Source organism: Seriola dumerili, unplaced genomic scaffold, assembly GCF_002260705.1.
Source record: "Seriola dumerili isolate Sdu_G_001 unplaced genomic scaffold, Sdu_1.0 BDQW01000290.1, whole genome shotgun sequence".
Taxonomy (NCBI): domain Eukaryota; kingdom Metazoa; phylum Chordata; class Actinopteri; order Carangiformes; family Carangidae; genus Seriola; species Seriola dumerili.
Genome location: NW_019174545.1, coordinates 3,579,421 through 3,640,168, shown reverse-complemented (window position 1 = coordinate 3,640,168; position 60,748 = coordinate 3,579,421). Strand labels below are relative to the sequence as shown.

At 39.5% G+C, this 60,748-nt stretch overlaps 1 protein-coding gene across 1 annotated transcript; it reads right to left on the bottom strand.

The window, feature by feature from the left end:
• Nucleotides 1-1,848: 1,848 nt before the first annotated feature.
• On the bottom strand, nt 1,849-51,875 carry dmxl1 (Dmx like 1). Its single transcript, XM_022757740.1, has 50 exons — nt 51,789-51,875; nt 50,226-50,351; nt 46,624-46,701; nt 45,344-45,422; nt 45,002-45,146; nt 44,771-44,837; nt 44,335-44,519; nt 43,319-43,523; nt 40,827-41,007; nt 40,000-40,176; nt 39,654-39,892; nt 37,909-38,626; nt 37,243-37,364; nt 36,776-36,865; nt 36,233-36,335; nt 35,975-36,094; nt 35,268-35,486; nt 33,284-34,533; nt 32,771-33,032; nt 31,275-31,408; nt 30,721-30,907; nt 30,483-30,593; nt 29,620-29,789; nt 28,889-28,986; nt 28,566-28,731; nt 26,374-26,502; nt 26,079-26,217; nt 24,273-25,069; nt 23,802-23,900; nt 23,152-23,319; nt 20,938-21,129; nt 20,145-20,221; nt 17,955-18,076; nt 16,912-17,169; nt 16,223-16,425; nt 15,767-15,915; nt 15,454-15,539; nt 15,114-15,315; nt 14,548-14,665; nt 14,073-14,135; nt 12,017-12,103; nt 10,912-11,030; nt 10,184-10,331; nt 7,641-7,701; nt 7,042-7,169; nt 6,337-6,414; nt 6,062-6,153; nt 5,820-5,872; nt 5,339-5,556; nt 1,849-3,752 (listed from the first exon to the last, which is right to left on the bottom strand). The coding sequence occupies exons 1-50, from the start codon at nt 51,873-51,875 to the stop codon at nt 3,519-3,521; spliced, it is 9,339 nt and encodes a 3,112-aa protein (XP_022613461.1). The 3' UTR covers nt 1,849-3,518.
• Nucleotides 51,876-60,748: the final 8,873 nt, after the last annotated feature.

Genomic DNA, 60,748 nt, shown 5'->3' with positions numbered 1-60,748 from the left:
TATTCTCCAGTTTTTGTCGGAGTACATATTGTCTGGCTTTGATAAAATGTAATTTAATCACCAGTTACTGCAGGAGTACAGATCATTTTCCAACCACTGATTTGTGGGGAAAAAAAAAATCGTAATGTGGTTGTTCAAACTCACAAAATGAGAAAAATGAGAAAAAAAAGCAGGAAATAAGATTACATCTGTCTTTTGATCAATTAGTGTATAATCCTAAATATGAACATATTTCATAAATATACCTGTATTTGTACAGAATAATATTCTTCATAAAGTGGCTTTTGTCATTACCTGCTGTTTGTCTACGACTAGTTGTTATAATTATGTAGGTATTATGAATCTATGTATATACATAACTGCAATAAATCTGCTTCATCTAAAAGGTATTCCTCAGTTTATCCTCCCTGAAATCAAAGCTATTGTACATTTGTTTCTCTACAGCAGCACAAGGTTCTGTGGGTAGTTCTCTTAATGGATTCTCCTCCTTCACACTTCACTGCTATAGGACAGTTTGCAGCTCCACCAACCTAGATTACAGTTTCCAAGCATGTACTGAAGGCAATGTGCTGCATTTGCATGATAAAAAAAAAAAGAAACTGAATGATAAGAAAAAGTGAAGTTAAGGTAATTACTGTAATTGTTACAAAGGAACTGAATAGCAAAGCAGATAAAGCAAGTCTGCTAATAAAATTAAGATTACTACAAGGCAAACAATATTGTTTCAAAGGCAGTTTCCAATCATGGTCCACATGGAAGATTAAAGTTGGGAGTAGATGAAAGGGAAGTGCATCATTATTGGAATAAAACATTTCCACAACAAAATAAGATATCCATTAAAACTTGTTTACTGCCCCACCCCAACCCCTTTCCATTGTCAAAAGCAAAGTTTCCTGCTACATGTTCTTAAGATTAATATTCAACATTTCAAAAAACAGAATGCAGCCAGAAAAGGTATTATTCAAGGTGTCCCATGCCAACAAGGGGCCTTAAATTAAAGCTACTTTGTGCAACTTAACATCAGTAATAATCGATATTATCAGGACCAACAGTACTAGTACTGTGCCAGCATAGCAGAAGTAGTTCTCAGAGATTAAGGACACTTAATAATAATAATAGTAATACCACTGATTAAATCTAGGCCAGGATAAAACATATTGTACCATATATTGTAATCCTATGACAAGATGCTTGGGCTGCTTTATTGTCATCCAGTCTTGTTGTTATATGCATTACACTATATATAGTTCAGCTTAAGTTTTATGTGCAAAATAGAGAAAGAGAAATGGTGCATTCAGGTAGTCCATTCCAAGTTAGGAAAACACTGGGTTCTGGCACACACGTGAACTCCAGTCACAAATTTTGACTAGCTCGATTAAAGGAAGAGTTTGACATTTTGGAAAATACACTCCTTGTTTACTTTCTAGTGGAGAGGACGAGAAGCTTGATACTCTCATACATAGCTGTTCAAAAAGAAGGGTTACTTTTTCTTTAACTGGGTGGCTATATCCCCAAAGTTTTTAAACTGTAAGGGAGGTGCGGAGGAAGCGACGTGAGGTGAAAGTGACAGGTGCATGCAGGTGCTCTGAAAACAACAGCAGGTTAGTCACTGTAGTTTGGTCTGCTTACAATCAGCAGCTGCAGAAGGTAGGCTACTTTAAAACCCTTAGTGCGTGAGATCCAGAATCATGTTTTTAACTTTTCTTCAGTATCAAAGTAATTTTATTATAGTTGTCAGTAAATCCACTGGTACACACCAAACAGGAACTGCTATCGTTGAACTTGGCCTACCTTTAATTTTCCAAAATGTAAAACATGAATGGGAACCCTCCCCTCCCCCCCCTCCCACTCCCAAAAATGGGCTCAACTTGGAGCCCACAGCAACTCACTGAAACCATGGCAACATGATATTTTCTGTTTACAGAACAGAGGCTATGCTGCTTCTCTCCTCTGATTAGTTTGATTGAGACTGAATGAATATCGGCTCAGTTTATTACAACTTGGTAAAAGTTCACATCTCTACATAGGAGTGAAGACTTTTATGTTTAACGCAACATTATCCAAAAGAAAAAAATTAAGTCAAGAAACAGTCTGGCCTGTATAATCAGCTGTAAAATAGAAATAATTTAGATTATTTTATGTATGGATTAAAAAACAAGATGTATCGTTAACTTTAGAAATGCTGGCAGGGATGTTGTTGTTGTTGTTGTAGGAACAGAGTGCACAGAGTCGGGCTAGCTGTTTCCTCATGTTTCTAGTCTTTATGCTAAGCTAAGCTAAGCTAAGCTAAGCTATAGAGCTGCTGACTGTAGACTCATATTTAATACACAAACATGAGTGGCATCAATCTTCTCACCTCACGTCTCTGCCAGAAAGCAAGTAACATTCCCTAAAATGTCATACTATTGTTTTAAATTGAAGAGATTCAGTATGATGTGTTTATTCTTTCCACCTTCATAAAATCAGGTTTCCTGTGTTCATTTCAGGTCAGGTATGAAGAAGGACATCAGCCAAACGCTTGAAATCAAAACGTGACTGAATAATAGTGATATGAAATTGACATCCTGTAATTCCTTAAGTGTGGTTTGATCGAATACCCGGTCGTCTGCTTTTTAACCAAGCTGGCATCATTTGTGTTAAAAAATTTATACTGGGCACTAGAATGTGCCGGGAGTCCTTGTGACTGGATCAAATGTGCTTTGTACCATGTCCACTGGCCTTACTGCATTGTGCTGAGCGGGTTTGATAGTGTTGTACAGTCTTGAGATGTTCCATCCCCAAAAGGGATCACGTATATCTGTACGATGCACTGCACACACAGTCTTATTTTATCACCTGAACGCTCCTGCAGTGATCCCAGAGGAGCTTCCACTATCATGACTGCGTTACTAACATGTACTAAAGAGAAGGTGATATTATTTAAGTAGAACAATGCTGCAGCTTTAGACTCTTCACAGTCTCTTCTCACTACTGCTCCTTCTACAGCGTCACTCCCTGTGCAAAAAAAAAAAGAAGAAGAAAAAAAGCTCTCCATGTGCTCTTCAGCAGACACTGACATGGTAGTTTGTTTTGGAGAATCTCCAGGTGGGTTTTTGTCTCTTTTGAATGTGCCCTCGGCCGTTACCCTGTGCCCACTTTAACTTCCACAAGAGTTTAAAACACTTCGCTCCTGTGCTTGGTCGGCTTTGATGCAAAGTCTGGGTTCATGTCCCACACGAAGCACTGCAGATGCGATCATTTCACTGCATGTTCACTCTCTCTGGGGCCCTGAATCAGACGACGTGCTCTTACTCTGTGAAAGTCTGTAAATCCTATGAATATAGGAGATATATATATATATATATATATTTGCATGAAAGCTATTTCCTTTAAACTGGATGATAATACTTGAACCCATGATGGCCATTGTTCCAATCACGTATTATGGTACTTTCCACAATATTGTTAGAAACTTTGCTCCATCCTAAAATGCACTTCACATTATTCAGCTCAGTTGCTTTAACTCCACATTTTTCTGTCTATATGATGAAGTTGACATCGTTCTTGAGGTTGCCGTGGTTGTTGTTGACAACACTGAAGCGGTTGGGGAGGATCCTCATCTTCATGGTTCCGTCGGCGCCGCAGGAGAAGATGTGATTGGCCGGTCCCACCTCGATCTGCATGACACCCGTGCCGAGGTTCCTGAACAGCGACTGGCGGGCGTGTTCGTTCGGAAAGGCGTAGAGGAGACTCTGAGTGGCCAGGCTCCAAACCTGGGGAAGTCCCGGGAATATATGAAAAACAACTTCACTGTTTAGAAACAATTTATGAAGCGAAAGTTTAGCACAGGTATTTTTAAACTGCACAATGTACAAAAGATTGAGTCTGCTGATACTCTAAAATTGTTTCTGGCTGTCTGCTAAGAACTATTGTCAGTCTGATGCAGCTCATTCCTCCATGATCACAACATGGGTACTGTAGTTTATTTTAAGATAATTTCACAAACATAAATTCTACACACTAAATTTTGTACAGACATGCATGTCTCCTTTTTTGATAAATTGATGATTCTCACATTTATGATCTGTTTTTAAAGGTTTAAATCTTCAGTAGAAACGAGTCGTTAGGGCTGAGAGACACAGGCAGAGTTAAGATGATATAAAGTAGCAACACAATCTCTTGCGTTGCTGGTTTTGGTCTTTTTGCATGATTTGTTGACAGTATGAAAAATATAGAATATCAGCACCCTTATCCTATAAGATGATTGGCCTCAGACTGGCAGACAGGAAATTGTTAAGACAAAATGAGTGTCCACTGAGAACCGTGATTAGCTCTGAGCAACTTGCATTGTTTGAGTCATATTCCCAGCCTGGGAGCTTTATTATTTGATAAGGTATTTCATAGACTTAATTCTGTATATTTAAGTTAATCTTCCAGTTCCATGGACTCTAATCAAACTTTTTAAAAGCTTATAAATTTGCAGCACACCCACATTAAATTTAAAATTGTCCAATATACAAGTAATGACTTCAGATGAGTAACATTATACACGGCTTTGGAGGTTTTTGCGAGCAATCATCTAGAATGAAAGTCATTTGAATTTCAAGCAGATGTTCACTGCACCATTCCCTCTACATCTGTGTGACGCAGTGGCTTCATCCTTGGAGTGACAGCTCTGTGATCTGTGCCAACATATTCAAGTCAAAAAGATGAAGGACCTGCTGCGTCTTGAAATATATTAGCTAAAGACGGCCACATCTCCTGCTTGTTCACTCAAAACAGTTTCCTTTTTGCCTTTTCCCATGTCACCCCACTTTCACCTTACACTTTAGTCTCCATCATTCACACTATTGTCCCACGCAGGTGGTTAATCATAAGTGTGACATTGGTTTCGATTGGGGTCACTGTCTCCACGGATAAATGCAACAGTCATCTGATTGTCGATGTGCAGGAGAGGCAGAGACGTTCACACCTGGGTGCCAGATGCCCTGCAGGACTGTTCTGTCAGGGATGCTTTTACTTTGTGCAGAGTAAATGATCGAAACTGTTTTCATAATCCAAGTTTTTAGGTTTTTTTTTAAAGTTTTTTCCACTGTTCCCCAAGAAGTTCTCATAAAAATGTTATGACTTTCTTTAAAAAAGTCACAGAGCTTCTATGACTTAAAATCCTTTCTGGGAGATTCTCTAACGAAGCCTTCTATTTTGAACAAACCTTGAAAGCCATCAACATTAATAAATATTTGTATATTAAAATAATTACTAATTAAACTCCCTGATCACTTGTGTGGAATATATCTCTCAAAATTAGATATTTATTCAATAGAAATGTATTTAATTGCATAATTTATATTGAGGATACCTTGATGTTGCCCTCAGCTGATCCACTGATAAAGCAGTCTTCAATTGGATCGACAGCCAGTGCTTTGACAGGCGAGTCATGGGCCTGGAAGCTCTGGCGCTGGTGCTTGTGGGGAAGCTCCAGGATGCTGATCCAGCCCTTCCTTCCACCTGTGATAAGCAGCTGCTGCCTGGGGGCCATTGCGAGCACGGTAGCACCCGACTCGTGGCAGCAGAAAGCTGGTGTCGAGGATGACATTTAAAAATCAGAGGGCAAACGGCAGGATTGAGAATGAGAAAGCGGGTGAACAAGGAATGGAAAAATTTTTATATTATATATTATACAATATTTAAGGGTTTAAGGGCAACTTCAACAATTGAATGAAACAAAATTGCTACAGATTAATTTTCTGTCGACCATCTACTTGAACAAACAACTGATTGTTTCAGCTCTAAAGGTGCTGTAAATCGGCTGATTCCTCAAAGTGCATCTTGTATCTTACCATGTACAAGGCTGTTAGCAGGAGTCACCAGAGTGTCCCACAAACACACGTTCCTGTGGAGTCAAAAATAACCAAATCACGATGCATTCCAACATTTTAATCAAACAACATCATTATTCCTGTTGGTCAGAGTACAGTGAAGTTATATGGAAAAGATTGAGCTTTTAATTTGAATGGCACTGAATTCAAGTGAGGGGAAGAAGACAACTGGAGACGAAATTCCCCTTCCACGTTTCTTGTACCTGTTGTCTGTTGAAAGACCTGCAGTGGCGATGAGGGAGGAGGAGCCCACAAAGACAAAGTCATGAGCTGTCTTGTTGTGGCACTGCAACGTCTTGCAGAGAGAAACAAAGACAACGGTTAGTAATAGTGACACTAATAGAGAAGCAGGAGGAGAGTTAAAAAAAATGAGAATGACAGGAAGAAAACAAGAGGACACTAAGGTGGACTTGACAGAGAAAAAAAAATAAAAAATGCTGGAAAAGGTTGCAAATTAATTGGCTTTTGAGTTTCTTACCAGGAATGGTTTGGGTGTATTCCCACTTGTGTTGGTCTGCCAGAGACTCAAACCTCCATCAGCATCTACGATACCAAACTACACAAAAAAATTCAGAGAGCAGATGTGAGACTTTGCTGAAAAAAAAAAAAAAGTTAGGATTGTCCTTTATTTTACATTAGACAGACAGAAGCATATTGACAGGTGCTCCTGCTGTATTTGCACACAGCCGAGAACCGTCACTCCCCTCAGGGGATTTGGATTGTGCTCAAAATATGTTCCAAAACACGTCAACAGCCTCATTAGGCCAAGCACATATTACATAACTAAAATGAAGACCTCTGCATGTCCTGTCTTTCCAAGTTAAAAAAAAAAAAGCATATTTCACTCTTTTGACCAGAACAGGCAGATAAGTTAGTACTGGCACAGGAGAGGCTCCATCTGAGAAAATTATTAGCTCGAGGCGAGTGCCTGAGTTCAGAGCGGTTGAATCACTCAGCTGAAGAACAATGTGTGCTGAAGCCAAACTCCCTTCTGTGGTTCGTGCCTGGTTGGCAAAGTTATAAGAGGGAGTGTGAAAATGTTGCTGAGACTGACAGGCTCACATCACAATGCAGTCATGCTGCAAAGATAAGAATAGTTTGACATCTGTATAGCGGTAGTTAACGGTTCAAAGTGTTCAATTTCCCAGTCCATACAGTGTGAGCGTGTGTGTGGCTTTGTAACCTTGTTTCCTTGGTGGTTGAATCGTATCCGGGTGACTCTGGAGTTGCCTGGACTTCTGAAGCAGATGATCTGCTGGGAGTGACCCCACTCGAACATCCTCACGCTACCATCCTGAGCTCCTGTCAGGTCTGTAAAACAGAAATTAGCAAAAGGTGACATCAGTTCAGCTCATTTTCCAGTGCATCTTGATGAACATTCAGGTCCCGACATGAGGTTTTGGCTTTTCTTTGTTCCCAAAATCATCCGTTTTATAATTGATAAAGGAAACAGTTTATTTCACAAACACTTCAACAACTGTTACTTCTTGAGTCTTACGACCTGCTGGGAATTATTCCACCCGAACACCTCACAAGTTAATCCCCACACTGCAATTTGACTGAAAACTACAAGGTTGTATTCATGCAGCCTTTTCTAAATCAATAGCAGCACTGGGACCAGAGGAAATAAACTCTGCCACTTGCTAAAAATCTGCATAAGAGAAGAATGAGGGTACCTTTTCGGGTGATGTAATCATTCCCTGAAGGCTCTTTCTAACACGAGAAATATGATGATAGCGAATACTCTTCTAATCCACTGACAGACATTAGAGTCATACTTACAGTAAGGCAGTGTGGGATGCGAGGTCATTCTTCTCACATTATTGATGTTTCTCTTGATCATCTGGGAGAAGCAAAGTGAAGAGGAGGAAAGGAAGATTCTCAGCCAATGTTAACAGACAAGGCAGTGTTTCATTATGGTAAACAGTGATCTTTTACAACAGGGATAAGAACACTGCAATATAATAGTAAAGTTACACAATACTGCACAGTTCTAAAGGCCATAAACAGAGATGGAATACCCAATTACGCTGGCTTTATCCATCTGTTAAACTCACGCTCTGACAATGCTCGTACAACATTCGGCACCTACCTGTAGTACGTGAACGGCAGCTGTGGCGTGGCAGGCTCTATCAGTGATGGATTTTAAAGTTTAATTTGCTGCTTAAGCCTTGATTACAGGCCGTCAAATTCATTTTCCCATCAATTAAATAATTCATTAAATTAGAATTTTGCTGCCGACTGTGTCCAAGCATAGAATGACAAGACATTAAGATGGGACTCCAATTCCTATTTTCTCACATGCTTATAATATTACTGGTTTCCGTATTGTTGCCCTCCATGGTTGAGGTAAGGGCGTAGGTTATGGTTAGGCATTGTGGAGATGACTAGTTGGGTGACAGTAAGGCTCTGGCTCAGATTTACCTAAGGGTGAAACTATAATTGATGGGGAAATAGACTTCAACATAACATTGGCCTGATAATTTTTGTGGTTGTGGCTACAAGGTTTTTATTTTTAAATGTGTTTTGCCACGCATCATGAGAGGGAATAAAACATTTTAGGCTCATTTCAGAAGAGGGAGAATCTCATTAAAAACTTCAGAGTGAGCTTTAAAGTTCATTCTTGAACTGAGAGGAAAACTGGAGTGGTGTATGACATCCCAGGTGACCGTGGACAAGAGACTGAATGACCCCCATAAACCGAAGAAGTCAGCAGTCTGTGAACACCAGACCAAAACTGGTTATAGCATAGAACAAAATTATCAAGCAGGAATCAATAGACGGCCGATAAGGATCAAGGACACCACTGACATCCTTTGCCGGACCATTCTTGAACAGGGGCTGGGGGTAGGATATCCTGCCAGTATGTGATCACCAGTTATCACATGACCATAATTCCACTTGCTTAATGTGATAACAACGTAACCATCTCTGTGACAACCGAGCAAATCAATCAGCTGAGGAAGGTCACTGAATGTTGTTGAAAGCTATATAAACATTTTAAGTGTAAAGAGCCCTTGTGTTGATAACAATTTTTTTTTGTCAAACTCAAGAGTGGTTCATTCACTGTGTTTCATGGTTTATTTAACCGATTTTACTTTCTTTGTTAACAAGTGATAATAATTAAGTGATATATTTATTATCTTGCTCTTTAGGCAAACAAGATGTGTTTTATTGCTCTCTGTGCCATTTTAACTGTGTCCTGTTGTAGCCTCCACATTAATGTGACTGCCGTCAACTCCGGTTAGAGTCACAACTGTCACTGGGTCTGAAGACAGGACAAGACAAGAGTCAGACCCAGACGAGGAGTGTGTTGTGCACCAAACCTGTCAGACTGGCAAACTGAAGAACTGGTTGGTAAAATAATTATGACGGTTAGTGGCTTTCACTGTCCAATCTGCATATCAAGAGCAATAAGCAAACTGGTTAATATCAACAAACATGACTCACTACTTCTCCATTCAAAGACACTGCTATCACCAGAACAAAATCAATCACCCTCCCCACTGCTGACGCCAAGTTCCTGTGATTTAGAAAAACAGCTTTTACAGACTTTTTTATAAAAACTGCATAAAATGACACAGAGTTGGGCTCACAAGCTGTAGCAGTCAACAATATCTTAGCTCCTTTGTAAGTCAATAAGAGAAGCTAATGCTAACAACCATGCTGCTTTTGGCACACTGGAGTCTGGACAAAGATGAATAATCAATTTAAATCATTTTGACTACTTTGAGTAAAAATATGAGCAGATCTAGAGCCCAAGTGAATGTTTGTGCCAGATGTAATGAAATTCTCTCTTGTCATTCCTGATATATGGCATTCACAAGAACATGAGATCACTGTGATCTTGAATTTTGACCTTTTCCCACCAAATCAACTACCATCTAATCATATCATCTTTAAGTCCAAGTGAATGTTTGTGCCAAATCTGAAGAAATTCCCTCAAGGCAGTTTGGAGATATCAGATTCAAGAGGCCACTGTGACCTTTGACCTTTGACCACCAAATTCTAATCAGTTCATCCAAATGGACATTTGTGCCAAATTTGAGGTGATTCCCTTGAGGAGTTCCCAAGATATTCCATTCGCAAGGCCATAACCTTGTTTTGTGAGGTCACCTTGACCTTTGACCTTTGACCACCAAAATCAAAAAAACAAATGAACGGTTCAGATATTATCACTGAAGACAAGATAACCGCACATTAAGCACCAAGTGCAGTCAAAACATCGTCATCTTCTCTCCAATATACAATAACATAACCAGCACCTAGTCTTTGGTGAGCATTTACCATATCATTTATATACTGCATATATGTTTAGAACTCACCACAGCTGCACCCCTGCCAGTCTGCACGCCTCCCAGCCATGGCATGTTGATGGGTGTGCCAGGGCTACTGTGGGTGTATGGTGTGGTGCCATGGAGGGCGGCAAAGTCATCTCGTGTATGGACCACCAGGAAATCATCGCCTCCAACACTGCAGATAGAATAATAATAACTGGACATATAATTTCACGGCAATGCAAATCGGGTTTATTTCAGAGACAGATCCAGAGCTGATTAGTTTAGAAAAAATTTGTAGGATGCACTTAATGAAAAAAGCAAGGTAGGACTAATCATCCTTAGAAGGAAAAAATACAGTAATTCAGCAAGCATTGCCTTGTTTGAAAGACAACAGCTTTCTTGCTAACACTGTGTACATTTAGTAAGTTATTCAGAAAAGTAAAAGAACAAATAATGACAGAAAGTGCCTATATCTAATAATCTATAACAATATCTCATAAAGAAGCAGCCATACACAAATACATACAGATTATGCTGCATGTCCATACATACACACCAAAGATACAGATGCATGTACACCACCTACACAACCATAACTGAACCAATCACACTGTCCTGTGCCCACACTCTATTTAGCTCTATTGTTATGAGGGTGAAAAGGTAAGATGATGTTACTCTGGATGAACTCTCACAGCCGTTGGCCTCATCAAATACAGTATGCACATGCAAAAACACAACACACACACACACACACACACAGATCGCTCTCTTACCCTTTGGCTTCGGCCTCATCATCATCGATCCATGTCAAGATCTGTGTGGCCAAGATGGATGACACATCCAACTCTTGAATGTCATGGGTGGAGGCCATGACTAAACAATTACGATTTGCCTGGGAGACAGACAGAGACAGGAAAAAAGGGAGAGGTGAGTGCCAAAGACGATAGGGGTAGGGAAAATTGGGTGATTTAATCTATGTGCAAAATTTGAAAAGTCAGAAGATCCACAAGAGCGAGAGAAAGAATTTTTCAAACTCTATTTTGCCTAAGGTCACAAAACTATCCAACTTTTTGCTTTTAATGATGACCTGAAGTGAACTGACCCTTCTTTGATCACTGTTGAGAAGAGGCCAGTACCACTGCTTCCCTCCCTTAAATAAATATCTGCATTCAAGCCAGAGTATCATACTGTGAACCTCTTTATATAGCAAACAGAAAAACACAGGCTTGACAACATCAAAGGGGCTACAAAATGGTTTAAGAGTTGTGCCATTGGTCAGAAGCAACTGATCTTTGCACTGAATTTGAACTGTGTGCTCTAAATTTGAGGTTGTATTTGCCAAAGTGAAGCTATGACTTAAAATTCATGTTTTTTGTTTTTTTTTTAATTTAGTTTGAATCCACCAAAGTTTAAAACTTCAAATTCAGAATACAAATTTTAATTACTTGGTTAGTGGCACATCAGTTTTACAATACTTGAAATTGCTGTTACTATGCACAGCTGGGCTAAAACTAATTATTGCTGTATTGATTGATTTTTTTTGTCACTTGGGGACACATTACACCAACGTATTATCATTTATAAAGTTATGAAGGCATGAAGCAACATTAACATTATTTTGTATTTCTGGCCATTTCTGGTTAGTTCAACACTCCTCCTCCTTTTAGCTCTGCTTTTTGGTCTCCACCAGCTCCTGTGGGGAATATCTGTCTCTTCAGCTGCTAAATGCTCTACTGTGTTCAAAAGCTAGTGGTTAATTACCTGCTGGGTAGATAGTGTACAGTGGTGTTAACAGAGCTTTTTCTGTATATTGATATTAACAGTGGTATATTGTGGTATATTGTGTTGTTCAGTGACATCTATGTAAAAGAGTTGTACCTTGTTGATGGCAAAGGCTGTGATGATGTCAGATTCCTTGTGGATGATGCGTGCCTTTCCTCCAGGGGAGCCCTGATCTGACTCAGTCTGCACAGAGAAACACACACCCACACACACACACATACACAAATAAATCACCACCATGGAGATTCAATAATTACAGCTGAAACATTGGTAAACATTTCCTGCAGTCAAATAACAGCCATGACTTCAGATATGTTTCCCTTCATGCTACAGAACCAATGACCTGACAAGATCCATGAGAGGAGTTGATAAATAAAATGTCAAATTATTTGCTGTAGAAGATGATGGCTATAAAAAAAAAAAGAAAGAAAAAAGAAAGACTCAGTCTAGGCTTATTCTTTGTTTTCTACACTGTAATATGTGCTCTCTATGTTTATGTGTTTGTTTGTCTTGCTTTTAGTTAGGAGAGGACATGTGCGGTGCATCACGCCACGCTGTTAACCGCAGTATTCAGCTTAACTGGTGTAGTGCCATCAGACAGCATGAGCGCAACATCCCTTGAGCGACGAGCACAAGAACACACTGTACTATAGGTCCTACGGGATGTGTGCAGTAGCAGAGTATGCTATACTGTAGCTCTGCATATTGTATGTTACATTTAAAGCCAAAGTTATCTGCATTTAATGCCAAAGTTACTCAACACGAGACAGGCATCCTTTTAACATGAGATTGAATTAAATTCTACTGCATTTATTCAAGGGGAAAAGACCATGTCTGTTTCTGTCAGAGGGAATAAATGAAAACTTCACTTGCAGAAATCTAAATATGGTGGTTTGCCATTTTCATAGTGCACATAATCCCTGTGGGATGCAGATTCACTGCGACAGTGTTGGGCCCATTAATCAGAAGCTATTCAGCTTCATAGCTTGTCCTCTGAGAGACTGGGCTAATTAACACTGAGCCAAATGGAGTAGCTATAACATGGCAGCTTGCACAGTGAGAGACAGAAGATTAGAAAGCCTCTATGAAGCATCAGTGTACAGTATAATTTAAGATTTATGGTTCACATTCACATGAATATTTAGACTGCTAAATGTAAGATTAATATCAAACACTGAGGAGGGAGGGAGTTCATGGCCTTGGAAATACGTGTACAGTAATTCTGTCAAGATGACAATTTTAATGTTTCTTCGATTATATGTGACAGGCCCCATTTACTACTCTACCGTAGAGGCAAACACAGTCACATGATGTGCAAGTTCCCATATCTAGTCAACGGTAGTTTGTACCACCCACGCTACAGTGTGGTGATGTGAAGTTTCATATAGTTTCACAACATCTGTGCAGAGTATGATATTGTTCACTCATTGGTCTTGTCAAATCAGAAGTACTGGTGTTAAAATGATGAAAACGTCCCATTTTTATAAACATGCTACAAAAACTGATAAAACGATGCCATTTTATAGTGCCAGCTGGTTCTTGGAAACATATTTTATTATGCAAATAACTAACTGATAACTAATGATTTAGACTTATATGGTCTGATATCGACACCACCTTTAGAGTGATGTTATGGTGCATCGCAGACTGTTAAGTGTAAAATGTGCTGGTAAACCGAAACCAGTGATTTTCCTTTTGTCAAAGTCATCTAAATATTTTAAATGCTGTGAAAAAATGCAAATGGCATGGTCTTACTTGTTATTATTTTCCATCATCTATTACAGCAATGTTTGTCCCATCCTTACAGCTGAGTAGTTTTTGAAATTTTTCATTATCAGTGCCAATGCAATACCTTATTCTACATAATATAAATGTGTATTTCTAAAATAAATAAAATAAAATAAAAAATGTTTAATGTGGTCTTAATACAAACAGCCACACAAGCACGTTACCTGATTAGAATACGGCTTAAAATTACCATAAACTTTATATTAAAATCAGGCAATATCTGATCGTACAATAAATCAACAAGATAAAAAGATCAAATCTATCAAAGTTTTTGGCAGAAGATATTGCAAAAGGTACTGAGGTTTGACACCCACCCCACCCAACTCCAACACCATAAGCAATAATTTATCTAAAGCAGCAGTACCTGATGGTTTCCTGTCTCGTCCATCCCTGAACATTTCATATTGTCAGTCTGGTCCTCAACCGACTTTAATGATTGGGGGAAGCAGCACGGGGCAGACACACCCACACACACAAAACACACACAACATACAACAACAACCAGTGATGAACCATGCAAACACACACAGAAACTGAATTACTGAGATGTTAATCAAACAGGGTGTAATTAATTGAATAAAATTAAAAGCATCATGCAACTGGAGGCAGTAATAATACATGTGTTTGGCATGCGGAACAAAAAAAAAAAAAAGGTGCCAACAGAGATGTAAAAGCTATAACGATGCAGTTTGTCTGGGGGTGGGGGGTAAATACAGACATGTGTTGTGGATTTTAACAAACTAGTTAATGTGTTATTCAGTGACAATTAATACGGTGTGCAAGTTGTGCAACATGAAGGCAGTTCATGCAATAGGTTGGCATGTGTAAACATGGTGTACCTCATTCGGGTCCCGTTTCTTGGTGAAGATGTTTCTAATGAAAGTTTCTTGTACTTCTTCCTGCTTGACCAGAAACTGCCACAATCGTTTCACTGGCAGCGCTGAATGGTGGTTAGTCCTGAAAAGAATAGAACATCTCCTGCATATTAATAATAATGCTCATTGAATCCGTTGTATCAGTTCACTGAGGCACAACCAAATGTGTTAAAAAAATATTATTTCTGATTTGGCGCTGATGTGAAAACTTTACATATCTGGTGCTTAAGGCAAGACACATCAAATGCACATGCACAATGTTGTTCCTCCAAGAACTGTAATTCCCTACAGTACATACTATACAGGCCACGTAGAAATCTACAGGGGTCAATCTGCACAGGGATAAAACTGTTTGGATTGCACGGATGTGTTGTACAGATACATCTGGTACTGAAGGCAACTGTAGTCATCATGTTAACATTAATTCACAAAGTGTAAAAACTGATCATCTGAGGGCTTGTTATAAAAGGATAAGTCAACTGCAAACATCATATTCAAACTTGTTACTGATCTCCAGCTCATGGTAGTACCTGAACGGGGTGTTGGATGGTTCAAACAGAACCTTGTGTCTGAGCAGGGCGGGGCCAGGTGTGGCTGTTTCGTCCTGAAGGTGTGTGGAGATGTATTTGGAAGGGGGGCCCCCAAAGATCTCCAGTCTTTTCTGCAGCAACTGCTCCCAGCGCTGCAGCGTCTTCAGCACAGCGTGACACAGAGGAGAGCCCACAGGCAGATCTACATTAAATAGAAGCAGGCACACACGAACAAGGAGGCAATACGATTAGTTTAGACAGGCAGTGAGAGATAAGGAGGCTCTTATCTACATCCTGGATGTTAGTACATCAGGCGTATGTGGTGTATTTAAGTGTTTACCTAATAGATCATATCCTGCCATTGGGTAGAAGGACTTGAGGTTGACCAACACCAGCTGAACCATTGCCAGACGCATTAAACACCAACTGGGAGGAGAAGAATCCATTACAAACGAGACCATTACAGTTTTGAACATGAACACTCTAGATGGGTTTAATGCTGACTTCCAAAAATCTCAAACAATAAAGATGTGTTCAGACTGAATGTGCAGTCACAATCAGCTGTGAAGATATGCAGGTTTACTTTAAGCAGCTTGAAATGAGGCGAAGATGAGACACGGTTTGCAGTAATATCCAATCAGTGCCGTCATTACCTGTATGAATTGTGGTTTGAATGCTCTCGTTGTGGAGAGTTGGGGTCAAACACATCTTCATATTCATCGCCATCCTCGTCTTCATCTTGACTACCCTGGCTCTCTTCTGAGTCATACACAATTCTGTTTTCTGATGGTGGCAGCAGAGGCTAAGAGACACAAGAACACAATAACAGCAATGAAGAGGACAGACACACATACTGTTTTAGTTTGAAACAACAGAAACACACTTTCTTTTTCTTTCATTTGCTGCTAGTCAGCTTTAGTGTGTGTTGAGTATTATGGCGGATTAATGCATCTAAATTATTACAAATTACCAGTGTATTTACATGACATTAACTATACGCCTGATGAACCCTGAATAAAAAAAACAAAGATAAGCCAAGTTACACAGAATGTAAAGGAAAGGAGTCGATATAAAAAGGGTCCTGTCTTTTTTTTTTTTTTTTTTTTCACCTTGGCAATAAAGTAATCCCAAATGCTGAGCTCTGGCGGGACAAATCGTTCTTTAAAGATGGACGCAGCTTCTTGTTCCACTACAGGGACATGCTTGGGACTGGATGGCCCCTCCCGCTCTATCCCAGACTCCTCTTTGGAGCCACTGCGTGATGACAGAAGCCTGAATCGTCTGGACTTCCTGTCTGAGCCACTCGGGGATGCTGGGGTGTCAAGAGAAAGTGTTTGTTAAAATACAATGATTTCAGATGCCATCACAACCACACACACTTGTGCACTTGTGCATTCAAGCTTGACATGTTTTTTCTTTTTTGTGATTATGTCACCTTTAAATATTGAATCATCTTCCTAAAAAACAAAACAACACAACAAGAACAAATCAAACAAATAAACAAACAAACAAAAGTAGTTAAAATTGTCTACATTTTGTCATATAAACAGGAGTTGCAGTTGCATTACATCAGGTTTCCTCTGCCAACCATTAAGGAGTAGCACAAGAGAGTGAGGGAAACAGCTTCCACACTAATAGGTTGATGGATTTCTCTATGACCTACAGACGGGAACTCAATTAATTTAGAAAGGACGGACTTGATTTAGCTACTGGGTCAACACCCAAAGAAAAAAAAAACCCACACAGACAGACAGCAACTCAGGCAGACCGTCAAAAAGAAAACCACACAGTCACCCACCTGGTGGAGGTGTTCTCATGGGGCTGTTAGGTTTCTCTATGACAGGGATCCGGGCACCTCCTCCAAACACCGTCACCCAAAGCTTGCTGTTGAGAGGGTGGGCCACGATGCGAAACAGCTCATTGCTGGAGTGTGTGGCCATGCCGTGAACAAACAGACTGAGGAAGACAGCAGTCAGGATCTCACAGAGCAGCACAGCCAAGCCTGGCTGGCTCTCCTCACCTGCTGAGCTCAACAGCCGAATCAAGGAGGCGATGCCTGGGGAGAATAAAGGAGCGCAGAATGAAAAAGAAGAGATAAAGACTGTAGAAGCACTTTAAGTGTGTAAACTACAAGAACTGTATTTTTTTTAGACATCAAATCTTGTGGCATTTGAGAAGCAAAAAAGCAGGATACTAGTCTACTGAAAGTCACCTTTTTGTGGAATCCATTCAAATATTTGATTTAAGGATAATGACAATATTCTATATTTCTCTTCTTAGCAACACATTCAATGAGAAGACCTAAACCAACAATGAACTCATCCTACTAACAAACAATTTCCCTGTGTAGTCAGACCCTCATAAAGAGCATTCCTTGGTGCCATTTTCTTCTAAAAACTATTAAAAACACATCAGTGAGTCACAGCATTGTGCTAGGTGTCATGCTTCTTTATTATGATGAATAAGGGCACTGTATTTTATTTCCCACATCCAACATTTAACATCCTGCTGCCGTAAATACTTACAAGAGCACTGGAAAATAGTCCCCAGCAAACACAATATTTACTCATGTTTGAGTCCTGTTTGCTAGAAACTAAAAAAAAAATCAAGCTCTTTAAGGAAATTACTGAGCCTTTATTAAAAATGAGACTATATATACATGACCTGTTTTTAACTATTCAAATCTTCTGTAGGAATGAATCAGCTTGGAGCTGAATGCTACAGACAGGAAAGGGAGGTTGTACTAAGTTGTTGTTTCTTTTGGTTTTTTATTTGTTGACAAAGAGAAAAGTTTGTTTCTTTTAATTTAAGCCAAAAACGTATATGTTCTGGTTGATTTACCTGGCCACTGTGCAGGAGAAGTGTTGGGCTGCACAGACTCATCCATGCTGACAGTTCTGACTGGATGCTTCTGAGACAACAATACACTCTGATACACAATCCCTGTGAAATGGTTCACATGGCTGTGGGAGATGAAACAGACAAAAGAAATGGACCCCATTGAGTCAGTATGAGGGCGCAAAGAAAAACATTTATATTAAACATGAAATACTGTACTGAAAAGAGAAATTTTAAAAAATGGGTTAGGTGGTATAAATTTATAATGTCCACATGTTTTATTTTAACAGTTTTGACTTTGTTATGAAGTCTGGGAAACAACAGTTTCTAAGAAAGAGGCATCATGAGAAGAAACCCTTCATGATGAAGAAAGCAGGTCCAGTGAACTTTAGTGCTTTTAGGCTTCATATGGAAGTACCTGTTGGTTGTTTACTAAGTAGTTAACTAAACCAAACTGAAGTTAATGTGATAAAAGAGACAGAAAAAAGCAGAACATATATTAGCATAACACTCAACCTCCGCAACCTACATCCTGAAATACGTTTTAAAAAATTCACACTCTCGTTCACTCGCTCTCTTGCTCACACACTCGAGAGGAAAAAATAGAAGCACAAATTCATCAAACCAAAGCAGCGACACGCCCTAGGAGAGTTTATATCATAGTTACCATAACAAAGACAGTGTTAAATTAGAAATAGCCTTGCAAATTTAGTTAGACCGTTCAACTCCCAGCAGTATGTGATAGATGGCTGCATGTGTGCATTTGCTAAGTAGCGGATGAGGAAGTTACAAAACCAAGTGCTTATTTAATCAAATTGGTTAGAGTTGTGTGAAGTTTGAAACACTAAGTTCAGAGAGCTTACTCTGAAAGACTAATAAATGTTTTCTCTCTTAGCTTACAAAATTCCCAGTTTAAGACACAAAATTTCATTGATACTTGCAATTCTATCTGTGGTGTCACAGCATCGTGGCTTTAAAGGTCCACATCTTTTCAAGCACAAGTTTAAATAACTCCATACAACATCAAATAATTTGACAGAATGGTGACAGAAACTCACACAGCAGCACAGCTGTATGCCAAATGGGTTATTTAAAAAAAGAATAAAAGAATCCCACACACAGTCATTCACCCATCCAAGGTTTAAATCCTACTGGGTTGTTGATAAAGTGATTTGGAGTTATGGTACCTACGCCTCTTAAATAAACAATGTTCCTTCTGTCTGTCAAACCCAAAGATCAAATTAAGTATTTACAATGAGAATGATAAACAGCAGCCATGCAGCTCCCATAAATTATTCTCAACATGATGATGAAAACAGACAAGTGACTGTCATATTTTTGGTTAGAAAACTTCCAACATGATTTTCTTTTTCAATGCATTAAATCACATCACAATAGAGCTTTATAAAACCCGCCTAAAGCCTAAAGCCCAAAGCATAAAGCATAAAGCATAAAGCATTTGCTAAGATGATTTTTCATGAACAAAACCTAAGACATCCTGAAAAGCATATTCCATTTTGGTATTACATTTGTAATGTTTGACTTGAACTGTATGTGTGCATTACCCTCTCATTATAAAGTATGCTTGGTTACCAGCAGTCGTGTCCCTTCCCCCTTATTTCTTATTATTCTGCTCCAATAAGCCTAAAAACCCTCTAACACACAAACAATTGTAACCAGAGGACACAAATCAACATTATTTTTGTCAGCATTTTGTCTTTTAAATGCTAATGCTAAAAATCAGATCATTCATGACAGATAAATAATCCAGTGGCGGCTAGTGCTGTTAATGGAGTCGTGTCAGGGTGAATGTGGTGGAAAATGAAAAAGTTGTATCAAAGTCGAGCATCGCTTGAAGACATATTAAGAATTCAAGAATCTTGCTTGGAGAGATGCTGCCCTGTAGATACCCACTATGAACTCAAACCTTTTTGAGTCAGGTTGCATAAAGAGCTTTTGCAGAGACTCGGCTGGGACGTGCAAAGATTTATTTCCCTACATCCCCGAATCATTGTTAAGAAATGGATGGCTTGAAAATAGCTCATGGTTTATGAAGTGTAAGTGATGCGAGGCATGGGTTCAGTATGAAACTGCGAATTACGGTGCTTTGTGAAACAGTCCATGTAACATGAAAGACTAGAGGGTTAACTGCCCTAAAAGAATGGTAATAAGTGAGAGTACTGAGACACTTACCTGTAGGTGTGTCCATCACACAGACACTGATATATACAGGCAGACAAGGAAGCAGCTAAGGTGTGCATCACATAGATCTGAAATAAGAGCCGTGATCAGAGAAAAAAAAAAAAAAACATGAGATGAGTGTTCAATTGAGGTGCACTTTTTTCTTCTACATCTATGCGAAAGGGGTGGTTTGATTTGACAAACTTTGATACTCTGCAGTTCTCTTCAGCTCAGCGGAGCTTCATAGCATCTTTCAGCTCATTGTTTCACGACTCACAACCTCACTGTTTTCGTTCACTCTCACTGCTCTCAAGAGCCAGGAGTTGATGGGAGATCAAAACAAAAGCTTACAGGAGAGTGAATATTGGACTTACATTCATCAAGATGACACAAAAGCGCCTTCTAATGACTGCTAATGCATCTGCTGGATGTCTAAAAATGCAACTGTCTGCTAACAAGTTAGCTGTATATCAACTCAAAATGTGATAATATATCAGTTTTGTATTTACTACTTTATTCCATTGCCCACATTTGGCCAAAAACGAGTGTTAACACAAATGAACAAGATGAAATCTTTATGTCCACAATAAAAACTTAAAAAACAATAATGTTTATATCTATATGAATTATTTCCTTTAATTGTTCAGAAACAAACATATCCTATCTCATTGCACACACCTCCTGGTATTATTGCTTGCTTTCAATAAAATTTAAATTCATATGTCCTCTTGCAAGAAAACATTGAAGCCCACTCTTAGCCATTTGGATCCAAAGAATAGATTAATGCGACCAGAGGCTGTCTCACCTCATTGTTAACAACATCAGGATGTGGAGGAGAGTCGAGTGCATTGATGGTCTGCAAGATGTCATGAGTCAGGTTGGTCAGGTACACAATGGGATTGGCCACCACTGTCTTTACGTTGGCTGTGCAAGCCATCAGAAGAGGGATAGAGGTGGGTTGGGAACTTGATGTCACCACTGATTGGATAGAGTCGTCCTGTGGGCAGAGGTCAGAGAGGAACATGTCAAATCATTAGAGTATGCCTGCAGGCACACTAAACAACAGATGGCCCAATGAACTGATATTGTTGATCACAGTAAACTAGAATTACTGCCTTGCAGTTGTATCCCTCTGCTAACCAGCCAAACTGCAGGAAATATGGTCATCATCTCGCCTCCCTGAGTTACAACATTGAATAATGGCCAGAAGAGTTTTTGCAGAACATTGATGTGACAGTGAAGTTGACCTTTGACCATTTGGATTTAAAATGTCATCACTTCATCATATACTATTAGATATTTATGTTAAATTGTGTCAGAATTAGTGTATGAATGTGTGAGCTGTGGCCAAAAAAGTGTTTTGTGAGGTCACAGTGACCTTGACCTTTGAACACCAAAATCTCATCAGTTCATCCTTGAGTCCAAGACTTTGTGCTTAATTTGAAGAAATTCCCTCAAGGCGTTACTGAGATATTGCATTCATGAGAATGGGACAGATGGATGGACAGATGGACAACCAGAAAACATAATGCCTCCAGCCCTGGCTGTCGCTGATGTGGAGGCATAATAAAAACATTCAAGTGTTTAATGTTCACAAAAAATACTCTTCATCAGACATCACACCTATAAACTGGGACATATACTGTACATAACCTACCGTCACACCACAGTAAACATTCAACTTTCTCATATCTTTTTTTAGAGGGTATAAGAGACAGCTAACAAAGAGAACTAAGAACTGAGCGGTGCTGCTTTGAACTGTGAAACTGTATTTTCCTGAGCCATAATAAAGACAGGATGAGTCAACTGCTGGAGTGTCATACATGATCCGGTACTTAAGAGCAGGATGTGTTTTCCAGTGTATGTCTGAATGACATTTAAAGAGCAAGAAAGAAAACACTACCAATGGAGGAGTCAGGATTTGTGCGTGTTTACTAGATTCCTGATCATGACTTTTGTTCACTGTGCTTGATGGATCACATTCAGTTGTCACTGAGTTCCTCAACAGAAGCTCCACACACTGACTGAAGTCAAGACAAAGGAGAAATCACAAAAATTTCCTGGACAACAATGGAGAAATTTGACAACCATGGGACCAGAGTTGGGACAACAGAAACTGCCTTTATTCCAAAATCAAAGTAAAAGAGAAGAAAGACTCCCAGTGCCCATCAACTGTGCTAACATTCAAGTGTGTTGTTCCCATGCCAGCTCATTGAATTGTTTACCTCAACCTTCTAATAGTCAGCCTAAGGCAGGGCCTCCCTCAGGAGGCTTGGAGATTCAGCACAACCTGTCAACCCATTGCTGGAGGTGTGCAGGCAATCGCCAATGCACAATCGAGAGTGTGTGCGTGTGTGTCTTGGGAATCTAGTTGCATTAAGACAAGCTTTCAGATGGCTTCATGTTCGTCTTTCATTCGTACTTGGCCCCTCATCTGCTCATCATCCTTCCCTTCAAACAGAATATGTGATCACTTATGCTGTTATTAATTTACTTATATTCTCTTATTTATGTCTGTGGTTTATTTGATCATTCCTGTGCTTTTGTTTGATTGTAATAATCAATCAAATAATCTCATAATTTAATCTGTCTGTGTGCATATGTGTATATATAGATATATATATCTATACATAGATATATATAATTAATATATTGTGCTGTCAGCTATATCCAGAGCCTCTGACTGGAAAAAGGAAATAGTCAAACAAAGCATTTGTGAAACTGTAATTAACAAATCTTTGTCATTTTTTTTTTATTCCTAATGATAAATAGAATGATAAACAATCGCCAAAATACTGCAGCACTAGTAAGTCATCCTACTATTCTCCAATATTTTTTTTTTGTCAGTTAATTACTAAATGATTATTTGACAAACTGTTTGATCACCACCACCAGAAACCTAAATAGGCAGTGTAGTTCTTCAGTGCAAACAGTTATAGAGCCGGACTAACTTGGCTGCCACCAAAAAACTGTCATGCTCTTATTTATCAGTGGCCTTTGGTGTGCATGTCTTAATTACCTGGTGAGATTCTTGAAGCAACAATATGAGCTCCATGCGTACAGAAGCCAGTCCTCCACCGTGGGAGCCATGCAAGCTGCAGTAGCTCAGAAACATTCTCAATAAGGGCTGGTTACTCTGCAGCCAATGTCTCCTGCTCCTCTGGCTGTCACCACGAGGGCTTCCAGGCTGAAAAAAAACATCTTTCCTTTACTATTTTATGGACAAATCAATCAACATCCCTGCAAATATGTCAATTTCATTCAGCTGGCTAGTGATCAAATAAAAGCCCCACATTGGAATGCTAAAGGCAATAAACTAGTGGGTCATTGAAATGTTATTTTATTTTCTGAATACACATTATATGTATTGGGCAAGGGTAGGTATGTATAATCAAGTTTGCTGCTGAAACTGAAACAATACTGGAGAATAGAAAAATTTTATAGCAGCATGTTAGAAGGGTTTTTGTACCCCAGCAACAACAAAAAAAAAAACCCTGACCATCAGAGATCCAAGGAAGACTGGTTTGACTACTCTCTGATAGAACACAATTTGCTTCAAACTATGTCATGACACACTGTGCTGTTAATTTCTTATTACAGCAAGTGTTGCATCGATTTTTCCTCATGAACATTTGAAAAATCTAGGAGCAACCAGCTAAATATAACTACCTGTTCCTCCTCCACCAACCCAGAAACAGGGGCATCACCCTGGACAGACAGCTCTGGCAGGCAGGGTTTGTAACTGCAGCAACGCTGGAGAGCCACCACCTGGGGAAAACAGAATTTCATCTTAAAATCAATTTATCAAGAAGGAATTTATCATTCATGCGTGGGAGTGGAAGCAAAACATTTCACCAAAATGTCAAACTGTTTTCACAGGAGAAGGCAAACAACTTCATAAGAGAAAACCACTGGGGTTATTTCCATTATGAGGTTTATATGCACTGACACACAGAGATAAAATCTTTAAACAGTGAACATGAAGACAGGAGAGATGTGTGGGAATTATGCAAGTCATAAAAGTTTTATTGAGTGAACCTAAGGGTGCAGCCAGAATAACACACAGATGGATAATATAACAATATTAAAACTAAAAAACTATTATGGGTTTGACTTTTGAGTGTGTGAGTGTGTCATTACCTCTCTTTCTAACCACTGGTAGAGCTGGTAACGTAGCTTCCCCCCATCGAGTTCATACCCTGTCGACAGCGTCCGCAGCTCATTGGTCAGAATCTTTAAGCAGGCGGTAAACTTCAGCTGGGCTGCCAAGATGTCATCAGAAGGTGCTATGAAGTCATTGCGGTCTTCACTGTCCTCTCCCGTCACCGTCTCCATTAGCGGCGACATGGCATCCTGCGTGTCCTGGAACACACTGCTGCTGTCTGCAGCTTTACTGCTCTTACCATTCTTAGTTTCTTCTTCATCCTCATAATCTTCTTCATCGTCTTTGTCACTGTCCCACTTCAGCTCCAGGGGCTCATCTGGAAGTGTCACTGACGGCTGGCTCCAGTCAAAACTTAACACGGAATCTGACTTACTGTTGGATAAGCTGTTCCCATCTGACTCGTAGCCATTCAGAGCCGGCTGAGCCCAATCTGGGTCTGATGCTTGTCCATTCTTACTCCCAACACTGAGTTCACCAGTGATGCCTGTGTCCTCCTGGTTCAGGAGTTTGGAATGCTTGTGGACTTTGGGCATCTTGGAGAGGACTTCAAGTGCAAGCATGGGGCAGCCAGCGTGTAGGTGTGCATATGCAGCTGTGAAAAACAGTCTTCTCTCCTCCAGGCTAATGGAGTCAGCCCTGCGACCCTCAGCGGTCAGGCCAACTTTAGCCTTGTCTGAAGAGCCGAAATGGCGACGAAGGAGGAGTGGGTGGGTACGGAGGTAGGTGTAAAAGTTGAAAACCTCAGGGTTACAAGGAGACACAGAAGAGGAACCTGTCATAGATAAAAAGAGACAGAAATGGAAATTACCTTTGGCAAAACCAGCCACTTTTAGTGCTTTGACCACCGTGCGCAGATCAGACACAGAAATGCACAGCTGGACAGACTGAATCTTTGTTGAACCTCTTGGCAAAAATCTGAGGCATAGAGCTACAGTATGTGAGCACTGATACACAGCCAAACTGCATTCTGTGATCACTTAAAAGGCGAGTAGAGGGTGGAGTGGGAGTTTGAAAACTGACCAAATGGACAAAAAGGTAATGCTTTAAGTTCACTCTTTTTTTATCCAGGTATGAAAAATGTCAAACCGAAACACCTCATACTGTAACCCAGCCAGGACAGCACAATATCCATAAAGGAGAAGAAATATTTTCACCTTTCTATAGGTCGGTGTTTTTTTTTTCTCTGTAAGCATATTAGAAGTGCTTTGAGAAAATCATTTATGAAACACATGGGATGATCTGGGTCTGGTTTGGCTCTTGAGTCAAAACAAGGTTCATATTAAGTTCAGTACTTCATCTATTCTTAAGGCAAGCCTTGTATATTTTCTTCAATTAAAGTGGTCTTCTGTGTCCCGTAGGGTGCAATTACTTGTGCAATTTCACATACTTAAAAGACCAAAAATAGTTGCAAAGCTGAGACATTTTGTAAAAGCAGAGGATTTGACCTCAGTGTCATATTACAGTCTGCAGCACTTATAGTCCACCCCCGTTTTTACCTGCAATGCTGTATTCGACAGGCCTGCAATGTCCATAAAGTGAACAGGGTATTGAGATATTTTTAAAGCTTCAGAGAGTGCAGAATATATCACTAGGAAGTCAGACTCAATTTTACATAGTTTCTGGCTGAATAAATCTAGCTTGTACTGAAATCATTAAATAGTGTCATCAATTAAGTGTAAAAATAATCATTTCTGTGGTACACAGTACCAAACTGTACTATTTTTGTTTCGCCTTTGCATTGAGGTAAATTTAAAAAAAAAAAAAAAGCACTGCAGACCTACCAGAATCACATTTGCTCTCAGAGGACCCCGAACTGTTGCTGTTAGCAGGCTGCTCAAGTAGAGTGTCCAAGGCTTTGCTGTAGTCCTCCAGGACCCAGTGAGCCATGCTCCGCAGGAAAGGGTCCTGGTGGGCTGGAATCTGAAATGTACAGAGAATTACAATAACTCATTTTTAGTTTCTGCAGTGTATTAATTATCAAATGCTGGAGTCAACCATGCTGAGTATGAAATGATGCATTTTCCACAGTAAAAACAATAGCTTGTGGAGGCTGTGACATACACAGCCTCTATGCACCTGTTTGTCTTGTCCCAGAACACGTCTCTGGAGGATTTTTTTGTAGGTGGATGCTGTCTCAAACTCAGACTCATACAATCTGGAGATCACCAGAGCCAGCTGTAGGTCCTGCATTTTCTCTAAACACACCTGGAGGAGAAGGAAATAAACCACAGTCAGTTGGTAATTATAAAAAGATTTTTGAGTTATTGGCACAGGGCTGAATGGGGTGAGACAAGACAAGATATATGCAGACAAATAATGCATATTGTGGATACACACTAGTGCAGTAGGACATAATGATCTTCTGAAGTTACCGCTTTTCTTGTTTAAAGGAAAGAACAAAAAATGAAAAAATGAAACCCTGTGCTCACAGCAAAGAGTTGGTGGATATAGTTGAAGTTGTTCTAGTTGCTTGCAACTGGTAAGGTGTGAGGTGAATTTCAATGAGACTACCTCCCAGCCAGAGAGACTAAAAAACAAAGTCAATGATAGCCCATTGCCTGGGTGACACTCATTTCCATAAAATGCTTAGAGAAGCTCCAGTTACTCACACAGATAAAATAATGTGACTCATTGCTTCAGGGACTTTCTAAACAGAAATAACCTTGATGAATAAAAGGTTAAGTAAACAAAATGACCAGAAGCAACCCTCTTAATATGTGAGCAAAAAGATAGAGAGATTTATGTTTTTGTTGGTTAACACAACAGCCATTCTAACAATCATGCATAAACACATTAACTAACTAGAAGGGCACTTATTTGAGCGTATATACCAAAGCCAAACCATTCTTCTAATGTCTGTCTGGCTCTTACAATGAACAATAAAAGGAAAAAGGAAGTAGTTCTAAAACATAAGTGATTAATTTGACACCATAAATATGTCAGATTTTTATGCCTCCGCACTGGTGACAGCTGTGGCGAGAGGCGTCATGTTTTACCATCCCATTATCATGAACGAGATATCTCAGTAATGCCTCGAGGGAATTTCTTCAAGTTTGCTACAAATGTTCATTTGGACTCAAGGAAGAACTGATTTTGGTGGTCAAAGGTCAAGATCCCTGCAACCTCACATGTTTTTGGCCTCTTGAATGTGATATCTCAAGACAGCCTTAAAGGAATTTCTTCAGATTTTGCACAAACATTCAGTTGGAGTCAAAGATGAACTGCCTAGATTTTGGTCGAGGTCAAAAGGTCAAGGTCACAGTGGCCTCATGTTCTTGTGAACACGATACATCAGGCATGCCTACATTCTATCTACTACCTATATTTGCATAATTACCTCTGCCAAAGATGTTATGTTTTCAGCTATGCAGGATTAAGCAAAAAGTACTGAACCAATTTGCACCAAACTTGGTGGAGGGATACGACATCGGCCAGGGAAGAACCCATAAAATATATGGATCCAGTTAAAGGGGCAGATTTTCCTTAACATTGCGAGATAGGCCATTTTTCAACATTATTGTCAGTTTCTCAGGAAATAATGTATGGATCTTGATGTAAAGTAGAATTATCTGTGATTGAATGCCTCCACCAACCAGTCCAGTTGCAGGAAATATGGTAACAACCTCTCCTTCTGTTCCTGAGTTACAGCCTTAGATAGTGGCCACAGTGACCTTGACCTTTGACCTTTAACCACCAAATTCTAATCAGCTCATCCTTGAGTCCAAGTGGACATTTCTGCCAGATGTAAAGGAATTACCTCCTGACATTCTTGATATCACGTTCACAGGAATGGGACAGATGTGAGGTCATAATGACCTTGACCTTTGACCACCAAAATCTGATCAGTTTATCCTTGAGGTTAAGTGAACGTTTGTACCAAATTTGAAGTAATTCTCTCAATGCGTTCCTGATATATATAACATTCAGGGGAATGGGTCAGACGGACGTGTGTACGTATGTATGGACATTCGTACATACGTTCAACCTTAAAACATAATGCTTCCAGCCATGGCTGTTGCCGGTGCAGAGACCAGAAATACTGGTGACATGGTCTGTTTTTGTGAATTTGGTTTCTCTGCTTTTTACTGTATCAATCACTGCCCTTGACAATGAATTTCATAGATAAAAATTAGCAGGACTTGGTACCTGTATCATTTTATACTGAAAGCAACACTTTCACTTAGGTTTAGCAAGTTAGCAAGTGGCAATTGCAGCTGAAGGAACAAGTGCTTCTCGCAAACAATGTGTCAAGTCTATTTTCCACTTGCCTCAACAGCATCCTTAAGGGAGCCAGCAAGAAGGAAGAAGGCTGCAGAATGCTGGAACCGCTGTTTTCCCAACAGAGAAAAGGCATTTTTCAGTGCTGCTTTCCTCCACCGGTCCTCGCTGAAGTTGTTGCGGAAAAACTCAGTCATTTTGGCATTCTTCTGAGACCTGGAGAGAATGACGTTATTCAAAACAACAAAACTGCTGTCATAGATCTTCAGTGATCTGACATAATCTTTAAGTGCAGTGGCAAATGTTGAGTTGACTGTATGTGCATGTGTGTGCACTTGTATTTCATATGCAAAATCATGTCAGTTCTGCCTACCTGTACAATCCCCAGACCACAGCCTTCTTTTTCAGTGCAAGGTAAAATATAGCTGCATCCAGAGGATCATTGCTTCTCTGAAAGGAAGCCTTGGCAACCTGACAAAATAGAGAAAAAAAAACCATTCAGCTCAGGCCTCCTCAGTCTACAGTATACAGTCTTATTCACAGAACAAGTTGTAGCTTTATGGGTCATTTCAGGGAGTAGTATGCTGTATTTTATAGCAACCTCAGCAAAATCCCACTTTCAACTACCTGACAGCACTTCATAAATGAAGCAATCAATATGAAGTGCATAGGGCTAACACACTAATGGCCAACCTTCAAAGCCTTAATGTGTAGAAATGAAAGAAAAGTAGATATTTAGCATTGTCACTTGAAAAACGACTAAAACCACTTATCAAAATAGTATCAATTCATTTCCTGTGGATAGACTTTCAATTGTAGTTTCAAATATGTGGAAAAACACCAGACGTTAAACCATTTAAAAAATGCATTTGATGATTAAAATAAGGCCACAATAGCTAGCATGAATGCAAACTTAATGTTAAACTGAACTCCACAGAGGCACTGTCCTTCCCATTTCATATATACGTCCTCTTTTACTCTGATTGGCTACTGACTGAACAACCTGCAAAATTACTTCAAATTAGACAATCTATTTCAACAAAACTGGAACTGGCTCACTATTTAAGATTTGAGCACAAGTACTAATGACATTAACTGCCTCACCTTCTCAATGCACCTTCGTAGCTTGTTGGTGCTCCGCAGCCACCAGCCCACGCCCATGGAGCGGAGCTCAGGCCAGGTGGGCTCTCCCTTCTGTAGGGCAGGGAGCATGTTCAGCAGCTCCTCCTCCGCTTCAGAGTGGAAGGCCCAGGCATAATGACATGTTGACAGTCCTGTAGAGAAGAAAAAGACATGTGGAAAATGAGGAATGTTCAGTATTTCATGGGGAGAATATCAACACTGTAGATATACATATAACAAAAACCTGATAACAGCAACTTGAGTCAGTAAATACAGGAGCACAGTCAGTTCCATTTTAAGCAGTGAGCTTACAGCTACAGAGCTGTACTGCCACCCACTGAGGAGCCATAGATTATGTGCCTTGCTCAATGGCAACTTTACTGCAATAGTTAAGGATGATAAACAGACTATGGCTTGCTCGCTTCTCTTGTTGAAACTTTTACTGTCAAAAACTTTCAATTGAGGCCGTCAGTAACCTGCTCTCTGTCTAGCTTTAGGAGTCTTTATGGAGTAACTCCTCTAATATCTACATGAGCACTGAAGCTACACTTGAAGGAGTGCAGGTGGACATCTCTTTAAGCAGCAAGCTTTGAGCTTACATTAAGTCTTGCAAGATCATACAAGGCCAAATCATTTTAAGTGTACTATTTTACAGGGGCATTTGACTTACTAATAAATACTTATCTGTGAATTCTGGTCTTGTTAGATTGGAAAAAAGAATATTTTTATTGATGTGAATAGGGTCCTGCACAGTGTATTGAATAGTAGAGTCCTCCCCTGCTCATTTGCATCAGCTATGGAATGACCCCAAAGATGACTGTTTGAAAACCCCTATCTCACTGTACCTTGTCGTAGCAGCTGTGCTCTGTGCGCTGGAGGCAGGGAGGTAGAGAGGAAGGTATGCAGTCTGACAGCCAGCAAGAACTTCAGACCACAATCATCCAGTGTCTCTCCACCTGGTAAATAAACGACAGACAGCTTACTGATGCTGTTTAAAAATTTTCATTACATTATGTTGCAGAATGGAGAACATATCTACTGCATTTCTATCCATCTCATTTTATGTTTTTATTTCCTTTGTACCTTTGCTCTTCCCCTGACTGTCCTTCAGGTCTGTGCTTGTGGTAGCGATGGTGTCGGCCAACGCCATGAGAGACATCTGCTCCATACTAGTTAATCCCGGCAAACTGGAGTGAAGGAGGTGGCTGGACAGAACCTGGGCATGTTCTGGACCAAAGTACGTAGGACTGTACTGGGATAGGTCAATAACCTTCAGAGACAGAGGATTTATAAGACATCACATAATAGAGAGAGGCAGGAAATAATGTTAGAAGAGATAGTGGGTCATGACTGGACTCAAACTCTCAATTAAACATCCGTAATATTGTTTTGTGCACATTAACTATACACAAGAATAATTATATATGCAAACTTTTCCTAATGCCTCAAACTTTTGACAATATCTGGAGGCTCAGCTAACACCAGGCTAGATTTTTGATGCATTAGCTGACATGCACAATTATGCATGATGCATGTCTAAGGTACACAATGGAATACCATGAGCCCAAAATGTTGCTGTCCACTCTCATTTTTATAAAGTGTCTTTAACCAAGCCAAACAAGCCGACAGAAACTGACCTTGTTACTTGTTTGCTCCTGATCGTTGTCCAGAGGGTCCAGGTCCACTATGCTTGGTGTATGAAAGAGCTCATCATAAGCATCTGTGTGACTGGAACCATGCCCACTATCTCCGCTCACACTGCCCACTTTATCTGTAAGGAGGCACAAAGCAGAGCTAAATTACTTAAGACATGTAATTCAGAAGAGACCTGAGGAGAAATACCCTCCTGCTGTTCAGACAGCAGATCAAATTAAAATACCAAAGAGCAAGATCTTTTTCTTTCTTTTACTGTATACATGTTTCTGCTTTCATTCTTCTCACGTTGTATCCCGAGAGACACAATGAGGGAAAAAGTCGGAAGGGAAAAGTAGAAGACCAAAGAGAAGGGTATTATTCTGAGTCTCTCAAACCTTGAGGCAGGGTGGCTAAAAATGGTAGTTACTTTCCCACTGTAGATACTGTTTCTCTATTTTTGTTGTGTGCTGCAGCCATCTGCTTAAAAGTAATAATATATACAATACTTACAATCTTGAATTTTCACCCCTTTCAATTAAACCCTGTAGGAAATTAATCTAAACACTACCTCATTATATTTAGTTGTTATCCACAAGTGCATTCTTTTAATGTTAGCATATTAGTTTACCATCTCAAAGCATCTCTGGTAGAGCTATTGACGGGTTTCCTCGTTTCAGAGGAACTGAGACCTGATCCGGGATGCAAGTCTACTCAGTCTAATCTTAGCAACATAAATTTGTCTTTGAAGCATATAAATAAATTATCTTAATTACTGTGGCTTTCTATTCGTTATTAAGACATTGTCATTATTATACTGCTGCTCTTTTCCATTGCAGCTGCTTTTTAATTGATTGAATTAATTAATGGATCATCATGCTGCTGACGATGTTTGCTTTCTCTTTGTTAGGGTCTATTCAGGTCAATCAAATTTAAATTGGGTTAATTTTCCTTGCATCTATTTGGGGTCAGGTCTGGCTGTGCTTGGGTCCCTCTTCATTGGGTCTCTCTTTTTTTAATTAATTCAATTAATTTAATTAATTTCACATCGGGTTTAGGCAGCCACAGTGCAGGGTACATTTCTTGTAAGTATAATACATTTTTATACTAATGTGTCTTAAGTAAACTCACTTAAATTGAAATTATGAATGAATGAATGTTTTTTATGTTATAGAGGCTATAGGAAATTTCTGTGACTTGTTTTATTTATTGACTTTTCAAATTACTGTGAACATCCTTTATTTATTGTACTTGTCATTTTCCAGTTCCATATTTTGTGAATATGGTTTCATTTTCAGTACTTTACTCGTCTGTTTTAGCAGAGTTTTTCATATCCTGATTTATTTGTGGTGCTCCATCACAGTATCAACATTGACCGCCACATATTACTATTTGACATGAGTAAAATCTTGTAGATCTAGTCCCAGCACAACGGACTAGTGTGTCATAGTAGGACTGGCCATTGGGAGCACCCGAGCACCCCAAAATGTTGTATACCCACCAGGTTTTGGTGATGTATCCTCATCAGCTGCCAGAAGGGCATACAGAGGCAGGGGGGGGATGGAGCTTATCTCTGTGTAGTCAGGGGTGGAGTTCTCCACCCCTTTGCCAAACATCTTTGGATCCCTGGCTGTGCTGCCTCCAGCGCTGATGGTTCGAGAGCGCAGACGTTTCTCTGGATTGTTGGAGCTGTCTTTAAGTGCTACAATTTCTCCAGCAATGCATTTCACCAGGTGAGAGAGGATAGCCTTGGCACGGTGAACCTTAGGATAGACAAATGTTACATGTTTTAAACATAAGTCAAATGATATTACTTGCTTTGTAAATCAACCACAAAAAATCTCAACTTTATGCCAATTTCTTTCTTTTTAGATGTATTGGTTTGATTTACTACAGCTTCAAACCTTAAGAAAGTAAATTATATTAACTGACTATCATATCAACTTGAGAAGGTTCTTAAATAAAGGGAAAAAATAATCAAAAGAAAAAACTGTTAAATATTTCTTTAACTTACCTTCCCTAGATCCATGAGCTCCAGTAACTGTACAGGATGGTATTGGGGCAGAGTGGGAAAGAGCTGGTGAGCTGCTTCAAAAAGCCCAGAATCTTCCATCTCTACAGGGAGGTCATAAGCTGTTCTCTTCCCACTGAGTTTCTGAGCCAGGCTCATCATCGACCTTGTCAGGGCCTTTTTGGGAGGGGCTAGTGAAGACATTGGAGCCCCAGGACTGAGTCCCTCCTCCTGGCTCTGTCTGACAGCTGAGATTATGGAGGAGACACTGCTGCTGATGTCTGTGTCTTGGGTGATGGCAGCATTGGGTTTGGGTGGAGTTGGAGGTTGCCACTGGGAGTAGACGTGCATCTCACAGTCCATCCCTACTACCAAAATGCCATCTCGTACCCAAGAGAGGGAGACTGGGATGGGTAATGAGCCTTCAACAGAAGAGACCAGATCAACTGATCGAAGCAAGACCAGGCGAGACAAGATCTGGTCTCTATTGGCATCAGATGACAGACCCAGTTCTGGAGGCTTCCCAGAGAGACGGCCGTACATATAAATCTTTGTCCCTATACCAACAGTCAGAACATGCGACCCATCCTCTTGGGACACCCAGTCCAAATGAACTAGGCTCTTACTAGTGGAACCAAGACAGTTCTCGTTAGGCAAAGAGAAGTCCACGTTACTTGGAATACTGGCATTTCCATTTGTGCTACTGCTCATACCACAGTTAGCTGTCGGATCTGTGCTGTCCAGGACTATGGTCTGCTCTAGAATCCACTGTGAACCACCGGTGGACTCACACTGGAAGATGCCAATGTGGACCAATGGTCCTCTAATGGTTGCTAGGTTAGGGCTTGCAGTGAGATTTGTGCTGCGCTGTACAGTCAGGGTTGGGGTCAGGTGGGTGTTGTAGGGGGAGGATGCAAGGGTAGGAGGAGAAGTTAACAGTCCGTGAGGGTTCAGATGAGGTGTTGAGTTCAGAGGTGTGTTTGGCGTCTGCCTGTAGGCAACTGCAATCCGTCCAGTGTGACAGCAACTGACCTCTATGGGGCGACCTTGCACACTTACTGCACTGCTGTTGGGAAGCCTCTCCTCCACCAAGAGTGGCCACTCCTCCCACTGGTACAACAAGGTGTCCATACTAAAGGGCTCTGTCGCCACAACCTTACACCTCCAGAAGCGTACTTTTCCATCAGAACAGGAAGTAGCAAGGAGGTAAGGCACACGGCCAGCTGGCAGAGAACATGACGCACTCAGGTGACCTAGGAGAAGAGTTGACAATATACTTTTAGGATATTATTAGGCAAGGCTTTTCTCATAATTCTAAACTTTTATATCTTTTCTGTGAATTTATTTGAATTCATTTGATTTTGGAGCTTTGTTTTCCAGAAGTTTTGCGTGCTTTGTAAAATTACACTGTTTGAAATTATTCATTTTGAGTCCAATTTCAAAAACCTTTTCCAGGCTGATAATGAAGATTGTTGAAAAAATATCCACCGTTATCAGTTTCCATTTTCCATTCCTATGATAACAGAAGTAGCTTTTTAGTCGATAAAGCATTTTCTGAACCCTATTTTCTTGAAAGAGTTATTTGAATCAGTGTTTTCAATCATTTGCTAACTGAAGCACCAGCTCTTTAGAGAGGATAGAAACTTGCACCTTAGTCTACACTGGTATCTGTAAATGTTGAAGTAGCTGCTGAATTTCTTTATCTGTACCCTACAATTAGACTGGCAAACCTACACTGAGGACCCTGTATTAATTCCATTATTACTAAACAATTAAGGTGCAAAAAGAAATGTAATTATTATTACTACTGTAATTAATATTAACACTGCTGCTACTATGGTCAGTATACATGCATGTATGCATGTATACTGACCATGACTTGTGTTGTGCTCAGGCTCTGTGTGTTTTACCTCCAAGCCGTGATGTCAGAGAGAGTTTGTGAACTTATGTCATTTGTATGTGAGTGTGTGTCCTCATTGACCCTCACCTGCTGAGGGTGTAACACTGATGGCTTCTACCCCTTCTGGCAGAGCCATCTCTTGGCTGTATAGTCTTTGTGTTGTGAGGCTGAGGCGACAGGCACTCTGCAGATTGGAGGTGCAGGTTTTACTCTTCTGAGTTACTGGAGAAGTGAACTTGTCATAGTTAAACTGAGAGCTGTTTACAGGAGAAGCTGTGGTGGCATCCTTCTCTGTCATGGTTTCCTCTGTGGGGACACAACAGGAAGAGGGAAATATTGCTTAGAAAAGCTGAAGACGGAATTTCTAAAAACCTTTGCACATTATTTATTACTTTGTGACAAACACATAATTAGGATTATTATTTGAATTTTAGGTCTATGAATATATTTTTCAGTAGATCTACTTCCATAACAGCAAATTCATTGTACACAATATTCTCCAAACACTGTTCATGAGTTCTTAGGGCGATCAAAAACAGTTCATATTTCTCCACGGTCAATACATACATATTTTACAGCACAGTTATTGCTCTCTTACTGACATCATTATTTTGTCAGGAGGCTTGCAGTTATTGTGACTTTCTCAGGAGTAAAATTCTCCTCTAAGCTGCCATTCATCTATTTGGTTAGGGATTAATAAGAAAAAAGGTAAAAAGGCCTTTTCCTGAAGCAACTGTTAATCAAAAATGTTCCTGCATCCTGTGAACTTTAAGTCTTTTGTTCAAAGTACCCACCCATGGTGACGGGTCGAGCAGCAAGATGAAGATGCCACATGTGGAGGAGTGAGCGACCTGTCGGGGTTAATTCAACCACCACCAGAAAAAAACGTGCCGAGAAAGTCGGCTCACCAGAGGCTGCAGAGAAACACACAGATACACAGAGAAGATTAATGAACCGTGTTTAAAAGGTGGTGCAAATGTTTGATAATGAATTATATTTGAAAATATATACATTTTATAGCATTGAGTTAGAAAAATGAATTATATCAATACCAGCGGGGGAAGAATCAGGAGTGTCCTGTGTGCCCTCTGTTCTCTCACTCCCAAGGATCAGATCCTCTTCAAAAACATGCAGGAGTTGGGTCTCCTTCCCCTGCTGTAGAGAACAGCAGCAGCTATTATCAAACTACATCAGATGCAGACACTGAACCACATGCTTCATCTACTGCGGTGTAAATACGCAGACACACTGACACAGACGTGACGTGACACGTTGTGACGATGTTACGCGCCTCGCGCACAAGCTGCCTGAGGGGAAGAGAGAAGGTTTGCTCTGCACCCGTTCTTAGTTTTTTTTTTATGTTGACCTTTCACAGAGTCTACTGCAGAATGTTTCATATACAAATGCTCCAGATTTCAACAATGGCTTTTAAATATATTCCAGTTATAACTTTCATTTCAGGGGAAAAGTTTCTGTTAAATCTTTCTTATCCAAGACGTTTACAGTCTTGGATAAAGTGTCCTCAATGAGAGAGCAAGAGCAAGGGAAATTCGTTTGAATACACTCCAGTTCCCTTGGGCTTCATTGATACTTACAAAGTCAGTAATGGTATCCAGCTCTATAATACACCCAGGTTTTGCTGTGGATTGCTGACTGATGATGTTGAACACCTCCCCAACATATTTCTGAAGTGAAAAAGACATTAAAATTTCAGATTAGTATTACATAGTTTAAGCCTGCAGTTACTATGGCAAAGGAATTAACTTCTTGCTGGATTCAACTCTATATGGGCTTAGAAGGATCACTACCATGCAATTCATCTGAGTTTGATGAGTTTTGATGTTATCCAATTGTGCTTCTATGTAATTTTTCTGCCAAGTCATCCAAGGCTGACATTAGTGGCAAGTGGCAAGACAGCAAATTGACAACACCTTATTACCTTACCACATTCGTAAGCGCCCAGGGGAAACACGGATGTGCTGTTGTTGGTGTGCATAAACAACAATGCTGAATTTAACCTGCAGAGTTTGATGGAGTTTGAGAATCCTGTTTGATGACTTACTGATATCTCCGGGTTAGAGAGCTCACTCAGGAGTTTCTTAGCTTCGATGACAGCCTGATACAGCCTGAGTGAGTGGCCGTCACTTGCCACGAAGCAGGCGCTGGGGGAATTACAGTATACACCTAAAGAGGGAAAGAAAGCAACAAAAGGAGCGGTGTCAGCTATTAGGCTTGTTTTTCTAAATAAACATAAAAACAAAAATACAAAATCCATATAGAATACTGAGGTACGTGCTGTACCTCAGTATTCTTTTAAAAGTATTCTTTTAACAAAGACTCATATCAACAGTTGTAAAGTTCTATGGACTATCTACATTCTTGCAACATTTTTATTAGTGTGCCACTGTTTGAAAATTTTAAACCTTCATGGATTTTATGGCGTTTAAATTAGTTGTTTTCATGGGAATTGTTTATTTATATACAAGAGAGTATGCATGAGGGTAAAATAGACTCAAAAACTGTTCTAAAAATGATTTTTATGGGGACTTCAAGTCCCAAAGCAAAGTTAGTTATTCAGAAAAAGATAATTGAATTTCCTTCATAATACTGAACCAAAATAACTGTTTGGTAAACAAAAGAAATTATAAAAATGAAGCTGTGCTTAGTAAAATATCTGCCTGTTAAAACAGAGAGAGAATAAAGTAGTTTACTAAAAATATTTTCTCACCTAAACAGCTGCTGGGAATGAGTGTAGGCAGCCAGGCCACATTAGCAAATGCCGATGCATGGAGAGAATTGATCCTAGCTAGCTCGGAGACCCCGCCTGACAAAGACAGTGGGCCAACAGGGTCCACTCTCCATAAAATCAGCTCACTGTAGATCGCATTGGGATCTTGGGAAACCACACCAAGGGACACTCGGCTGGACCGTGACCCACGGGGCAGAGATGTCGAATGAGAGAAACCTGTGGAGCAGGCCTCTGGAGGAGCCAGGATGCTGTCTACCTCTGGCGTCCTCAAGGCGTTGTGGTGTGAGGTGGTGAGGAGGAGAGGGAGTAATGAGTGACAGGCCAGGTCATTGAGGTGGAAGCGGTGGCCACAGTACCGTGACTTGTGAGAGACACTGAGCACAGTGGAAAAAGCTGAGTCCTCTGCGAAACTGACTGCCCACTGGTTCAGGGAACCATCAGCATGTTTGGAGATCATAAGGACGTTCGGGGTGAAAATACTTAGTCGAAGACTACTGCTGGGTGCAGGTTTTCCTTGACCTACGTAGCTTATTAGAGCAGATTTTGTTTGAGGCAATGTGCTCCCAAGCGGTCGTTGTCTGCCATGTTGGATAGCCAGATCCACGTTCTTGTTGCAGGCATACATGACAACACTGTGGCTCAGGGAGATTGCATCACCTGTAGGGAATGCTACAGGGATACGGGACACAAACGACACCTGAGGAAGAAAGAGAGACATCAAAGCAATAAATTCCAAAACTAAAACTTTCAGCTCTGAGTTGGTGATAAAAAGGAAGCCAAAACTCAATTCTCTTTTAGCTTGAAATAAGAATATATTATGAAACAGGAGAAGGTCCCATGTGAATGTGGTAATGACACAAATGGCACTGAAGATCATGAACCCATTTTACAAAAGGGTTAGCTCCAAACAAAGAGCTGAAATTCTTGTATTCTGCATTCTGGACTGAGTGACAACTGACTTTTTGAAATTAACTAAGTCACAAAGACAGTGATGGAGACTTGAAGGATAGAGCCTTCTTCACATGCCCCATCACGTATGTATAAAAAAGAACAATGTTCAACAATACTTATGCTAATAATAATAGCAGGATCCAGTCTATATCATCTAATTAAAGCAGGCAGGCTTAATCAACCTGAATGTCAATGAAACTTGGGATTCTTTTAGCTGCGTTGCCCCGACTGACTAACTGCCGTGTCATAAGATTCTCATTATTTCCCTGCTAATAAAAATGCAGCAGGGGACTTTTCAATTTGATATGAAGTCACACATAATTAGAATATAATTGTCTGAATGGCTAGATGAGAAGCCATTAGAACAGGAGCTAGACCATCACGACTGTCAAAATGATTCAAAACCTTACTGATATGATAAATCAATGCTTTCCCCAAGAAACACTTCTCAAAAATGTGAATACAAACAAGTCGCTTGAAAGACTGACCAAAGCAAAGTCTACTTAGTTTACAGTGATAATTAAATCATACAATGAAAATATAATTAATATTTGCTTTACTGTTGTTTCCCATCATAACTCTTATGTGTCTCTGTATTTCTTTACCAATCTTTGAAGTGAGACAACACAAATTAGGAAAAAGAAAAAGGGGTTATTAATATCTGTAGACAACATTAAAAGGTGAGGGATTATGTTTGTTGATAAAAAAAATCAACATAAATGTATTAGCTGATTAATAATATTCCATTGTTACATAAATATAAGTGAATGTACCTGAGCTTGTCTGAACATCCCTGGCTGGTATTCATCTAACCAGTCCACATGCCAGACTAACAGAGAGCCGTCCATGGGATGAATACTGAACAACATGTCTGCCCCTTTATTCCACTCCTCTACCAGCACGTCCACCTGGTGCTCCACGGCTGCCAGAGGAAGCTCTACAGCCTCGGGTCCTTGGGGGTCACCTGGCCTACTATTGCCCTCTTCATCGAAGTTATCCTCATCTTCCGGCTCTGGAATAGAATGAAAATCATGGTGTCCAAGTGTAAATTCTGAAAATCAGTATGGAAGACAAAGCAGAATGGAATATGTAGAAGTCTGACTAAATATTTTTCTGTACCTTCATGGGAGCATTCGTTCTGTTGCTCCAGGCTGCCTCGGAGCTGCTGTAGGAAGACTTCCATAGCTAAAGTGAAATGAAGCTCTTTGTTGTTGAGCCAGTGGACAGTAAAAGGACCTCCAGGTTCCTCATCATCCACGCCACTCAGAGAAGAGATGGAGGGCAGTAGAGGAATATCTGTGATGCAGACAATATGTGACAAAGTGATAAAGACATTACAACGTTTAGAGAAAGAAGGCGAAGTAGAACAGAGATTTACATTATTAGGGGCATGGAGGATGAACAGACGTGCTGGAGCAAATTAACTTTCATAAATATTAGTATGGTTTTAATGCTAAAACATAATTCAAGCATAGAAATACAATCCTAGCAGAATTCTCTGCCTCAAGGCTGAAGGAGATTATGTCCTGATTCAGGTCAAATTAAGCTGCCCCACAAAAACACATAAAGGAACAAAATGAAAATGCCTTACATTTACCGTGAGCAGTTTTCATTGAGCACAAAAACTCACTACAATGTTAAATAAACAACTTCAGGCAATGTACAAAATTTACAGCTTTTTTTGTAACTTATTATAAAAAAAAGCTGTACATACAGAGATAAATCCCTCTGGCTGAGAGCTGATTATATTCAAGCAGAGCTAACCCTATACAGCCTGTATGGTTTAGGGATGACTAATATGTTGCAATACTGTAGCTGCCATTTCTACTCTTTAAGAAGTACGCCATGCCATTTTGTGGCTTTTAATACTTCACCCAAATTTAGAATATTTGTTTATAAACTATCAACAACTAGAAGAGACCGAAAGAGACGTGTTTGAGTCGAACCTGTGGCTGGGTTGATGCTGGCAGCAATGTGGAAGTGGCAGAGAGCATTGGCATGGGGCGTGTTGCTGTTGCTCCTCTTGTGGTTATAGTGTCGGCTCTGATGGTGAGGCAGGCCGCCTGTCAGGGAAGGCTGGGGCACATCTCGATATAAGGAGGAATGCCACGATTCTTGAAAATTCAACTGTGAGGAAAAGATTAATCATCAAAGCAATTAATTAACAATCAATGTGTTTCTTATGCCAAACCCACATTTAGACCAAAAATGGGTTGATTTTATGAATGATCACTGCCATGAGTTTATCAATATGCTTTTTTCATATGCTTACAAAAGTATGTGTTAAGAGTTTTCTAGGGTGAAGGAGCAAAGTGAGACACCATAGTTCTCCTCCCAGGCTGAATTCAGCTACTCTGCTTTGGAGTTTCACCTAGGGATGGGAATTTAACGACATTTAAGTTTACAACCCAATTTGTCTAAAAAAAAAGCGCCAGAGATTAATAGGCAGTTTGGAATAGTGAATGATAGAAAGACAAAGGTCTTTTAAGGGAAACAAAATTAACTAAATTTGGTACTTAGGTTATGTAATTTGCTTTTTTTTGGTTGCTTTCCAGTAATATGTAAATACCTATAGTTCTAGACTTGATATTGCCCTATAAATATAGTCTCATGTGAATGACAGCCATGAATTTGAAAGACTGAGCATCTTGGGGTCCATGTAGATTTTTCTAACAGAAAAATGGCTTTAAATTTCACTGATTTTATGCAGCTTCTCTGGTGTATAATGAGTAATATAATAGGGCTCTAAGGCTGCAGTTTCTCTGAGTACCATTGAGATTTATGTGCTCATCACACCTGAAAAGAAGTCCTTCCTCAAATATTGATAAGAAATGTGTGTAAACTCACTATTTGAGAATGCAGAAGCCACACTGATGTGTACAAAGCAGACAACGCATACTTCTAAATGGTTTCATAGACAAGTAGAAAAAATGAGATTGTAGTGGAATCACTAAATGCTCACATCACTGAGTCCTTCAGAGTTTGGCATCCTTATCAAGAAACTTTGGGCTTAATTAATGTCAATTGTTTTGCAAGAAATCTTGTGCTGTTCATCACACCCTGAGGCAGTTTGAGATAGGACTCTCTCAGTATTGTCCATCCCTTCAGTTTGAGAGGGAGAGAATTACCTCAGACTACTGCCTGGATCATCCAGCAGTCTACTTTTTTAAATGAATAATTCAACACATGTACACTTACAGACTTTCCTCAAGGCACAGTAGAGAAATTTGCATACCTATTTTTCCTGTAATCTTGTGTGCCCTGGGCTCTGTAAGTGCCAGTGAGACCCATAACCATTTAAATGTCCATATTAAAATGGATATAAGTATTATGTTTGGGGCCTACAGTAGTTAGGCTGTCAGCCAACAACCTAGGTCACTTAAAGCAGAAGAAGACACTGGCACCGTTAAAGGTGAGTGTGCAGCAGCTAAATGAAACAGAAAAGTTAAAATTTAGAGGTGTTGCACAAATTATAGAAAGGGGGCGAATATTCTCCACTGATCTCTTGTGTTAAGCCCTCTACAAAGCTTCAAAAAGCATCTTCCTGTCTGATAGCCAATTCATTTTCTCTTTTAACTCCACTAAGCCTCAGTTGTATTTCTATCTCCTTTCTCAGTCTCCCTTTGCTCTTTTTTCCCCCTCATCTCTGCAGTTGCCTAATGACATACATCAGCAGCGGTGAAAGTATCGTATTCAGGCTTTTATTTCAGGGTCATTTGTCCCATTTATTCCCCACTACAAAGAAAATTGTGGCATTTCTTTTTGCATTTTGTAACCAAAATAGAGGATATTCTCACTGCGATATAGCTTTACAAATGATGCTTTTGATTTTGACAGAAACAAGTTGTGTTAGCTCTAGCAAGCAATTATTTCGCCTCAGTGGTTTAGCTTTTGCCAACATTAAAATGTTCTGTCATAGTGCTTTAAGCTGACAAGTGTCCAAACATCAAACTGTGTGCTAAGCTGTGTTCTAAATATTGAGTTCCCGCTCTCTTCTTGGATAAATGTATCTAGTTATTATTATATTTAGTCAGGTATAAACTTGCCAGTTTATTAGGTACACCTATCTAAAGCAGCCCAGCATCAAATTCTGCCTTCATGAAGTTGATCATTTTCAGATTGTGTTAAAACTGTTTTAGAGAGGTGTTGGCGGTTGAGTGCTGTTGAGTTATACTGTGTTATATTGAGTTGACTTTTTCTCAAATTTTGTCTGTCCCATTTAAACAGTTGACTACATACTGGAAACACTTCACAGTATAACGTAGCATGAAAATGACCATGACATTGAACAGAACAAAAACTGTTTTCTATCGTCACAAAGATAGAATTTACTGCAAGAGTGTCGTGTTAGAGTACATTCAGTTGAGCTAGTTGTACCTAAATAAAATGGCATCCGAGTGCATTTATCTTTAGTAAAAATGACATTAGAGTTGCTTACTTCCTGTGCTGTTTTTCCTTGGGTCTTCCCATTGCAGGTGTGCTTCCTGGTAGGACCAGCACATCTGAGTGTGTCGCTGTGTGGGCCAGGAACATGGTTGTTATGGAGACCAGACAGGAGGCAGTCACCCGGCAACAGCGTCTCTGCCCAGAGCCGACACACACTGTCCTTACAGCAGGTGAGCAGAACATTACACACTGCACCTCTGTTAGGAGAGAGGGAGGAAAAGGGAAGGGAAAAAGGAAGGATAATGGCAAACAGGTTAGGGTGAAGTCTGCTGGAGGGTACTGCACTTTTCAGTAATCATGTTAATCATCTAATGCTGATAGAACTATTCAACAGCAGGCCAGTGGAAAAATACCTGTAGAGAGATAAGTTAACAAAAGTAGTAATGACATTGGTGATAAAGTGACTGAATCTAATCTCATCCATAATGTAGGCCATGATTACAGAATACAACAAAAAGGCAAAAGGAGAGTAAAACATGTTGCCAGAGGCTGGGTAAAAGACAGTGTTGTTTTATTATGGCAGCTGATTATTGACACACCAGCAACACAGCAGTAAAACTCGGATCACAACTTCAGCGCTTCCTAAAGTGTATTTTTCAGCAGCAAATAAGCTTAGTGAGAATTCTGCCTTAACATAACACTGTCTTTCTGTCTATGTTAATTCTCTGAGCTGATAGATACAGTAACAATATTTTTCCAAAGTAATATTTTTGCATGTTAAATCTGCTGTGGAATGTGTCACATTCAGTCAGAGAACAATTGAAAGGTTACACAAGATTAGCAATGCTGTATTAAAGCAGGGCAGCTTTAGTGTAGCGTGAGCCTGTCTACCCAGTAAAACACACCTAAAGAACAGGTTTTGACAACTGAGTGTTGTTTTGTCCATTATTGTGCAACCCTCCTAAGGCTATGGTCAAATCCTGGGAGGTAACTAATGTTTGTTAACTTTGCTTTTCTTATTGGCTGCAGGAAGAGGGCAGTGAAATGGTGCCTTGACAGTGTCCATACCGTGGCATGTACATGCTGGTCTTTCTCCAAGAAAATCCGGTAACAGAACGGGGATGGGCCAGGTAGACAAAGGAGAAGGCCAGCTCTCCCTGGACACTGACACTGGGTTCTGGAGGTGTGAAGAGCCTGGAAACACCTGACTTCCACTTACTGGTGCTGTACCAGACCTTTACTAGGCAGTCATCCTGAAGAGCAGAGACAAATAGTGGATTGATGTTGTGTTGTAGGATGTGCTATTACAAGTTAAAGCCATTATGTTGTAGACATAAAAAAAGACACCGAAGGAAGGAAGTGCTGTTAAGTTACTTTACAATTACACCTGAGTTTACAATGTTTGGCCTTGTCACTGTAAATAAAGACTGCTAACATTACTTGCACAAGCTAGTTTGCATCAAAATCTGTACAGGTTTAGCGACTCCTGGTAAACACCACTTACCTGTCCAGCAGTAGCAAAGAATTCCCCATCAGGCGAGAACTTCATTAAACTGACTGGGGAGGCCGTCCTTCCAAAAAAAATTAAATTACAGCATTTCAATACTTAGTACTTCATATATGCTATATAGTATGTAATGTCAAGTAATGTTTAAGTCAGGCTAAAACAAGTTGGAATTAAAATGAAATATTCCAAGTTAGCTCATGTGCAGATTTTGGACTTCTCAGTTCTTACTTGCTCTGCCAGATGCACCTCCAGGCAGAATGAGAGTCTCTTATGGACATTTCTGCCTGCTTTCCCCGTTCTTTGGCTTCATCTTTTACTCCATCAAAATTAGACCACAACTGGAGGCTACTAGAGCCTGTTAAGAGAGTGCTGCCTGGATACACAAAAACACATTCACTCTTTGAAGATATACACCACCAATGTCTTTTATCATATAAATAAAAAAAAGAAAAAAAGAAACATGAAGGCATATACTTCCAAGAGATTTATAAAGCCAATGAATAATGTACCAACTCAACACATAACAGTTATATTGGTATGTTTGTGTAACATTAAGAGAGTAATATGTACCTGTTGGGTGCCAGGCCAGGTTCCGCACCATAGACTGTAGCACAAACTGACCAGTCTTCTGCCATTGGCAGTTCAACTTCTGTACAGAAAGAATAAACACTACATTTAAAACAAAACATCAACGTTAAAAATACAAATACGGTAAAAATACAGTACGATAAAAATACAGTTCCGAAAACACTAATTTCCTTCTATCAGTATCCAAGAATCACACATAATCACACATGGCTCACATGAGAGCAGCAGCTTTACTGTCGGATCCTGATATGCAGTTGTAAGTGTCTGTGAAGATTTTCAGTCATCCAGGTCATGGTTATCCAAGAGTTCAGTAGAAGGGAGTTGGACTTGGTTGTAGTTACTTGAAGATGTTTCATCTCTCATCCAAGAGGCTTCTTTAGTTCTGACTGACTGGTGGGGAGTCTCAGGTGCAGCTTGGCTTTTTTGGACTGTGCTGTACACACTGAAGAAGACAGGAGCCTCCTCACAGGAAGCCCACAGATACAGACCAACACTTACTTTTTGATTCTCACCCCCCACTCGCTCATAGTATTTTCTGCAACTAACTAAGTAGGTAATCGGCTTCATGTTTATACCAGCACATGTATGCCCAGTGTATGTGAATCATCATGTGATATGCGTTTTCAGGTGTGTTAGTAAGGACAGAGATTATCTCTGATACGCAGTCAAAATGTTTTTGATAATGACCACACAGAGGTTAAATACCTGAGTCTCTCCACTAGTCAGTCAGAACTGAAGAGGCCTTTTGGATGAGAGGTGATATGTCTTCATGTATCTACAACCAAGTCCAGTTGCCCTCTATTCAACTCTTCCTGAATAACCATGACCTGGATTACTGAGAATCTTCACAGACGCTTACAACTACATAACAAGAACCAACAGTGAAGCTGCTTTCATGTGAGCCACATGCGATCAGGACACATGGACAACCGTAATACCAGGGAACTTCTGCAATGAAAAATGTAATGGCTTTTGTGTAGTTTGTGTGAAATCTTTCCATTACAAATACCTATTCTTGACATAACAAACCTAGGACTTCTGCACTGACTATAGAACAGGAATAAACAGTAAACATGATGTGCATGTGTGTTTCAAATATTTGTTCTTCCCTGGTGACTTTCTGAAGGTTTTAGAGAAAAAATATTCTGATCTATTTTAAATAGCAAGAGAGGATCGCCTGAAGGAGAAAGGTCTTGTTATTGAGGATGATATAAATGCATGCATGAGCAGACTGTGATTGGAAGATAATGTAGGCTACTCACAGTCAACGATGTATCTTTTTGACGTGGGTGCTGAACAGGCTCAAAGACACACACAATGCTTCCATAGGAAGCTGCAATCTGTCAGCAGACAAAAGAAAAGGCAACACAAAGGATATTAAGACATGTTATCTCATATAGAGTGAAACAATATATTACTCTACATATCATACTTTAATTCCATTTCTAAATATACAAAAAATATCAATTTATTGTTGTAAATTACAATTTTACTTAACATTTGACAGATAAAACATCTCATAGCAAAATTATCAACTGTGTGTTTATGTAACCTAAACTGTGGACAGTATGTTTTTAAAATAGCCTACTAACTCATATTTCTTGTAGAAAAAAAATGTTGTTTTTGACAATTTAGATGGTGAATAATGAGTAAGCATCTATAGTCTACTCTACAAACCATGATATATCTCAGCAGTAAATGAGTATAGTCCCTGGACAACAAACCAAAAATATCTTGAACCTATTACAACCCAGTGTTAAATCAACATTGTCTTGTCTACTGTATTCAAACCTCCCATTCATGCATTGGTTAAGGCAACATGCTCAAGTGCTTTTCACGGAAGCCACGGTCACAATGTTAAACAGAGTGAATGGGTGAAATTTCTATGGCAGTGAACACAAATAACAAGCTTAATAAGGTCCAGGTCTTAGATAATACAAGCTGTGTCTCTAATGGGGTAAATAATATGCCGACTGTCAGCAAATGAATTCCGTGAAGGAGTGACTCAGACATTCACACGAGCAAATGTGCATATATAAATGGGCACGGGTGCAAGCACAGTCACACAGAAATCTTTCCAGACAGATCACAATTCAGATAAACAAAAATACGTCAGTTTCTAGGAAATACAGATTCAATAAAAAAAAAAAAAAAATTCTTTTTTAATTAAATTGTAGTGGAGAGCAAAATGTAATTCATTTATGCTGTTTAAAAACTAACAATACGATGTAGATTTGGTCAAGGGGATAAAATAGATAAGTCAATAAAGGCCTGTGTGTAGCAAAAAGAAAAAAATATGAGTTATAAAACAATGGTCTCCCTTTCTGTGGTTATGATTACTACACTCTGGTCTGGTTTTCATAAAACCCCAACCGAGACTTTGAGATCATATTATGCTGCAAGAATATTTCAATTGACATCGTAAGGCACCAGAAACTGTTTAAACTTAACTAGGAGCACCCTGCTGTTTTAGCTAACAAACAATAATGGATATAGTTTTTAAAAGTTTATTTAATGACCCTGATTTCTGTTTTTTAGTGGAGGTTGCTCCCTGTCCTGTCTCTGTGGTGTTGCACTGCATGCATTTATTTTGAACTCTAAAGAGATATGACCTGACGCAAGCCGTGGATAACAACAAATAGGCATTCAAATAGTGAGGTAATCTAATGCAGAGTTCAAACAATGCAATTATTTTGTTTATTTTGTGCTGTAAATGAATACATTTCTCTCAATAACACAAAGTAATGAAAAGTACTGTAGAGTCAAACCTGGTAGAACACAAAATAAAATGTAATGCAGAGGCCTGGTGCAAGTTGTGATTTTGTTGCTTGTATTCATTTTATAATGTCTCCAAATAACATAGTATTCTTTAATTCTAGCTAGTTAAACCTTCAATATAATGAGTTTGGAAATAAATGTGCCATGGCAGTGGCTCATTCATGCTTACAACATGCATCTGAAGTGGTGCAACACTTACGTTATGAGAACATGGGATATGTGCTCAGCAATGTTGCGTAAAAGGGCAAATATCCGTGTGGAGGGGCAAGCATACCAACTGAGCATGCTTAAACAAAGGCTGGACCATGCTGGAGGCATGTGAGGTTAGTTCTGGCCCAAGTGAATTGGATTAAACATCACATGAGGGGAGTGGTGAAAGATTGGGTGAAAAAATCTTTTTTTCATTTGACTTAAACCAGGCCTGTCTGCTGTTTCAACAATGCTACCACCATCCCAAATACAAAGTAAACCCAGATTACAGTGACAGGTCTGGCTATGATGACTTCTTCCTTTAATATGCTTAGGGAGTAATGTGTCAAGTGTATGCACATGAGGCAATGCTGGAGTTCTCCTTTTGTATTTGATTGCAGCATTGATGCTCAATAGTTAAGTGGAATCATGAATACTGTGACTATAGTAATAATGCAAGATGGACTGCTTTAGCTTCCTCTGAAAAAAAAACAAAACAACAACAGCAGTCTGTCAAGCTAAAGACGTATGGAAGATTAACATTTGTAGTCTGTAGAGACTCAACCATTTGTGGTTTGGGGCTTTAACTGAAAGTTCATTTAGAAATCATTGCCACTGAGACTACGGTATTTAAGGATTAAACTCGTAAAAAGAAACCAGAGAAAAAGCTAGATGTTTGGCAACCACATACAGTAGGTTTATCAGAAATACAGCCTTAAACAAATGTTACCACTGAGGGAAAAAGTCAGAATTCATAAGGTCAAGACAAGGTTTTGAATGACAGTAATTAACTGCTCCATACTCAAAATGTTGAGAGATGTTACAATGTTACAAAACTTTCACTTCAGAGTACTATAAATAAACCCTGCAAAGACTCAACACAACCATTGGTAGCTCTGCAATGAACTCTAAACTTAAAGCCTGTGCTGAATTAAAATGTTCACATTTATTAACACATTTGCAACGAGACTAACACCTATATTAAGTTCCTATATAAAGTCTACCAGCGAACTGATCAAACTAATTAAACGAGTCCCTCAGCAAACAGAAACCATACAAAATAAAATCTTGTCATTGTCTCTGTGCTGCAGATGGAACTGGAAACTATAAATAACTACACATTTTGACAAATCTTTCTTTTTTCCCCTCAGATGCAAATTACAAACACATCACCACAGATCTTTTGTTTGTGCCAACACTTAAAACCATTTTGGGGTCATTAAAGGGATTATCTGTGGCATTATATCAGCAAATGTGCTTGTGTACCACTATATGCTTTACTGGGTGATTTTTCCCTCACTTGGAGTTGATGACGTCATTCCAGTTCATTTCATTCGAGTTCATTTAAACAGCCTTTGATGTTCCAAACAAATGCCTTTCCTGAAAGCATAAGCAGCCAACACTTCATAAGAGTGCAACAGAGCTTGTGCCTTGCAAAACAGTCAAAGTAAAACAAAAAAAGTCCTCTGTTTTTTCTCTCATTTGGGCCAGGTGGTTTATTTTTCAACATGAAAGTAAAGTTATAGTTGATTGTCTCTCTGATCTCCCATTTGTGCAGTTTGAACTGCAGTCTAACTAGGGTATGGACTGGGTATGAATTTGGTGCATTGTATTACTCAAAACCTGAAATGTTTGTACACGGCACAACACTGTCTGTAGCAAATCCTTTACCACCTACAAGAAACAAAATGCACCTCAATTTATTTTCAGTTGAGTTTGAGTTACCTATGCCTACTGGAAAACTATACCCAATTAATATTTAAAAAAAAACAAACATTAATTTAAACTGAAATAATATTGGGACTCAACAAAAATGTATGGTGTATCAGGAACATCCATCAGTTTGCACATCAACTTGAGGACCCAATAAGACAAAGCACCAGTCCATTACTCTTACCTGTCCACCCTGCAGTGAGCAGTCGACACAGCCGACCTGAATGTTGCCATGTTTGGCCCCTGGGATGATCTGCAGTCGCTCAAAGTCACTACCCAAAATCACCACGTCACAACCTGACGCATAGGCCTATCAAGAGACAAAGAGAGAGGAAGAAGGGCAGAGAGATGAAGATAACACTCACATCCATCCAGCGAGTGTTGCATGAAAGGTCACTTGAACTGCACTTGAGCGTCACAGTATAAAACATGCCACTATATGACAGCTCTGGTGTACACGCAGATAAGTTTAGAATTCTACACTCTATTTCTGTGGCTCTCACAAGAAGATCTTCACATGAGCTGTGATTCACTGTGACTGTGCCTCTATCACAGGAGGACAGAAGGACAGAAATAGTTCTCCTATTGATCCACTGTCAGAATAGCATGGGAATAGTATATCTGTGTTTGCTTTGAGATCACAGAGTGCAAAAGCAGTCAGAGGTTCAGAAATGCAACAAAGTCTCAAACCCTAACAAAGAACTTCCTACAGAAGAGGGACATGCTTTTGAACTATTGAGCGTGATGTTAATTATATAGTTAATGTGACTAACACAATAACATAGCCCAGTGGTTCTCAACATTTTTGAGTCACGGCCCCCAGAATAGCAAGGTTGGTGTTTGTGACCCCTGAGCGGTATGCTGGCAAATGGTTTAATGCTCTTTGGTGTCTTGGCGTATGATTACTCTAATCTCCATGAGCTAAGCAAGTGCGGGTTTGTGCTGTGAAGTGGTGAAATGAATACGGCTAAATTAGAGGGTGCATGTATAGGTGCGGCGCTGTCCATAGTACTGAAAAGAAGCGGAGGAGATTGATAAACTATAGGATGAATTGATAGCCTACTTGCTTTTTGTGGGTGTAGATCAGTGTAGCAATCCAAAGACACAAGGGAAACAACAGGGAAATGAAGTGACAGTCAACAAGACAGAGAGAGAGAGACGCTGAGAGAGAGAGAGAGAGAGAGAGAGAGAGCTGCAAGCCATGAACAGCTGTTTCTACACACCTCCCCCTGCTGATTTTGAGTGATTATTGTGAATATTTTATAAATGTATATAAATAATAATTTGTGATGACAATTTTGTTTAGTTGTAACAGACAGCAGCTAGATGTTGTCCAAAGTGCTCCAGGCACTGTGGATCTTTTATGCGTTTCGGGACAGCACCCCCTCAGCATCCTCTGGGACGTTCTTATTTATCATTTAAGCACTGAATAACAAATTACACACTTTTGATATTTCACACAGTTTTTGGCTATGCATGTAAACCCATGCTGCAGAAAGTTAGGCTGATATTTCTGAAACTTGTTGGTTGCTTGACTTAGTTCATACTCCACACAGAAACAATGCCATTAGTTAAGCCTTCTTGGCATCAGTGCTTTTTCCATGCTGTACTTCTGCTCTGCAAACTACATTTACATCAAAAAATAACTCAAGGAACAAAAAATCTCCTCAGTTTTGTGACAGATCAGTTTAACCAGAGCTCCTAAATGGCTGGAAGCAAAATATTTCCAGAGCTTGAAATATCTTACCGTGAATGGCACATTGTTGACGTTCCCTACAGAGAAACAATTGTCCCCAGGGTTGACAGCCCCTGTGAGGACCTGATGGAGATTCATGACTCTTGTTTATAGTCTCCTTGTGCTCCTTCCTCCTCTCTCCTTTCTCACAACACCCTCCCACTCCAGGTGAGAATCATGGAAAATCATGGGAGGGATGTGCTCATCTTCATCTGTCGCCTGTAATTTCACTTCAGTGTCTCTACAAACAAGCTGTTAAGAAGAGAGGAAGGGAGAGATAAAAAACAAAGATGTAAACAGAGAATGTTTTGATTCGGTAAGTGTCAAGCCTGAAGCATTACTGACTCCCAGATATTGACTGCAAATTGATTTAACACTCAGCACTTGCAATGTTATCAAGGATGATATAGATGATCTCCGAACTGTTTCTGTTGCACCGCACTGTGCATACAGGGCATCAAGTGTTTTTAAACCTTTTCCACACTACTCCAAAACTGCATGAAATTACTCTCACAATGGGACCTTGTTGCATGAAAACATGCTGATAGTATTATGAGAGGACTAACTGCAAATGAGCTTTAAGTCTATTTTGCATAAAGACAACTAAAAAAGGCATACTGGCGTCAAAGCTCAGTTGATCCTGTCTTCATTTAAAATGCATGCCATTTAGAGTGTCAGCCCTTTTAAAGCCAGTCATTGAGACTTTTTTTTCTCTGCAAAATAAATGCAGTCAGTTTGATTATTGACAAACTTGTTAGCATGCATAGAAACTGGAATGACCCCCAGGGAGGGTAGAAACTAGAGTGGTAAATATGGGGGAGGGCTTCCAGATAGCCTAAAAAAACATGGGACCATGGACAAGCAAGGTGATGTGGTGTAGCAACTAATGCCGTACAAGTACAGTGTCACGTTATCACTGGGGGAGCCAGAATTTCTAGCAGTATGGCATTAGCTCCTGTGGTAGGTAGCAGGTAACAACACATGTATAAAACTGGAAGTATTGTGAGAGTCCCCACAAATAGGCTTCTAAGAAATAACTGTTCGTGCCGTGTACTGTACTCCACCTTTGTATGCTGGAAGCAAAGCCTTGTCAATAGATATAAAGAGGCCATAATTAAAAGGTTGCGGAGCAGGTGTCAAGTGAGTCAAGCGAGTCACCAAAGGCTTACATCTTACTTCAACACTGGAGGTCCTGTTAATCCACATTGGCAAGAAAAAGTAAGTGAACCCTTTGGAATTACCTGCATTTATGTATTAATTTTTCTTAAAATACGGTCAGATCTCCATAATAAACAAACACAATCTATTTTAACTACTTAGACACAAATCACTGTATTGTTCTTGTCCATATTGAACAAAGCATTCAAGCATTCACAATGTAGGTTTGGAAAAGTTTGGAACCTCTCAGTGAATAACATCAGCAAAAGCTAAACTGGAGCCAGGATTTAGCAAACCTGGAGTCCAAACAATGAAACCAGATTGGAGGTGTGGGTTAGAGCTACTGTGACTTACAGAAAACCCTCAAACATTTTAAGTTTGCTCTTCACAAGAAGTATCTGCAGAAAAGAATCATGCCTTGCCAAAAAGAGATCTCAGAAGACTTGTGATCAAGAATTGTTGATTTGCATAAAACTAGAAAGGGTTACAAAGTAATCTCAAGTTGAACCGTCTACAAATGAAGATGATTTAGCACTGTGGTTACTCTCCCTAGCAGTGGGCGCTCAGCAATGATGACTCCAAAAGCACAACACAGAATAATCAGTGATGTAACAAGGAATCTCAGAGTAACAGGTAAAAAAAGAACAGAAAGAACAAAAAAGAACATCATTGTGCATCATGTTTGTCAAAAAACAGCTTCACATTCCGCAGCACTGCATATGGTATATGAAGGGCACTGCGTACCAACATGAAAACATCAAACCAAAGATGAACTACAGTGGAGGTAGCGTCATGATTCGGGGCTTTGCTGCCTCTGGGCCTATAATATCAGGATGGCTGTCCACCTGCTGAAGCTCAGTAGAAGTTGGGTGATGCAGCAGGACATTGACCCTAAACATCAAAGTCCAATCCATCTTCCAAATCCACCCAGTCATAGGTCCAGAGGAGAGATGCTGTGAAATGACCTGAAGAGAGCCTTTAACACCAGACATCCTAAGAATATTGCCGTGCTGAGGCAGTAAGGAAAAATGAGCCAAAATTCCCCTCAAACATTGTGCAGGTCTGCTCACTAACAACTGGAAGCTTTTGTTTCAGGTTACTGCTGCCAAAGGAGTTGCGACCAACAATTAAATCCAAGGGTTCACTTACTTTTTCCACCAGCACTGTGAATGTTTAACGGTTGTCAAAAGACACAAAAATTGCAATTGCTTGTGGATTAATAGTTTAAACACATTGTGTTTGTAAACAGGTAATTCCAAAGGTTTTGTTTGCTTTTTCTTGCCACTTTATCTTACAGTCAGTGCCCAATAAACTTTGCTGCAGACACAAGTAGGGTCAACTGAGGAAACCAATCTATCTAAAAACTTTGTTGGGCGCAAGGTTATTTGCTGCTTATGAATTAGCCGCTAGCAACAATTACAGTCAGTTATGACATAGTCATTCTGATGTTACAACACAGACTAGATGTTATCACCTAGTGGAAATCAAGCCCTTGAATGTCAAAGTTAGGCCTACAAAATTAATGCAAAGGGCAGCAGTAACATCAGGTTATTTTATAACTGGAAAAAATGAACACTATGTTTCCTGTGCTGTAGCAACTCACGTGATAACGTTTCACACGCAAACGCACTGAAATATAGTTCACACCACATCTGACTGACGCTGTGTCACCCGATTAGACAGAAGTGTCTACATAATATTAAGCAGACAGTATATACATTAGCTACCTGTTTTCAAGTCCCCGAATCATCACGCTAACTTAGCTGTCAAGTTTAGCTAGTCATTTGCAGTTTATAACAGAAACACCGTAAAACGACCACGACCAGTTAGAGAAACTAATTAGCTACTCACCGTGTGCTGCCTCTTTGTAGCATGTCATGTAGATACGATCTCAACAGCTTCCCCTTTCAGCTGATCTTTTTGATGAATGTAGCTCCCTAATGTTGAATGTTACGAATTCGTTCTCCTCAGTTAGCTAGCGTTAGCGCGTACTAGCTTGTGAAGCTCTCTTTTAGCGAGCTTCTGAACTAGAAAGCTAGCTGTAGCTCACTTATGACACATATCTAGAGGCCGTCAGTCGCTGATTGCCAAGACGAGCATTTATTTACTTCTCAAAATGATAACCGCAAGAAGGAGCCAACCTCTCCCCAAGGTTAGCAAATAAGACGCTTCCAAAGAGGGGGCTTTTCCTTATGTTGAAGATGTGTCATGATAATGACTGTTTCGCTGCAATGCATTATGGTCCTTGTAGTTGCGTTTTGACAACTGAGCAAGAAGGCCGACAGTTGAAGTAGCATTAAGTGGTGGAAGGTTCCAGTGGTTGAAGAAACGTTTAGATCCTTTATTTAAGTAAAAGTACCAATACAATGCAGTAAAAATACTCATTATAGGTGAAAAAATCAGTATTAAAAAAACGATTTAATTTAATGGTTCAAAACTATAATAAAAACTATTCCAAATGATGGTAGCAGAAACCATGAAAACTTTCTTTGCTATATCTGTCCCAATCTTTTTCAGTGTTATTATTTTTATATTTTTATTGGTAGTTTGCATAGGTAGAGGATTGTGGTTCTTCCTGATTGTAGTGTGAACGTTTCCCCAGGTGTGGCAGTTGAACTTTGTTTACACTATATTATTGAGGACGTTGCTCAACTGACCTGCCTTGCTCAAACAAATGTTTTAAGTGTCAAAATGTAAAGAAATGTGAATGATGGGTTACTGTGGCAGTGTCCCACAAATGGTGGAAATAGCAGTTTAATTCAACAACTTTGCAACCATCATTAAACCGATCCACGGCTGTCCAGATTAGTTGCCAGCATCTGAAAAACAAGCAAACTCAGATCTATGGAGATACCCTATGGTCATGTCATCATTTACTGACATACACTCGTGTACTCCTCTGCATCTCCACAGTCAGATGAGAGGTCAAAGCACAGTATATCAATGTGTCTTTATAGTATTTAGTACTAGTATTTTACTGCAAATTTCACATTACATGATTGTGTTTAGCATAGGACTACATAACACAGCTGTTTGAATGTGTCTGATTATTTGCTTCAATGCAGAATAATGTGTTTATTTATTATCTTACATATTTATGTGGTCTTTAAGTGTTCTGTGCCATGTGTTCTTTGTATGTGCAGAGAAATATCACTTTTCTGTGTCAGTTATGGTCTCTTGATTTTTTGTTGAAACCCTAGAAATATTTGCTGGACTGAGCCACAGAATCTACAATTTTCAACTTCTGCTTATCTTGGGATATTAAATTACATTTCATTAATTTTGGTCATCGGATTTAAATTGAATTTAAATTTATATTTCATGTCCTATTCTTGGTTCTTCACAACAGAGGTATCTTCGTATTAAGCCTAAGTAACCACAGGGTGTCACTGTTGCTCAATACCCTGAAAATTCCAGTTTACTTTGACCAGTCCAATTGTTTGTTTTTCCCTCCAGTATTCCTGAATGTATTTCCCCTTTTTCATGAGTATGAATAAATATTTAACAATAACTACTATTTTGGTCAAAAATAACATTGTGAATGGGTGTTGTGAAAGCTGCCTTTAAGTCTTGCAAACATGATAAGACTCCCATCATTGCAATATGACATTTAATGAACACAGAATAAACAGAGCATAAGATGCAGGTAATCATACCAGTCAAATGTTTTAGAATGCCCAATTTTTTCCCGTTTTTATTGAAAATTCAGTCATTCAAGCCCAGTGAATAATCTTAAAAAAATACAAAGGTAAGTGGTAAACCTCAGGTTAAAAAAAAAAAGTTTAGGTCACAAAAACTGAATAATTATGTAAAATTCATACAAATCAGGACTTTTTCACTGATTAAGAAATCGGTTAATTTACAGTTTTCCTGCAGCAATGGAAGAAAACGAAGCCTTGTAAGTTTATGCAAACAATTCCTACAGGTGCCCTAACTTTTGTCGATTACTTACAAGCCCTCTGTCTATACTACGGTATACATGTAGACGTGGCGTGCCTTCAGGGCAAGCAAGACAAGCATTGCTAACCCAGTTAATGCTAAAAATAGACATTAGAAGATACCAAAGTGGAAGTGATTTCTTCTTGATCTCAGAACGGCTTTCAGTCCCATAAGATATCTGTGGCCTGTTTACATTCATCATGCAATTAACTGCCCACTTGTGGCAGCCATAGGGTATTGTCTCTGATAGCTAGCTCCACTAGCAGCAGTTAGTAGTAGTAGTAGTTATCGTTTTTTGTCATTTTAGTGAGCGTGACCGTGTCCCATTGGCAAACTCAGGGGCTTGTCAAGCAGAGAGGACAGCAGAATTGTTTTGAAGGTTTGCACATGCGCATTGAGGATAATACTGAGATCTTTGCTTTTGCGGCGTTGCATGCGCAGACGTGTGGAAAAACTAAAAGTGACAGTGGTAGGAAGTAAATGAGCAAGCTAGACTGATTTTTTGTCTCTTCGCAAGGTTTACAGTAAGTTTGAGACAGAATATTGTTAGAGGAGTAGAGCAGCTCCTTTCAGGAATAGCTCAGTACGTAGGTTGTGTCCGTAGCGGGCGAGAGAGAGAGCGATGAGGCTAGCGACCGCAGCAGAGAGTTAGCTAGTTAGTTAGCCTGTTAGCAGTATGCTCTGTAGAAGTGAATGTATGTGCACTCCAGGCTGTTTGTCAGGAAATTAATGCTACAACTCCTCAAGACCCAAGTTCCTGCGTCTTCCCTTTGCTTCCCAACTGCAGTCCAGACATGAGTCAGGAAGATTAACAACACTGAAACAGGTAAATACCTGCATGGTCACTTGAGTGTGTCGTTGTCAGTTAATGGTAAATATGTTGAAGATTACCATAGAAGTGATTTTTACATATTTTTTCCTCTACACTACACATTTGACATTTTTACTTTCAGTTCAGAAGAATAATCCTAATACTTATTCAGACAGGAAAGAGAAAGGTGAAGATGTACAGGCAGAGAGCAGCAAAATGCAGAAGTCTTTCAGCACAGGAAACACAGGCACAAAAAGAGAGATTTGCTACTGCTTCTGTCATGAAAAGGTATGTTTCAGTCTGGTCACCACACACCACTGATGTAGACTACAGTACGCGTATTCTACAGGTCAAAAGTTTTAAAACAACTAATTTTCCAGCTGTTATTTAAAGTTACATTATTCAATGTCCCAGTGTTTCTGGAATTAAAGCATAGAACAAAAAAAAACAACTGGAGATTTTAAAAACATACTCAGCCAGCAGCTGACACTGTAATTTCTACTTGCACTGTATTCCCACACATTCTGTTCAAGCCCCACTGTAAAGAGCAAAACACTGTTGACTCGGGATGGGAAATGAGGATGGGGGTTTGGAGGCTTCAAACTCATAAAAGCATAAAGCATAAATGGGACAGACACTTTCCATGAATAATTAAAATGGCTGACATGTCAGTGACATTAGGGAAAGTTGGCGACATTTATTGTCGTGGCAGTTGGATGGTGGTGATGATGGAACTGTTGACTTCCCAGTCAGGAAGTAGGTCATAGCATTATTAAAGATGTATCTTCATTGTTTAGCTGTACTAAATATTACATTCCTTTTCTGTTTTGACACACACACACACACACACACACACACACACACACACACACACACACATACGCAGGCGTGACCACTGTATCACTGCCAGTTCAATTTACACTAACCCTTACATGGGCTAGATGCAAAAAAAAAAAAAAATTTAAATAACGACAGCTATATTCTTGAACACATACCTATGCACATCTACACACACACACACACACACACCATCCATCCATCTTTGTGTAGCAATGTCAGTGTAGTTGGTTTGACCTTCAACAACATTCACAAGGAAAATAAAAGATATTTCTTTCATAGACAAAATATATTGTTGTTCAGAGTAATATTGAATTCTCTCTGTGGAAGAGTGCCTTTGCCAGCAACAAAACACTCTCCCTTTTGAAACTGAAAATATGATAAAGTTTAGTTCAGATTAAAGAATCATCCTGTGGGATGAATTGGAATAAACTGCAACGGATACTAAATTGCTGAATACAAGTATTATCTTGTATAGAGAGCTTTCAGCTGTAGCTGTTAGTTCTGTGGGGATGACAGATAAAAGTTGGAAGAGGTCCCAAAAATATCTGATCAATTCTATGCATGGTCCAAGATATATTTGGCCACATCAAGATTGTTAATCTGGAGAAAATGGGCATGAAATGTCATAATTTCTTTAAAATAATGACAGTAAAAATAGACTATGGATAGTATAAAATCTACACAGCCTATGCAGTGGTTGTTGCTGAAGTTTAAAGTGATGCACATTGTCTTATCCTTATCCTTATAGCCAGTATATTTTCTATTAAACACTGATACATATATATGATATCTGCTATCCACTAGGAGTAGTAAGATCAAATCATTTTACGTATACTTTACACACTTTGTTTTTTAACACTGCCTTTTGCAAGTCACAAGATACTTATCCCAAACCTGAGTCCATTTCGTCAAGTATTTTGTTCAAGTGCAATTTTCTTTGCAAAAATCCGTTCTGTCTGTCGCTGTGACACAATTTCCCTGCGTGATATTTTTTAAAGTTAATCTTCTTTTGCCTCTTTAAAAGGGAGACTTGGAAAGAAAACCAGGAAATAATTTACTTTTCATATTTATGAACATCTTGATTTTTAAGGATTGATTTCTGATTTAGAGAAGAAAGTAATATAAAGAAGAAATATAGAAAGAACAGAAATTTTACATTATTTTTACTCAGTAAACAAGAGACACAAGAGGGCAGTGTTGAAACATATAAAACTCTCTGGTGGCAAAGCTGTCCTAACCGTCAAGGCACTGCAATTTAACCTCACCCTCTAAACTCACACTTGGCTGCTGCATAATCCCATGAGAAATAGGCACCACATTTTAAATGCAAAGTACAGGCTGGTAAAAAGACTCAAAAAAAAATATGAACTCCCCAAACCACTGGCCTGCTCAGTTTTAACAATCATGTAAAATTTATTTTCAAATTACACCCACATAAATCTTGATTATCAAGTTTGGGGCTCGCTCCAGATAACATGAACTGAGCCCCAGCTGCTTTGGAAGGTTGAATCAGTCCCTCATAATGCATAATCCATGAGTTTTTATTTTTCCCTTGAAATGTGAGTTGTCTCTTTGAAGTGCTTTGTGGTATTATTATACTGTGGTTTGACGAGTAATAATGTTGATGTCTTGTATGAGCTGTAATTACTGGATCTGGAGGTAGGAGGGCAATGCCAGAATGGGCTTGAAGTTTCAGTGTGGCCGTGCTTTGATGTTTCATGGGTGGGGGGAGCGAGGGAAGGCAGCTTTTCCACAGGAGAAAATACCCACAAGTTGCTGAACTTTGTCTGACAGACAGGGACATGAGTAACTAACCATAATGAAGCATAATGGCTAATAAAACAACTGTTCTTTTGAAGAGACAAGCCATTTAGCATTTGGCTTCAGTAATCACAAAATGATAAATAGTTTTATCTCTGGGTAATTATATGTATCCTTTAAACACCCGTCAAACAATAAGCTTTAATTTTAGTGTATATGTGTTAAACTGCACTGAAATGGATAATGGTCTTTGTTTGCACTCAGTAAACCAAACCAGCTGCACTGCACTGCATGATAATATTTTTTTTTTGTTGGTGCCATCTCTGGCAGACTTTCTGTGTTTGTAATCCACCAGCTCTTCCTCTTCTGTGCAGTAATTTCAACACTGTCCTTCATTTCTGCGTAATGCATTGACCTGAGTGAAAGCGTCCTTGGCTGTGAATGTTGTTGAGTCAACTGGAGG

What these genes read in the sequence shown, in the direction of transcription:
- dmxl1 (XM_022757740.1), bottom strand. Translation starts at nt 51,875, where the DNA reads ATGAATCTCCATCAGGTCCTCACAGGGGCTGTCAACCCTGGGGACAAT. An exon ending in AAAAAGATACATCGTTGACT is followed by an intron (nt 45,423 to 46,623) that starts GTGAGTAGCCTA and finishes CTTTCTGTACAG; the next exon opens with AAGTTGAACTGCCAATGGCA. An exon ending in TGCTCGACCCGTCACCATGG is followed by an intron (nt 35,487 to 35,974) that starts GTGGGTACTTTG and finishes GTGTCCCCACAG; the next exon opens with AGGAAACCATGACAGAGAAG.